The sequence below is a fragment of the Pinus tabuliformis genome, chromosome 5_1 (genome assembly GCF_031772625.1).
Source record: "Pinus tabuliformis cultivar Carrire ecotype Pingquan chromosome 5_1, CPIR1, whole genome shotgun sequence".
Taxonomy (NCBI): Eukaryota; Viridiplantae; Streptophyta; class Pinopsida; order Pinales; family Pinaceae; genus Pinus; species Pinus tabuliformis.
The window spans coordinates 585,472,487-585,544,575 of record NC_142305.1 but is presented as its reverse complement, the minus strand read 5'-3'; the positions used below and the strand labels follow the sequence as shown (position 1 = coordinate 585,544,575).

At 34.7% G+C, this 72,089-nt stretch overlaps 1 protein-coding gene across 1 annotated transcript; it reads left to right on the top strand.

The window, feature by feature from the left end:
* Positions 1 to 35,019: 35,019 nt before the first annotated feature.
* On the top strand, positions 35,020 to 38,028 carry LOC149166195 (uncharacterized). Its single transcript, XM_089431300.1, is given in 2 exon segments — positions 35,020 to 35,905; positions 35,908 to 38,028. Coding segments are annotated over 2 exon segments (2,856 nt in total). The 5' UTR covers positions 35,020 to 35,117; the 3' UTR covers positions 37,976 to 38,028.
* The last annotated feature ends 34,061 nt before the right edge of the window (positions 38,029 to 72,089 follow it).

The window sequence follows — 72,089 nt, the reverse complement described above, 5'->3', positions numbered from 1 at the left end:
ATTATACACTTACCTAGCACCATAGGCCACCAAACTATTTCACACCGTGGTGCATTTCTAATATTAGATTGGGATGACCGAATGATTATCCCACTTGATATGGGATTCTTTTCATATGGAAAGGCTTTTACATATAATTGTATTAAAGCAATATTGCATGTTGCCCTTGTATTGCGAGTGAGGTTACCTCATAAGTTCTCAAAACTTCTCATTCTATCGGTATCGCTCAATTTGGAATTTGAATCCACATTGTGGAATGTTGGCTCTTTGACCCATTTCACTTCCATCCAGATGGATTGTAGCCACCTGCCACACCATCTAACGACATGTAAACCTATTGATTTTGCATTTTCTTAGGTTTTTAATCAACATTGGAGATGTATCAGGGTTAGTTTGGAGCAACTGCCCCTATGCTCACTCCGTCGTTTCTATTTGCACATTCCCTAGCTGGTGAACAGAGCTCTGCAACTTAATTTTTTCTATTGTATCAGGGTTAGTTTGGAGCAACTACCCCTATGCTCACTCCGTCTTTTCTAGTTTCCATTTGCACATTCCCTAGTTGGTGAGCAGAGCTCTGCAACTTAACTTTTTCTATTGGAAAATCAATTTGGTATTTCGCTCAACGGCAACTTCCCTTCACCGGGTTCGAATGGAAACAATTAAATTTTCATGGAAGCCAACCCATAGTTTTGGTTCCTTCAGGTCAATATTCAAAACCATAGTGTAATTTTGAACTGTTTTCCTTACAAACTATATTCTTGTACTTGTGCCAATCTTTCACAGAGTTTCTTTTACGCCCTTACCTTCTTGAATTTAATTATTTACTCGGATAAGGTTTTGATTTTCTGAATTCTATCTCCAGGTGTAACCCTAATCCAAGGGTGCTTAAATGGTAGGGTTTTATCTCCAACCCAAAAAAATTGCAGCCGAATTCAGAATTGTACTAGTCGAGTGAGAGTCTCAAACCTTAGCTCTTAAGTTTTTAAGACTTTGGTGAAATTTTGTTTTGTTTCCTTTATATCCATTGCTGTGACTTAATTGGTCTTATTTTCTTTATTCCCAATGCACGATTGCGAGACTGTGACTCTTTGCTAACGAGACAGGTAAAACGCCTGATTACCTCATTCTTGTCATTACATTTTTGCTTCAACTTTTCGAGAGTATTCATATACATTTTTACGTTCTACTCTAATACCTCCAAATATGGTAGGCAATTTATATTCTGGTACCCTTTTCCAGGGAGTTGGAGGTTCGGCGGCGTCCCATCCTTAACAGGTGTACTACCCGCTAATTCCTATAGTATATTTTTGTTATTATTTATGTATTTTTTTTAATTATCAATCGCCCTATTCAGATATTGATCGACGATTTCCATTCTTGGTAGGTAACTTCAGAACCTGTAGCTTCCGATTCCTCTCCTTTAAAGCCCACGCAATGGTCAAACTGGAGTTGCCCACTCACTAATCTCTACCGTTTGCACCCAGGTCGGATTCCTCTACATACTTTTGCTACTCAGAGGCGTTGTTTGAATCTAGAAGGAGATTTTGTGATTACTTGTAAAATTGTCATCTCTAAATTCTCAACAATAGAATGTATAATGATACGAGGGGAATATAGCCCTCCAAATTTTGAATGAATTTATCTCAACTTATCTTTTGTGGATATTATGTTAAACACTTCTCTTCAAATAAAAAAGTATGTACATTTTTCCTCATTAAGTTTGTATAATTGTTGTATCTATGATTTGAATGAAGTTTTTGGGTGTCCATGCTCGTTCGACGTGGAGTATATAAATGCAATATTTGGTATACGTGGTTTTATTCTGTTCACTCTCGCTTTAATAATTTAATTATGACTAGCTAATATAAATGTAATATTTTATGTTGTTCTTTCTAACTTCAGTACTTTAATTATGGTTAACCTTCGTTTCCAATGGAGGTACAAGGTTTGTACGGTTTGTGTACATATGTATATTCCAACCATGATATGGAAACTTGATTTACTTTCTACATCTGTGACTAATTCGGTGACTAATTCATTATTTAGTGATACTAACTTACTCAGGATTAAAACAATGACTAAATGATTTTGTATTGTTGCTTAAGTAAGGATTTTTTTGGAGAAATTTGTAATGGACTAGAGTTTTAGCTTTAGATAAGATATATCTAGGAGGAGTTTTACTTAGATGCAATTATAATAGGAAGACCTAAATTTGGTCAGTCTCACATATCAGCGAGTGTTTGTACATGATCTAAACAACAGTTATTTTAGACGGTTGTTATCTGAAAATATATTTGCTAAAGGGATTGAATAAGTTATGTTTTTGTCTCATATTATTGAAAAATCTAGGGTGAATATTCTACACATAAAGTGGTATGACAATTCTCTCTGCCTAACCAATATGTTAAAACAATAAAAGAGACTCTCGTGTATTTTCTACTATGACAAGATTGAATGAAAATGTTGGAAATGTTTTCTTCTTTCTAATAAATAAATGTGTGTGAAAGGGAATATGGCATGCTTGAATGAAAATGTTTTATTCTTTCCAATAAATAAATGTGAGTGAAAGGGAATTTGACATTATGGTTATCTTGCTATAACTCACATGGAATAGAGTATTATGTACAAAATGATGTTATGGATAAGTTAGATCCTCTTTGTTTCCAAGAATTGCTTAGTTCCATATGTAGTTGATTAGTGTATAAAAAAGAGTGAGCAAAGAAAACTATTGAGTTGTAATACGTGTTTTTGTAACAGACAACAAGGAAAGTCCGCCTATAATTTTCACTGGTTCTATGGTGTTAACCTTGTTAAACAAAAGTTATTTAGTCAATTTAACTATGGATCATCATTCAACTAATAAACATGAAGATAAATTTTATCTTTATTGGGGAATAAACATTACCATAAATTTATTACAAATGCACAACTTGTGTGAGTGAAACAATCAAATGACATAGCCATCTCACATGTTGTACTTCCACTCAAGCATATAAGGGAAAAGCAAAGTCTAATGCACCACTTGAACCTAAAGGGAAACATATATTGATAGTTAAGTGCTAATTGCTTATATACTCACTAAGTTGAGTTGGTTGTTTTCAATCTTCCTAGAATCAGGTCATAAATGAACCATGTCGACTAACCATGTAGGATCTCAGATAACCCAAGATTATGGATGGAATACATTGAATTGTAAAGGACTCTTCCTTATGGCATTTCCTTTGCAACATTTGGTGCAATTTCTAGTGATAACCATGTAGGATCCATAATTTGGCCAAAAAAATCGATTATATGTAAAAAAAAAAATCGGCCAATGAAACCATTTTGTACAACATAACCAATGAAATCATTGTCAAACTCCACCAATCATTCAACACATATTCAATTTTTTGAAAACTCATTGTTGAGAGCAAGTTAAGTCTTAGTGAACTTAAATTAGTTGTACCACGACATTGTTAATTGTTCATTATATATATATATATATATATATATATATATATATATATATATATATATATATATAGATAGATAGATAGATAGATAACAACTCATGCCTATCATGTTTATTTGTTTGACAACTTTTGAGGGTTATTTCACCGAGGGTTCACGTTATTGGAAAACATAAAAGTACCACTGATAAATGAAAATTCTTTGCATGGACCCTTTGTTGCTCAACTTATTTATCACAATATTTTTTGGTGCTCTTTTGTTTATATGAAATCTTGACATTGACGCATCTAATTATATCAAATAATTATAATTTATTATGTTTATTTATCAAAATGATGACCGTGGTTGACCACAATTGATTTAAATATTATAAACCCTAAGATAAATATTATAAACCCTAAAATAAACATGGTTGACCACAATTGATTTTCATATTGACAAAATATTTGTCACAATGCAATGTTGGGCTATGGTTGATCATAATTATTTTTGATATTGAGACAACCTTTCTCACAATGCGGTGTTGGACAATGATTGACCATGATTAACCATGATTGATTTTCATATTGATAAAATATTTGCCACAGTGCGACGTGAGACCATGGTTCACCATTGATGACTATGGTTGTCACATTGTGATATTGGATAAAGAGGCAATCTTTGCAACAATGTGAATTTAGACCATGGTTGGTTTTCCTATTGAGACAATAATTGTCAGAATTCGATATTGGACCATGGTTGACCATGATTGATTTTCATATTTAGAAAATCCGATGATAAACCCTAAGATAAATATTATAAAACAAGGGATATAAACACTATGATGAATATTATAAACACTAAAATAGGATTGATATTATAAACCCAAGGGATTAATTCTAAAACCCCAAGGTATTATAAACCCAAGGGAATAATATTAAACCCAAGGGATTAATATTATAAACCCAAGGGATTAATCGAGGGAATGTTGGTTTTGGAGGTCTCTTTCGGGATTAACAAAAGAGAACTAGACTTGTATTCACTGCAGACTGCGATTATGCTAGTAATAATGAGGCAAAGTTCACTGTGGTCAAGCAAGGCCTTATCATTTCCATTAGAACTCAGTAAAAAAGATAGTGATTGAAGGGGATTAAAAAATGGTGGTTGACATTGTCAAGAAGCTAAGCTAGGGAACTTGATGGGAAAAGCTTAGACACAGCTAGCATATTGAGCACCTGGTGTGGGAAGTGGGTGAGATCCTCCTACTTTTGACTATATCCTGACTTCCCATGTTTGGAGAGAAGGAAACAAAGATGCATATTTCCTAGCAAATTGGAGTTGTTTCCATTTGGGTAGATCACTGGAGATGGCCTGGCCACCCAATCCCTGGGGGAGGAATTGAATACCTTAAAAGGTATCATAGAGCAAGATAATAGAGATAGCCAACAACATGATGAGGATCGAAATCAACATCCCTGATCAGGGTGTGAGCTAGATCACATAGGTACACTCTAACCCATTATTTAACATGCAAATCCAAAGACAATCTTGTGCCACCCTCCACATGCACGAAGCACATGGAGAGGTGGCAGCTGGAATTGAAGGTTTTAATGTCGATAAGGAAGGTGGAAGAGCCATTAACAAGGTGGTGAATGTTAGTTTATCCCCTGTACAGTTTGGTAAGTTGTCTATGTGCTCCGTTCATTGTGGATCTGGTCCGAGCTGCTCATCGTCCTAGGGAAGGAATCCATCGAGAAGCTTCACTAAGTGTAGGCTCAGTTTCCTCTAGTTCAAGGTTCCTGTCACAAGTATGTTTCCAGTCCTAATTATGTTATCCCTGCATCTATGGATCGTTGTCTTTGTCTGCGGGTCTCTAGGGTGAAGGTAAATGTGTTAGTTGGGTGGGTATGGAAGGAGATATCTCCAGAATTCGTCATGGTTGGGTTAGTACTATGTGTAGAGTCTCTTCTTTACCATGTTCCTGTGTCAATGGTCTATGGAATTTGGTTATTACGCATGATTTTGTGTGGGGTCTAGCCTATGGGCCACTGAGGGTATTTTTGCGCTCTTTTCCTCCAATGCACAAGATTTTACTTCAAACTAATATATGTGGGCTCGGTCCTGAACCTTCAGGGTTTTGGTAAGTGGAAATGTTTGTTTGTAATTACAGGCCCAGCCTTCGTGGGCACAATTTCATGGTTGGTTTAGTACTGTGTGGAGAGTCTCATGTCTACTATGTTCCTGTGTTAATGGTCTATGGAATTTGGTTATGGTGCATGGTTTTGTGTGGGATCTGGCATATGGGCAGCTCAGGGTTTTGTTACTCTCTCTACCTCCGATGCACAAGATTTTTGCTTGAAATGAATATTGGTGAGCTTTGCCTAGAACCTTTAGGGTTTTCTCCAATGGACAATTATGTTTGTAATTACAAGCTCGGCCTTCATGGCACAGTTTAATAATGGATGGTTCGAGTCCTTAGTTCTCTGTTGGTCGCCTGTCGATAGTAGGCTCTTGAATTGGCTCCTAATTTTCTTGACCTCTTATGCAATTTCATTGGCAGGTGCCTAGGTTTGGAGTGACCCACGACTGTCTCTTGCTTTCGAGCATACACTTTGTCCGGGCCTGCTTCCAGACATACAGATAGTCAATCGTTTTCCTTAAAGGTTCATCATGAAAATGGCTTGTTCCACCTCTGGTAAAGGAAGGAATGGTCGGGAAACCCACGATTGCAGGAAACAGAGGAAATTGTCCCCTGCTTAAGAAAGTCAGCCCAACTCATCAGGGGGGATGGTGTGTGGCCATAAGTCGTCCTTTCATATTATTAAAAAAGTGGCCCAGGCTTTCCATTCAGGCAGTTCTACCTCGGTTAGAACTCATTGAAGAATGGGAAGAGGAGATCAAATAGAAAGAGGAAATTTTGGAAATCGATTTAGACGAGTGGAAAACTTTGATACTAGACCCCAGACATACTCGCGGAAGATGCACCCAATATAAGAAAACAATCCATTTATATTGGATGATGAAGATTCTTCTAGTTAAAGCTCTAGAACAGTTCCGAATAGCCATGCCTTTGTCATCCCATGGGTACCTAAATTATAACAAGGAGTTTCAGAAGATCAAATTTCAATTGCAACAGTAAAATTGCTACCTCAGCCACATCGAGCAGCATATCCCATGTATCCCTCATACTGAGCTTCTAGGTTCCATTATGAAGGACCTTGCTCCTGTTGATTTAGCTGTAGATGAATAGTGTGATGGTGCACCCCTTGTTGTAGTTTCTGTATGTATCAGTTTCAAACTTTTAGGAATGTTATCAGTTATGTTTATAGTTATTTAGATTGTAGGAAGAAGAAGGACACTCAAACATATTTAGTGTGGCTAGCAAGGCTCATTATCTTTTCTTTTTGGATAGATTATCATGATGTTAGGTGGCCCACAAACCTGGTTTCCCACGGGGCAGATTGAGGTCACCTAATCATGTGAAATGTGGATGTAACCTACTTATTTTTTACAAAAAATTAGTAGAAAGGACCTACCAAGCTTACAAAAAAAAACCCAAGGGAATAATATTTAATCACGTTGTACCATGGTTGACCATGATTATAAACCCAAGGGATTTATATTAAACCCTATGAATAATATTATACCCTAGGAAAATGAGCCCTTAGTTTAATAAACCCAAGGGATTGATATTATAAACCCAAAGCTATAATAAACCCAAGGGATTAATACTAAAAACCCAAGGGAATAATATTAAACCCAAGGGATTAATATTATAAACCCAAGGTATATAAACCCTACGATAAATATCTTAGACCCTAAAATAAACATGGTTGATCATGATTTATTTTTATACTGACATAATCTTTGTCATAATGAAACGTTGGACCATGGTTGAGTATCATTGATTTTCATATAGAGAAAATCTTTAACACAATATGGCGATGGACCATGGTTGATTTTCATATTGAGAAAATCTTTGTCACAATGTGATGTTAGACCATGGTTGAACATGATCGATTTTCATATTGAGACAATCTTCTCACAATGCGACGTTGGACCATGGTTCACTATGGTTGACCATGATTGATTTCCATATTAAGAAAATCTTTGTCACAAACCCGAGGGATTAATATTAATAACCCAAGGGATATAAACCCTAAGATGTGCATTTTTTGTTTTGAAATTTCACTATTCATGTTGTACAAAATGTTTAATATTCTAGAAAAAATAAATTGACAAATAATATGAATTTCAAAATGAGAACTATATTTTATTGGACATAGGAATTAATGACAAATTTACTTGTATTAAGTGAATCGGTTTCAAGAATGATGCCACCTATGAGAATTCCAAGAAAATACATAGAAATAGGAAAGAATTATTGACTATCAATCCGTCAATCGAGGATTTTAAAATTTCTTATTCTTCAGCTTTAGAAACCATCAACGAATGCATTTTAAAATCCTTGTTTAGGCTATTTTTGACATATATGGTTTAATTTTGTTTTAAAATTCTCAATTAGGGACCTCGGCCCTCGTAGGAATTTCCACATGTCCAACTTAAGGAAAACTACATCTAAGATTCATGGGATCACCCAATAATGGATTCTTGATGATAAAATCGGGCCATAAAAAATCATCGACAAAATGGTATTCCTTGAAAAAACATTATTCTTGACATAAATATATAAATTATCCCAGTTCATCTTCTTCCTCTATTATGCTCTCTTATATGCTACTCATTTATAGGAAATTTTAGTTCATCTTCTTCCTCTATTGTCCTTCCTTATCTCTTTCCTTTGCAATACTCAACTTTCGAATAACATGTTGCAATAATATGAATATATATTACTCCTCTCTTTGCTTAAACTTTCATACAATTCATGTTCATTAAATTAAGTCTCAGACTTTTATATTTCTCAACATTTAATTAAGATTCTCATTATTTAATTAAAATTATGATGATAAAATTTATAAAGTCTTTACAAAAACTTATAATGTTAAATCTAACCTCTTTTGAACATTTCACTATAATCATTTATGAAAAATCCTTATACAGCAATTTATTATAAAAATACTTTAATAATTTAACTATATTAATAATAACACATGTTTTAGTGTTAACCTATAAATGCCAATGGTTAGGCAAAACAACACTATAACGAGAGCACAATATTATAGAAACAATCTAGCATCTTAAAATGACATATTATAATAAAGTATTTTTATGTATGATATCATTTGTGCAAGAGATTATGTGGTATATAAAAAGTACATATTTGGGATTAAAAGTTTAAGTTTTATTTAAATATATTTACTTTGGTATAATTTGATTGTTTTTATTAAAATAAGTTAATATAATTTTTTTAGTAATATTGCAAATTATAATTATATATATATATATATAAAATTTGAATTATATTCAAATGCTATATTTTTCAAATAAAATTATTTAAAATATAAAATGCATAATAATTTGGATATATGGTATCTTTTCCATTTTATTTTTTTATAATTCTATAGTCAACCTCACAAAAAAACACTATTCTACTGTCGATCTTTTTGTAAAAAAAAAAAAAAATCTAAATATCAATAATAGACTTATTAGGTTAAAAAAGAGAGTTTCTAACAATCCTACATAATACATATACCTAGATTTTTTATTTTAATTTGTACAGTTAATTATATGAAATAAAAATTATTAAAAAATTAAAAAACACCTAATTATTATGGACTGTTTTAATGTTAATAAATTGTAAAGTAATGCGATGATTGATTATAAAAGTAATCATTATAAATTACAATCACTTCATGAATATATAGATAAATTTATAGAACACCTTTAAGTTATATAATTGATATGTTTTTTATTGAAAATTTAATAAAAACAAATTTGAAGTAAATATTAGGAAAAAAGCAATCATAAGGATGATGATGGAGGTGGTTAATGTCCATTAAAATCAAATTTGTCTATGAGATCTATAATTTTTTTAGTTTTAATTGTCTGCCTCCTCGTCTTTCTTGGCGAAATTGGTGTTGTAGCTTTTTTTTCCTCTACGGTCTTCCAACTTCCTTTCTCTTGCATCACCTTCATCTCCTCTGGTTCTTGGGACATTGGTGTCTTAGCTTAGTGATTTATTGTGTTTGTCCTTTTGAAGATAGTCGAAGAAGAAGTTTGGTCTAAGAGATTTGATTTGAGGTTAAATGAAGATTTATTTTTTCTGTACGGTCTTCCAACTTCCTTTCTCTTGCATCAGCTTAATCTTTTCTGGTTTTTGGGACATTGGTGTCTTAGGTTAGTGATCTATTGTGTTTGTCCTTTTGAAGATAGTCGAAGAAGAAGTTTGGTCTAAGAGATTTGATTTGAGGTTAAATGAAGATTTATTTTGTGCAGTATTTGAATCTTCATAATTGTTGATGGTTAAGGGGTTGTCCAGTTCATTTTTTGTTGTTGGACGGGGTTTTCTCCCTAATTAAATTGTTTCTTTCTTGCTGGCTTTCTTGTGATTGAAAATTTTCTTTAAAGTATTCTTCTTTAATAACGTTACTATACCTTCGTAATGTCGTTACATCACTGGGCTGCAACATCACTGGGATGCAATAGATCGAGACGATTCTTGAATCGCTGTGCGTGTTTCGTAGTTTTTGAAAATTGGATAGAAATGACAATAATTTCACAGGCTTAGAATTGACCCTACACCAAACGGTGTGGATGAAACTTTGACAATTGCCTTTCTCCACATGTTGAATGTTGATGTGGACTTTTAATGCTGTTGTTGGTGCTTTGTAACTCGGCATGGGCCGCATGATCGCTGGGGCCACGAAACAGTTGGGTGCTCTCTTCAGCGTTTTCTGAATGGCTACGTTCAAAATTGCTTCGCATTCCAAAAAAAATATGGACTTGCTGCAAAATCGAAAAGGCGTTGCGCAATCTCAGCCCTAGATCCGCTATTCAGGTGAAGGATATTCGAAAATATTCCTTCCTCAGCTAATTCTACAGTCCATTAAAATGTAGAAAAAGTAAAATAAAATCAATACGGCCTCATCCACCAAAACCTGGAATAAAAGACCTTACCAATTATCCACTGAATTATATTGACGAATTTCCAATTTTTTCCGGTAACTATGGAGCAGATACAAGGGGAATATACCAGACACGGTACATCCATTTTATAACTAAAACTTTACAAAGTCGGCAGTTGTTATTATTTTGCTTATTTTATTTTTAATTTTGTAAAATAATATTATAATATTATTTAATTTAAAATATAGAGATTGATACACAATATTTAGAAATTATATAGGAAAAAATTTTGCGGAGGCATTTTGAATCAAGCACTATGAATGTAAAAAATTTAGTATATAAATAATTTTTTTTAATAATATTAAAATATTATTTTAAATTTTTAAATAAAAAAAAAAAATTATATATATATCACAACTATTCCATTATTAAAATTTATAGATGCAAACATATTTTATTTTTTTTAGATTTGAACCTATAACTTGGAATAATATTATTGAAAAATTAATTATCTATAAAAAAAAAAGATATATTTAAATAGTTTAATTGAGATAAAAAATTAAAGTAACACAATATTTGAATTTTTTTGAAATATTATTAAACATATATATATAATTTGATTTATTAAAATTAGAGTAGATTCATCTTAATCTCATATTTGTTAAGCATGAAGAGGAATCAAGTCTCTTAAATTATAAACTTATTTTCGAGTTCAAAACTTGAAAAAGGGTTTATATATATTTAATCCATCTTGGCACTTGATAGATATGGAGTTATATAAATTTTTGATTTTCATTTTGAACATTAATTTAATCAAATATTTAAAAAAAAATATTTTCAATGTGTGTGTCTGTGAATTAGGGCTATCTCAAATGTATGGGAAGAATGGCTACTATCTTCCCCAATCAGGTTCAAATTTCATATATAAATTATAAAAAAAAATACATAAACCACTCCAAAACTCAACAAAATTAACAAAAATAATTCTATAAATCACAAGTTTTAAAACTTGAATTTGTCTCCAAATGGCTTCTCATACATTAAATTTATAAAATTACATCTTTTAATTTTTTGGGTTATTAACATTTTATAAGAAAGTATACAAAGACACACTATCCATTTTATCTAATTTATTCATGAAAATCGTAGGGAGGTTTAATCATTTTGATATGTCTACTTGGTTATCTAGGTTCTTTATTCATTATTCATTTTCTTTGTTTAGCTATATTTATTATAACTTTGGTTGGACAACTTTTCCTCAACTACTCTTTTGTTCTATTCACATGCCACCTAGGGGTTTCAATTTCTTTTACTGGTTCCACCTTCCTTTTCTTTAACCATCAAAGTCTCTTCTTAAACATTCACTTCCCTTTCCTGTCATTGTAAGTTACTTGCATATTAATGTACAAACAAAAACCACATAGTTTAATGATTAAAGAAATAATTTAGTCAAACTAAAGCCATTTTTCTATTTCAAATTAGATTATATTAAAATAATTTGATAATTTTTCCATGTTCGGTAGCAAGCTTAAAAGATCAATTAGCTACAAGTGGGGAATATTAATTTGAGGATTGAGACTAATCTTAAAATTAGGACATATGTTCATAGGGAGGAGATTTGATTTTTGAATTCAAGCTTAATTATAATCAAACATCAAAATATTTCACTTATGTGAAGTTTTATGTTAAGTATTACATCCAAGAGAAAAGTTTGAAGGTTGTAATGATGCTTCAAGATATGAGAAAAGAGTTGTAGAAGAGGAGGCTAATTGATCAATTGTAAATAGAAGGCATATTTTTGATATTGAATTTGATAATTGAATCAATCCAAATGATTAATAGAAGGCCTAATTTGGAAGATTTGTATTGATCAAAGAAAAAAATATTTTAAAGGTAATGGAAAAGTTACAAAAGATAGTAAACAAAATCAAAGAACATTAATGAAATTTCAAATTCTATACAGTTTGAATAGTGACAAATTTCAAAGTCTATACAGTTTAAATAGTACCAAAAGGGTTTTATTTAGGAATCAAGGTCAATTTCCTAATTAGGAAAAAAAAAACCATACAAGTGAAAATGGGGCCCAATTTTGAGAATTAAGGTCAATTATTAAAGATTTAGAGAATATTTTTGTAATAGGTCATTGTAAAAAATATGAAAAGAAAATTTTAGAAGAAAGTGAAAGGAATTCAAACAAATTTAAAAAAAGAGATTACACAAGTGGGAGGAAAATTAAATTTTAAAGATATTAGAAAAGGGGTTGATCAGAGATCAAGGGAAAGGTCAAAATTAGGACTGTTCATAGAAAAGTTGGTGGATGAAGGCCTTGATTTGGTATTAGAGTGGATTAAGGAGTTGAGGTGAAAGTTGAAGATTTTGGTAAAATAAATTTCAAAGTTTAGTTAAAGTATAGATTTCAAAACATTTAAAATTTTGAATGCAAGTAGAAAGGAAGCTTCCAAGGAAAAAGAAAGAGGTGATAAGAGAACCCAATGTCCAAATTGGGGGACTAGTCAAGTAATCAAATGGAAAAAGAAAACCAATTTGGCATATTGGATTGACTTGGAGGTCAAAAAGGGGGTGAAGAAAAATATGAAAGGTAAATCTATGAAGAGAGAGAGTTTGAACTTAATGACCAAAGATTGAAAGAAGTGGCCTTTGGCTTCTGTAAAGTGTTCGAAATTAAATTCAACAAAGTATGGATACGGTGGTCCAAGTTAAGCAAGCAAATCTAAAAATCGTCCCTTAGACTCTTGCTCGTAGTCCCTTCTCTCCAACTAGTTTAAATGCGAATTATATATATATATATATATATATATATATATATATATATATATATTATTTAATATTAGATAAATCATTAATGCATTTTAACATCTCAATCAAAGCATTAATGAATTTCTACATGAATAATTCCATTATGCTTAAGTATAGTTTCTGCCAACAACAATTATCACGCTAGAATGCACAATTATATAAAATGTTTACAAGCATAACAATCAACATAAGGGATGTTAAAATACATTAGAGCATGATCTATCACCACCCAAAAAGGCATAGAAACTATATGAGTGAAAACAACGAAAGCAACAATTATCACTCTAGAATCGACAATTATATAAAATGTTTACAAGTATAACAATCAACATAAGGGATGTTACAATACATTGAAGCATGATCTATCACCACCCAAACAAAGATTAGAACATCCATAGAAAGATGTTACAAATAAGAGATGTTACAATAAGTTGAAGCATGATCTATCAACACCCAAACAAAGATTAGAACATCAATAGAAATATTAGAACAACAATAAGATATCCACTCCTAGGAAACAAAAGTATGATAGAGTAATTTACTCTTAGGATTTTGATGGAAACTTGCACTAATTATGAATTAGTTAGGAAATTTATTGTTTGAATATTTATTTGTTAAGATTTAAACCATTAAATAATTTTAAAGCACTATTTGATTCATAAGCTAATAGTGATTCATATTACTTGTAAAAGCATGCAACATAGTGAATGTGAACTTTCAAAGCACCTTTCAAAGTATTACCCTAAATACAACTATTACATAAATGCCACAAACATAGTAGTTACAATATGTCTTCAAAGATTTGAATCTAGACAGGGAAACAAATTGTTCACAAAACCACTTAAGCTAAGATCCCCTGACAATAAATATATACAATTGATAACGTGGGAAACAAAAGTATGATAGAGTAATTTATTCTTAAGATTTTGATGGAAGCTTGCACTAATTATGAGTTAGTCAGGAAATTTTTTATTTGAAAATTTATGTTTTAAGATTTAAACCATTAAATAATTTTAAAGCACTATTTGATTCATAAGCTAATAGTGATTCATATTGCTTGTAAAAGCTTATATAACATAGTGAATGTGAACTTTCAAAGCACCTTTCAAAGTATTACCCTAAATACAACTATTACATAAATGCCACAAACATATTAGTTATAATATGTCTTCAAATACTTGAATTTAGACAGGGAAACAAATTGTTTACTAAACCACTTAAACTAAGATCCTGTGACAATAAATATATACAATTGTTAACCATATAATTTATACAAAATATTTATATTTTGACATATACAATTTATTTTTATTTTTAAATAATTTGATAAATATTAAAGAGAATTGCTCATGGGGCTTTGGATTGATGGTGAATGGGTGCACTATTAAGACACTCCTTGCCATAGGTCACTGGTTCAAATCCCGAGAATACTTACCTACCAAAAAAATAAATAAATATTAAAAAGAATTAAAATACCTAAATAATATTAAATTTTATCATAAATATTTAAATAATAAAAAATTCCATTCATTAAATTATTTTTTTAAATACTAAACCATCTCAATTAAAAACTAAAAAATAATTAAATAATTAAAAACTAAACTAATATAAAGTCAAGTTACTTTCTCCGAAGTAAACTTATACAAAATCAAGCTCCACGTAATAATAATAATAATAAATATTCTTTAGACTTCCTTTGTTACTTTTTAAAATCAATTCAGAAGTTAAAAATAACTAGAGTTAGGGAAAAAAATATAATTGTGCAATGTGCAGAATTATAAATCAAGAAATTAAAAGAAAGCGCCTTGAAACAACCTGCTCTATTTATAATTGCTTTCGCTATCGTAATTGATAAGTTTGGGTGGTCAGTTTTTAAAGACCATAAAAAGAAATTCCAGTGTCACCTTCGAAGGAGTAATATGTCGGATGTGTCGACTCTTTCCCCCATCACACCTCAATTTTACTTTCCCATTCACGCTACCCGCCAAACAACTAATGAAACAAAGTAAAGGAAATATGCATTGCACTGCGCTCGCTTTTACTTCTAGTTACCGTTCGCACTAGCTGGATCAAAGACCGATGCACTAGGTGGGGTCCCAACAGAATGAACTAGGTTGGGGGGGAGGCGGGGGGAGCGGACTTTCATCGAAACAGAGGACGAGAAGTGGAGGAGGCTGCACCCCTGAAACATGCATTTCTAAGTTTTCGAGATATTTGGTATTCAGATATTTGGGATTCGGAAATGCAAAGCACAGTCGACATTCACGGTCGTATCAAACCTTTCAGCAATTTAGTCTACGTTTTTTCTTATGGATAATTCTGCTGATTGGACACATCGCCGCGTGATGCTCTTTGCCCTCATTCGCATCGCCGTGTTGTGTAATGACAATTTTACACAGGGTGGAGCCCAACATATTCGCCGCGTCAACCTGTCAAAATATACAGGGCCACTCATTTAATGCCCATTGGCCGCCTGATCACGAAACAGTTTGTTTGCGACCAGATATTAACCAATGTTTCTAGAAGAACCAATGCCCATTGGCCAGCTGCTCACGAAAGAATGACAGAGCGAATATTGTTGAGATCATTTTTGTATGCTATGTTATTTTGAAAATTTAACTAAATCTATTTTGAATGACAATTTTTTTAATAATAATAATAATAATAATAATTATTATTATTATTATTAATATTAATTAATATGAGTTGAAATCTATAACTAGACAACAATATATTCCAAGGAACTATAATATTTTTATAATTGTTCCTATTTCAAACACTAAGATTCTCTCTTCTCAACTTTTTTCCTCTAGATTTGCTATCCAATTTCATTTAAGCAATACTCTAACAATTAAATATTGATCGAATTTTTTCCTTCTTTTATCTTTTTCTTTATATTGGTCCCATCGACCTTAAAATTTTGAAACGCTATATAAAAACTACCTTATAAAATATAATATTGTTGCCATTGCATTGTGATTATACACTTACCCTAGCACCATAGGCCACCAAACTATTTCACACCGTGGTGCATTTCTAATATTAGATTGGGATGACCGAATGATTATCCCACTTGATATGGGTTTCTTTTCATATGGAAAGGCTTTTACATATAATTGTATTAAAGCAATATTGCATATTCCACTTGTATTGCGAGTGAGGTTACTTCATAAGTTCTCAAAACTTCTCATTCTATCGGTATTGCTCAATTTGGAATTTGAATCCACATGGTGGAATGTTGGCTCTTTGACCCATTTCACTTCCATCTAGATGGATTGTAGCCACCTGCCACACCTTCTAACGACATGTAAACTTATTGATTTTGCATTTTCTTAGGTTTTTAATCAACATTGGAGATGTATTAGGGTTAGTTTGGAGCAACTACCCCTATGCTCACTCCATCGTTTCTAGTTTCCATTTGGAAATTCCCTAGCTGGGAATAGAGCTCTGCAACTTAATTTTTTCTATTGTATCAGGGTTAGTTTGGAGCAACTACCCTTATGCTCACTTCGTCTTTTCTAGTTTCCATTTGCACATTCCCTAGTTGGTGAACAGAGCTTTGCAACTTAATTTTTTCTATTGGAAAATCAATTTGCTATTTCGCTCAAAGGCAATTTCCCTTCACCGGGTTCGAATGGAAACAATTAAATTTTCATGGAAGCCAACTCATAGTTTTGGTTCCTTCAGGTCAATATTCAAAACCATAGTCTAAATTGTTTTCCTTACAAACTATATTCTTGTACTTGTGCCAATCTTTCACAAAGTTTCTTTTACGCCCTTACCTTATTGAATTTAATTATTTACTCGGATAAGGTTTTGATTTTCTGAATTCTATCTCCAGGTGTAACCCTAATCCATGTTGAAATCTAATTTCAAACTATCGCATTATCATTTCAGAAAACCACATGTTTTTTCCTTGCGATGCGATCTAATCGCAGATCACAAATCGCATGCATGCCCACTACCTCCATCTGTTCACTTGATTTCTGCGATTGCGATGTGATCCGATCGCCATAGCATAGATCACACCCATATATGTCAAGCCTCCCCCTGTTTTGCACCAAATGCGATTTCGTGATGCGATCAAATCACAAATCGCAAATCGCATAATTCAATGGTTGAAGTACAAGCTTGCAACATGAAATTGACGCGGAGTAAAAGTTTCATTTTGACCGCCAGTTTTTCAGTAAAAGTAATTAATGGAATTTACAGCAGTTGGTAGAATGTTGGTAAATGTTTTTAATTTTAATGTTTTTTTATTTTACGGGAGTATAGCATAGAAGTATGAAATGTTTTTGAGTGTTTTTTTTGTTAAGTGTAGTGTGAATAATGCAGCAAAAACACACAGCAATGTAAATGTAATCTCTTCTCAGTAATGCACAACAGTGTGAAACATAACCAGAACAGAGCAGCATGAAAATATTATTGAGAAGGAAGCATTGTAAGCACGTAGCAGCGCGTGAGTAGGGACAAAGGGAATGCTCGACAGAGCCTGAATGTAATTTTTTTTTTAATATGAATGTAAAACTGCAGCAGCATATGTAAGAATTTTTTTTTATTTACAACAGTAGATGTAAATGAAAAATTTACACACAGCAGTGTAAATATTTTCAAAAGGAGACAAAGAACTTTTTTTGTTGAAACGTTCTTGGTGTAATCCCTCAGGCAGAGGAAGAATACTTTTGTAACAACAGTTGTCTTTGATTAATGAATACAAAGTTTTTGTGGTGTGTAATACTCTGTTCTCAGAAAATAATTTGTTTATAGTTTCCCTGTGTTAAAGATCCTGTGGAAAAACAGAGTATTGTTCTCTGTTTAGTTTATTTGTTTTGGAATTTAGCAGAAAATTGCCAACAATGGTATCAGAGCTCGTCCAGGCTCTTTGAAGGTGTCAAAGACTCTGAAGGAAGGATTTATTGCTGCAGCAGCTTCTCCAACAAAGTGAAGACTTAGTCAAGGTATTTCTCAAGTTTTTTTGTGTGTTGCTGTTGAGAACAGTGAGTGATTTTTAAATACACAGTGATAGTTTAGAGTGCAAGAATGGCTGGCTCCAGCACCAGCACTAGCATGGGCATGTTTAATACTCAGCTCTCATAGTTTAATGGGAAAAACTATGACTATTGGGCAATAACCATGAGAGCCATGTTTGCCTCTCAAGATTTATGGGAATTAGTTGAAGATGGATTTGAAGAACCAGCAGATGAAGAAGAGTTTAATAACTTGACACAGGCAGAGAAAGATCCGTTGAAGAGTAATAAGAAGAAGGACTGCAAAGCCCTCGTATTTTTATATCAAGCAGTGCATGAGAGTGTGTTTCCAAGGATAGAAGCAACCAAGACATCCAAAGAAGCATGGAAAACTCTCAAGATAGCCTATCAAGGCATGGAGAAAGTGAAGACAACAAAACTACAGTTGCTGAGGAGAGATTTTGAGAACCTGTGCATGAAGGAATCAGATAATATTGACTCATTCTTCACACATGTGATTGGTCTGGTCACACAGATAAGGTCTCATGGAGAGATTCTAGAAGAAAGGAGGATTGTGGAGAAACTATTGAGGGTCCTACCCTCAAAGTTCGATGTGATTGTCACCACCATAGAAGAGACAAAGGATCTCACAAAATTTTCAGTTGATGAACTTCATGCATCACTGATAACACATGAGCAGAGGTTGAGTAGAAATGAAAACTCATCTCTAGAACAAGCCTTCAAGACCCAGATGTCCTTTGGAAGAGAAAGAGGTCAAGGCAGAGGAAACAAGAGAGGAAAAGGCAGAAGCCAAAACAGAGGTGGAAGGAACAATCCATCAAATGCTCAAGGGAGAGGCAGTAATCCAAATCAGAACCAAGGCCAAGGCAGTAGCCAACAAAGTGGAAAACATCATGCTCAAGGACAAAGGTATGAAAAATCCAATGTCCAATGTTATTACTGTAAAAAATATGGGCATTATGCCAATGAATGTAGGAAGAAGCAACATGATATGAATAATAGATCTAGTGCAAATATCACTAGAGAAAATATCAGCTAAGATAATGTGCTTTTAGCTTGTAACATGACTGAAACAAACAGTGATGATATATGGTTTCTAGACTCCGGTTGCAGTAACCATATAACAGGAAACATAGCCCTGTTTTTTGCTTTAGATCAAAATGTGAAATCACAAGTCACACTTGGGACTGATAGTAAAATTTCTGTTATGGGAAAAGGAGAAATAAAAATATTTACAAAGAAAGGTGAAAAGAAACCATAGCAGATGTCTATTATGTTCTAGGAATGAGATGTAACCTCTTAAGTATTGGACAACTTGTTCAAAAGGGTTACAATGTTTTCTTTGTGAATGATGTATGCACCAACATGGATAGAGCACCCAGCAAACGATGTATTGCTAAAGTGAAAATGACAAGAAACAGGATGTTCCCTCTCAGAATAAAGGCAAATTTGAAAAATAAAGAAGTAATAGCAGCAGTGACACAAGAGGCTTTCCAAAGTGAACCAAAGGATGAAAATTGGTTGTGGCACTTGAGATTTGGACATCTCAACTTTGGAGGTCTTAACTTGTTGAGTAGAAAAGGAATGGTAAGAGGATTACCATTGATAGAGAAACCGGACAGCCTTTGTGAAGGTTGTATCTTGGGGAAACAACACAGAGAAAGTTTTCCATGAGGGAAAAGCATAAGGGCAAAAGCACCCTTAGAGATTGTCCACTCAGAATTATGTGGACCGATGCAAACTCCATCACTAGCAGGCAGCCAATATTTCCTAGCATTCATTGATGATTTCACCAGAAAGACTTGGGTTTATTTCCTGAAGAATAAAAGTGAAGTGTTTGAAAAATTTCGAAATTTCAAAGCACTTGTAGAAAACCAAAGCGGGCTGCATATCAAAGTTTTAAGAACTGACAGAGGAGGTGAGTATATCTCCAAAGACTTTCTACGGTTTTGTAGAGAAAATGGAATCCATAAGAAGTTTACAACTAGGTACAACCCGCAGCAAAATGGAGTTGCTGAAAGGAGGAACATGAAAATCATGGACATGGCGAGGAGTATGTTAAAGACAAAGCATTTGCCAAATGATTATTGGGCTGAAGTTGTACATTGTGCAGTATATATTTTGAATAGATGCCCAACAAAAGCAGTCATGAACAGAGTGTCAGAAGAAGCATGGAGTGGGAGAAAGCAAGGAGTCACCCACATGAAAGTTTTTGGATGTGTGGCCTATGCACACATTCCAGATCAGCTAAGGAGGAAGTTGGACAACAAAGGGTAGAAATGTATTTTCATTGGATACAGTGAAGAATCCAAAGCTTACAAGTTGTATATCCCATCTACCAAGAAGTTTTTTGTGAATAGAGATGTTCAGTTCATTGAATAGGAAGCTTGGGATGGAAGCATAGAGAAAACAATGAATGTTAAAAATTGTTTGTCTCATGATGAAGATGATGAGGAGATGGCTGAAATACATCCCCAAACAACAGCGCCAACACAAGGTCAGCAAGAGACACCCTTGAGGAGAAATGAAAGTGCTTCTTCAAGCACTTGTACACCAAATGAAAGAGGTAAGAAGTTCAGAAATTTAAGTGGCATTTATGATGAAGGTATGAATTCTTTGTTTGCTTTATATTGTCATGTTGATGACCCTATTCATTTCGAAGATGCAATTAAAGATAAGAAATGGATAGAAGCTATGGATGAGGGGATCAATGCCATAGAAAGAAACAAGACATGGGATTTGGTTGAACTACCAAAAGGAAAAGAAGTCATTGGAGTCAAATGGGTTTACAAGACCAAGAGTAATGCTGAAGGCAAAATAGAAAGACACAAAGCAAGGCTGGTTGTCAAAGGATATAAGCAGCAGTATGGGAGAGACTATGAGGAAACTTTTGCATCGGTTGCAAGAATGGAAACTGTGAGAGTAGTGATGTCCATAGCAGCACAAAACAAGTGGAAAGTTTACCAAATGGATGTGAAGTCAGCATTTCTAAATGGAGTGTTAATGGAAGAGGTTTACATTGAACAACCTCTAGGCTATGAAAAGAAAGGCCAAGAGCACAAAGTGTGAAGATTGAAGAAAGCTCTTTATGGGCTGAAGCAAGCACCAAGAGCATGGTACAATAGGATAGATTCCTATCTAATGGAAAAAGGATTTGAGAAGTGTGAGGGAGAACCCACTCTCTATATCAAAGAAAAGGATGGTAAAATACTAATTGTTGTGTTATATGTTGATGATGTTATTTTCACAGGTAATGATGATCATCTCATTGAAAACTTCAAAATAGTCATGAAAGAAGAATTTGAAATGACTGACATGGGTTTGCTAAGATACTTCTTAGGAATAGAAGTAGATCAAAATGAAAATGGGATTTTTATCTCACAAGCAAAATATGCTAATGAAGTATTGGAAAGATTTAATATGCAGGAAAGTAAGGCAGTGATCATTCCCACAATGATGGGATTAAAACTCAGCAAAGAGGACAGCAACAAGGATTTTGATCCTAGCTTGTATAAGAGCATAGTTGGTAGCCTAATGTATTTGACTGCAACTAGGCCAGATATAATGTTTGCTGCTAGTTTAATTTTCAGATTCATGGAGAGGCCAAAAGAAGCACATTGGTAGGCGACAGAAAGGATTCTGAGGTATGTTAAAGGTACTAAAAGGTTTGACATTTTATATACTACTTCAGAATGTTCAGATTTAATTAGATACACTGATAGTGATTGGGCTGGAAGTGTAGAGGATTGGAAAAGCACATCCGGTTATGTTTTTCACATGGGTACAGGAGCCATTTCATGGGATTCTAAGAAATAACCTATTGTAGCATTGTCTACAGTAGAGGCTGAATATGTGCAGCTACAGTAGCAGCATGTCAAGCAGTTTGGATGAGAAGAATGCTAAGAAGCTTAGGCCAGGAGCAGGCAAAAGGAAGGGTGATTTTTTGTGACAATAGCTCAACTATTGCATTATCCTAGAATTCGGTGTTTCATAAAAGAATGAAACACATTGACACAAGGTTTCATTACATCAGGGAATTGGTAAGCAATGGAGAAATTGTTTTAAAACATTGCAGGACTCAAGAACAGGTTGCAGACATTCTGACCAAGCCATTGGGACAGAAAAGTTTTGAGTTTTTGAGGAAATGTCTGGGTATGACTGATAACCCAACAGTTGAAATTAAAGGGGAGTGTTGAAATCTAATTTCAAACTGCCGCGTTATCATTTCAGAAAACTACATGTTTTTTCCTTGCGATGCGATCTAATCGCAGATCGCAAATCACATGCATGCCCACTACCTCCGTCTATTCACTTGATTTCTGCGATTGCGATGTTGCGATGCGATCCGATCGCCATATCGCAGATCACACCCATATGTGTCAAGCCTCCCCCTGTTTTGCACCGAATGCGATTTCACGATGCGATCAAATCGCAAATCACATAATTCAATGGTTGAAGTACAAGCCTGCAACATGAAATTGACGTGGAGTAAAAGTTTCATTTTGACCGCTAGTTTTTCAGTAAAAGTAATTAATGGAATTTATAGCTGTTGGTAAAATGTTGGTAAATGTTTTTAATTTTAATGTTTTATTTTATTTTACGGGAGTATAGCATAGAAGTATGAAATGTTTTTGAGTGTTTTTTTTGTTAAGTGTAGTGTGGAGAATGCAACAAAAACACACAACAGTGTAAATGTAATCTCCTCTCATTAATGAACAGCAATGCGAAACAAAACCAGAACAGAGCAGCGTGAAAATATTATTGAGAAGGAAGCATTGTAAGTACGTAGCAGCGCGTGAGTAGGGAGAAAGGGAATGCTCGGTAGAAAGGGAATGTTTTTTTTTTTTAATATGAATGTAAAACTGAAGCAGCATATGTAAGAATTTTTTTTTTCATTTACAGCAGTAAATGTAAATGAAAAATTTACACACAACAGTGTAAATATTTTCAAAAGGAGACAGAGCAATTTTTTTGTTGAAATGTTCTTGGTGTAATCCCTCAGGCAGAGGAAGAATACTTTTGTAACAACAATTGTCTATGATTAACGAATACAAATCTTTTGTGGGTGTGTAATACTTTGTCCCAGAAAATAATTTTTTTATAGCTTCCATGTGTTAAAGATCCTGTGGAAAAACAGAGTATTATTCTCTGTTCAGTTTATTTGTTTTGGAATTTAGCAGAAAATTGCCAACAATCCAAGGGTGCTTAAATGGTAGGGTTTTATCTCCAACCCAAAAAAATTGTGGCCGAATTCAGAATTGTACTAGTCGAGTGAGAGTCTCAAACCCTAGCTCTTAAGCTTTTAAGACTTTAGTGAAATTTTGTTTTGTTTCCTTTATATCCATTGTTGTGACTTAAATGGTCTTATTTTCTTTATGCCCAATGCACGATTGCGAGACTGTGACTCGACTGTGACTCTTTGCTAACAAGACAGGTAAAACGCCTAATTACCTCATTCTTGTCATTACATTTTTGCTTCAACAAAGGTATCACATAGAACGGCTATACAAAATTCTATCTTTGTTTCTTGTATACCTTACAACTTTGCTTAAGCCTTTGAGTATTCTTAAAAATTAGCCTCTCACTCCAGACTTCTTCAAATGTTTATTTCACGGGTTCACAATGTTATACAGGTCCTTACAAAATCTTTGTTGTATAACCAGGGGTTTCCACCTTGAGTGGTTGAGATCATTCTAGGGTTTACTTTGTGTTAACTTTGTGATTAGGGCTTGGAACTAGATAAAATCTTGATGCGACTGTTTTTTTCTGTTTTCTAGATGCTATGTAAAAGAAATATATAATTTTTTTTTTTAAAGAAACATTAATGTATGTATGTGTAAATATTTTTTATAGTTCGACCGTGTGGCCAGGGTTTTACCATAATTATACATTTACAAATTCAGAACCTGTTCTAGTTCCTACACAAACAAATATAGTTAATACTCTCATGATTATGGAGTAATATCTAAGACTTAGGTACCAATGGTTAAATTGTTTAGCTCATCATCAATATTTCAAAGGCCAACCATGGAAATCCGAAAGCCAAGTGGGAGATTTCCGAACTTATTTTGAAAGGAAAATTGACATACCCGACCTCGACTGTGCTTTCGTTTCCAAGCCCAATTATTGTAGATGCCAGGTCACACGCGCTAACTGCCTCCTAAGGGAATTCATCCAATTAGAGTTTTATATGGGTATACATCCCACGAAAAATACATTGTCCAATTTCACAAATCACGGCGTCAGATGCAAAAGTATGAGTGAAAAATATGAAAAACACGAAGATTTGAATGAACAGGTCATTGTTGCAATCGTGATTAGTGAGGATATTGGGTATTTGTTTTTGGCCTTTTTCCTGTCCACTTGGAAAACCCTATATTTTGCCTCCAGTCTTCGACCGCGACGAGCATCTGTTTGTCAGAGCACCTGCTCTACAAAATTTAACATCATCACTTGAACCTGCATTGAAGTTGTGCATAAAATAGATAGATCGAACAAACATTAAAGCTCACCACATTTAACCTGGCAGAGCCACTGCTCTATGAAATTTAACCTCACGAATTCTAACCTGCCAGAGCCCCTTTTCTGCAAACACATTGAAACCAAAATTTAAGCGTGAAATTCTGAATAGAATGCATGGCCAGAGGGAGTTGAAAGTTTTTGCAGATCGTCAGATGTGAAATCAAATAGACCATTTCACGAATCAATTGGATATTAGAAAGAAACATACATAAGATTCAGCATTGCACAGGCCATTTCGATTTCATTAAACCTTTTCGATTTCCAATACCGCCATGTGACTAGCCGGGAGGGTGATCCGACCGCTTAAAAAAAAATCAAATTTAAATTGAAATAAACTTGAAACGATTCACGCTCCCTTACACAACACAACAACAGTTGATGGAGCACTCAAACGAAGTATATCCCGAGCATATTCACTCGACATTCAATCTTGTCAGTCCATTTAAATAAAAAATACAAAAATTCAACACACCTACTACATCCAACCAGTGGTAGTCGATATTCGATATGTATACCCCTATCGTCAAAAAAATGTAAGGTCATTTTGAAACGCTAAATACTTGGGTGGCATGATTATTTCTATGTATCTCTTTTACCCTCGCTGGTGGCTACTTGATGAGAGGAGTTTCCCAAAATGTTCTGGAGCACTATGCCTTTTGCTGAGCCTCCTTCCTTATAATTGCAACACTAGGTTTGAAGTGATATTACATTAGTAAATATGGTTGATATACACCAAAAATGTATACAAATCTCATTCACAATCACATTAGTAAATATGGTTGATATAGGCCAAAAGCCTATAATTATGATCATTATTTTTAATTAATAATAAACAAATTAATAATGAAAAATGAAAAGCAAGAAAATTTTTGGGAAAAATCACAGCATCAGATTTGTTGACCTGTTTCCAACCATCTAGTGTGGTTCATTCTTGGGACAAGATGAAGAACCAAATCTTGGCATCAAATTAAATAGATGAAGATAAAAAAAAATTAGCCCACTTAGAATTGACAAAATAAATATTATTTATTAATAAATAATATTTTAATATAAGGAAATAACTGTTAATGTTAAATTAAGGAAAATAATTAATCAAAAAGAAAATTTTAATGGAATGAATATCTAAAATAAAAGTAATATTTAAATTAAACCTAAATAATCAAAACAATAAAACAATTAATAAAATAAAAGTAACATTTAGGTTAAACTTAAATAACAATTAATTCTAAAAACTTAAAAATAAATAAAAGTAATAAGGTAAATAAAAATAATAAATGGTGAAACTTAAAAAAAATTAATTAATTAAATTAAATAAATACTTAAATAAAGGAAGAAAATAAAGTAATTAATGAGTAGTCAAGATACAAAATACAAATATATAATAAAAATTAAGAAATTAGAATATATATATATATATATATATATATATATATATATATGAAGAAATGGCAGGGATCTGACAATTGTTAATTTTCCAGCCTAGATTGCTTGGCCTCTTTTCAATCTCTAAACCTCCCTAAACTTATGGTGATGGCAATGATCTACCATAGCAATAACCTAACATCTTCACTACAAATGTGGTGTTTTGTCTTTTTCGGATGTTCATCTAACGCTAAGGAGCGGGACCTCCCATGTTTGATGTTTGTTGCATGTTCTTGAATCTTTTGATTTATTGAGCGGACATTTTCACCAATACAGGGTGTCCCAGATAAACAAGGGATTACATAAACACCTTTCATATTTTTAGGGTCCATCAGGTCTTTTACAAATCTTAGGGAACTTTGAATGGTGTTAAGGGACCTAAATTTTTAGGGAACCTTGTGCTTTCTTAGGATACTTGCAATCTTGTCGATGGTGCCTTCATGAAAGGAAGGTGCACCTCATAATTAATTATTTAATGAATGAATTAATTATTATTAATATTTATTAATTAATAATGCTATTAAATTTAATTATCAATAGTAATAGTAATATTAATTAATAATAGTAGTAGCAATAGTAATATTATTTTTTATTTATTTAATGAAAATAATTAAATAAATAATTATTAATAATTGATTAATTTGTAACTAATTAATAAATACTAAAAAACCAAGGGATTATAAACCCAAGGGAATAATACTAGACCTAAGGGATAAATATTATAAACCTACGGTATAAAAGCTCTAAGATAAATGCTATAAACCCTAAAATAAACATGGTTACCATCGTTGATTTTCATATTGAGACAATCTTTGGCACAATGTGATATTGGACCATCATTGATCATGGTTGACCATGATTGTAAATGCAAGGGATTGGTATTAAACCCTAGGATTAACATTGTAAACCTTATGAATAATATTTTACCCCAGGAATATGAACTCTTAGCTTAATAAACCCAAGAGATTGATATTATAAACCCAAAGGAATAATATTAAACCTAAGGGATTAATTTTATAAACGCAAGGTATATAAATCCTAAGATAAATATTATAAACCCTAAAATAAATGGTTGACCATCGTTTGTTTTCATATTGAGACAATCTTTCTCACAAAGTGACATTGGACCATCATTGATCATGGTTGAGCATGGTTTATTTTCAGATCGAGACAACCTTTGTCACATTGTGAAGTTGGACCATGGTTTACCATGATTATAAACATAAGGAATTTGTATTAAACCCACAGAATTATATTATAAACCCTATGAATTATATAATACCCTAGCAAAATGAACCCTTAGATTAATAAACCCAACAGATCAATATTATAAAGCAAAGAGAATAACAAACCCACAACATTAATACTAAAAACGCAATGGATTATAAACCCAAGGGAATAATATTATAAACCCTAGGTATATAAACCCTAATATAAATACTATAACCCTAAAATAAACATGTTTGACCATATTTTACAATGATTGATTTTCATATTGAGACAATCTTTATCACAAAGTGACATTTGACCATGGTTTACCATGGTTAACCATGTTCTATTTTCATATTGAGACAATCTTTGTCACAATGTGACATAGGACCATGGTTGCGCATGGTTGAACATGATTATAAACTCAAGGGATTTATATTAGGCCCTAGGATTAATATTATAAACCTTATAAATAGTATTATAGCACAAGAATATGAACCCTTATATTGATAAACCAAAGAATGATATTATAAAGCCAAAGGATTAATATTATAAACCCAAGGTATATAAACTCTAAGATAAATATTATAAGTCCAAGGGAATAGTAAACCCAAGAGATTAATACTAAAAACCCAAGGGATTATAAACCAAAGGGAATAATATTAAACTAAAGGGATACATATTATAAACCCTAAAATAAACATGGTTAACCACGGTTGATTTTCATCTTGACAAAATCTTTGTCACAATGCAATGTTCGACTATGATTGACCATGATTGATTTTCATATTGAGACAACCTTTCTCATAATGCGATGTTGGATAATGGTTGACCAAATTGACCATTGGTGATTTTTATATTGAGACAATATTTTTCATAATGTGACGTGAGACCATGGTTCACCATGAATGACCATAGTTGTCACATTCTGACATTGGACAAAGAGACACTATTTGTCACAATGGGAAGTTGGATCATGGTTGACCATGGTTGGTTTTCATAGTAAGACAATATTTGTCACAATGCGACATTGGACCATGGTTGACCATGATTGGTTTTCATATTTAGAAAATCCTATGATAAAGCCTAAGATAAATATTATAAATCAATGGACATAAACCCTATAATAAATATTATAAACACTAAAGTAGGATTGAAATTATAGACCTAGCATATTAATTCTAAAACCCCAAGGTATTGTAAACCCAGGGGAATAATATTAAACCCAAGGGATTAATATTATAGACCCAAGGAAGTTATATTAAACCTAAGGATTAATATTATAAACCGTATGAATAATATTATACCCCGAGAAAATGAACCCTTAGATTAAGAAACCCACGGGATTGATATTATAAACCCAAAGGTATAATAAAACCAAGGAATTAATACTAAAAACCCAATTGAATAATATTAAACCCAAGGGATAAATATTATAAACCTAAGGTTATAAACCCTAAGATAAATATTTTAAACCTTATAATAAACATGGTTGACCATGGTTTATTTTCATATTGACATAATATTTGTCACCATGCGACATTGGACCATGGTTGAGCATCATTGATTTTCATATAGAGAATTTTTTTGCCACAATATGGAGGTGGACCATGGTTGATTTTCATCTTGAAAAAATATTTGCCACAATGTGATGCTAGACAATGGTTGAACATGATTAATTTTCATATTGAGAGAATCTTCTCACAATGCGACATTGGAACATGGTTCACCATGGTTGACCATGATAGACCATGATTGATTTCCATATTGAGAAAATCTTTGTCACAAACCCAAGGGATATAAACCCTAAGATGTGCGTTTTTTTTTTAATTTCACTATTCATGTGGTACAAAATGTTTATATATATTCTAGAAAAAATAAATTGAAAAATAATATGAAGTTCAAAATGAGAACTATATTTTATTGGACATAGGAATTAATGACAAATTTACTTGTATTATTTCACTCAATTTCAAGAATGATGCCACCTATAAGAAGTTATTGTTCCAAGAAAATCCATAGAAATAGGAAAGAATTATTGACTAATAATCCCTCAATCGAGGGTTTTAAAATTCCTTATTCTTTAGCTTTAGAAACCATCAATGAATGCATTTTAAAATCCTTGATTAGAGTATTTTTTACATATATGGTTTAATTTTGGTTTAAAATTCTCAATTAGGGTCCTAAGCCCTCGTAGGCATTTGCACATGTCCAACTTAAAAAAAACTACATTTAATATTCATGGGTTCACCCAATAATGGATTCACAATGATAGTTTCAGGCCCTAAAACATCATCGACAAAATATTAGTCCTTGAAAAAACATTGTTCTTCACATAAACGTATAAATTATTATTAGTTCATCTTCTTCCTCTATTATGCTCTCTTATATGCTGCTCATTTGCTTGAAACTTTAATTCATCTTCTTCCTCTATTGTGCTTTCTTATCTCTTTCCTTTAGAATAGAAATATATCTGGCTCCTCTCTTTGCTTAAGCTTTCATATAACCTCATGTTCATTAAATTAAGGCTCAAGCTTTTACATTTCTCAACATTTAATTAAGATTCTCGTTATTTAATTAAAATTAAAACAATAAATTTTATAAAATCTTTACCAAAGATTATAACGTGAATTAAGACAATTCTTGAATCGTGTTTGATAATGTTTGAAAATTGGATAGAGATGACAATAATTTTAAAGGCTTAGAATTGACCCTACACCAAACGGTGTGCATCCAAATCACACTTACAGATCGAAACTGTCGCAATTGTCTTAGTCCAAATGTTGATGTGGACTTTTACCTACAATCAATTTAATGCTGTTGTTGGTTCTTTGTAACTCGGCAGGGGCCGCATGGTCGCTGGGGCCACGGAAACAGTGTGGCGCTGCCTGTAGCTTTCTCTTCAGGCTTTTCTGAATGGCCACGTTCAAAATTGCTTCGCATTCCCAAAAAAGATTAAATATGGGTGTGCTGCAAAATCGAAAGTGTGGCGTTATATAATTTTTTTTTTTTTCATTTTGAAAAATGCACTAATCAAATATTTTAACTATAAAAGTTTATTTTCAATATGTGTTTGTGAATTGGAACTATCAAAAATATATGGAAAAATTATTACTATTTAACAAAAGCAATTCTATAAATCACAAATTTTAAAACTTGAATTTGTTTCCAAATGGCTTTTCATACATTAAATTTATAAAATTACATCTTTAAATTTTTTTGTTATTAACATTTTATAAAAATGTATAAAAAAACACACTATCCAGTTTATCTTATTTATTCATGAAAATGGCAGAGAGGTTTAATCATTTTGATATGGCTATCTAGGATCTTTATTCATTATTCAATTTCTTTGTTCAGCTATATTTGTTATAATCTCGGTTGGACAACTTTTCCTCAACTACTCTTTTGTTTTACTCACATGCCACATGGGGGTTTCAATTTCTTTTACTGGTTTTCCTTCTTTTTCTTTAACCATCAAAGTCTCTTTTTGAAGATTCACTTCCCTTTCCCATCATTGTAACCTACTTGCATGTCAATGTACAAACAAAAACCACATAATTTAATGATTAAAGAAATAATTCAATCAAACTAAATCCATTTTGCTATTTCAACTTAGATTATATTATAAAATAATTTTATCATTTTTCTATCTTCAATGGCAAGCTTAAAAGATCAATTAGTTATAAGTGGGGAATATTAATTTGAGGATTAAGACTAATCTTAAAATTAGGACTTATGTTCATAGGGAGGAGATTTGATTTTTGAAGTCAAGCTGGATTATAATCAAACATCAAAATAAAATATTTCACTTATGTGAAGTTTTAGGTTAAGTATTACATTCAAGAGAAAAGTTTGAAGGTTGTAATCAGGCTTTAAGATATGAGAAAAGAGTTGCAAGAGAGGAGACTAATTGATCAATTGTAAATGGAAGGCATATTTTTGATATTGAGTTTGATAATTGAATGAAGCGAAATGGTTAATGGAAATCCTAATTTAGAGGATTTGGATTGATCAAAGAAAAAAAATATTTTAAAGATAATGGAAAAGTTAGAAAAGTTGATAAACAAAATCAAAGAACATTAATCAAATTTCAAATTCTATACAGTTTGAATAGTGACAAATTTCAAAGTCTATACCGTTTGAATAGTGCCAAAAGGGTTTGATTTATAATTCAAGGTAAATTTCCTAATTAGGAAAAGGAAAAATCATACAAGCGAAAATGGGGCCAATTTTGAGAATTAAAGTCAATTATTAATGATTTAGAAAATATTTTTGTATGAATGGGTCATTGTAAAAAATATAAAAAGTAAATTTCAGAAGAAAGTGAAAGGAATTCAAACAAATTTAAAAAAAGAGGTTGGACTAGTGTGAGGAAAATTGAATTTTAAAGATATTAGAAAAGGGGTTGATTAGAGATCAAGGGAAATGCCAAAATTAGGGTTGTTTATAAAAAAGTGGGTGGATGAAGGCCTTGATTTGGTATTACAATGGATTAAGGAGTTGAGGTGAAAGTTGAAGATTTTGGTAAAATAAATTTCAAAGTTTAGTTAAAGTATAGATTTCAAAACATTTAAAAGTTTGAATGCAGAAGGGAAGCTTATAAGGAAAAAGGAAGAGGTGATAAGAGATCCTAATGTCCAAATTGGGGGACTAGTCAAGTAATCAAATGGAAAAAGAAAATCAATTTTTGCATATTGGACTAACTTGGAGGTTAAAAGGGGGGTGAAGAGAAATTTGAAAGGTAAATATATGAAAAGAAAGAGTTTGAACTTGATTTTACAAAATAGACCAAAGATTGAAAGAAGTGGCCTTTCCGTGTTGTAAAGTGTTTGAAATTAAATTCAACAAAGTATGGATATGGTGGTCCAAGTTAAGCAAGTGAATCTAAAAATGTCCATTAGACTCTTGCTTGTAGTCCCTTCTCTCCAACTGGTTTAAATTGGAATTGAAAATAAATAAATAAAAATTATAATATTATTTTTAATATTGAATAAATCATTAATGCATTTTAACATCTCAATCAAAGCATTAATGAATTTCTACATGAATAATTCCATTACGCTTAATTATAGTTTATGCCAACAACAATTATCACGCTAGAATGCACAATTATATAAAATGTTTACAAGTATAATAGTCAACATAAGGGATGTTACAAATAAGGAATGTTAATATATGTTGGAGCATGACCTATCACCACCCAAAAAGGCATAGAAATTATATGAGAGAAAACAAAAAAAGCAACAATTATCATGCTAGAATGCACAATTATATAAAATGTTTACAAGTATAACAGTCAACATAAGGGATGTTGCAATATTTTGAAGCATGATCTATCATCACCCAAATAAAGATTAGAACATCAATAGAAATATTAGAACATCAATAAAATTTCATTCCTAAAAAACCAAAGTATGATAGAGTAATTTACTCTTAATATTTTGATGGAAGCTCATAATTAGTTAGGAAATTTATTATTTGAATATTTATTTGATAAGATTTAAACCATTAAATAACTTTAAAGCACTATTTGATTCATAAGCTAATAGTGATTCATATTACTTGTAGAATCTCATGTAACATAGTGAATGTGAACTTTCAAAGCACCTTTCAAAGTATTACCCTAAATACAACTATCACATAAATGCCACAAACATAGTAGTTACAATAGTCTTCAAAGGCTTGAATTTAGATACATAAACAAATTGTCCACCAAACCACTTAAGCTAAGATTATTTGACAATAAATATATACAATGATAACCTTGGAAACAAAAGTATGATAGAGTAATTTATTCTTAAGATTTTGATGGAAGCTTGCACTAATTATGAGTTAGTCAAGAAATTTTTTATTTGAAAATTTATGTTCTAATATCTAAACCATTAAATAATTTTAAAGCACTATCTGATTCATAAGCTAATAGTGATTCATATTACTTGTAAAAGCTTATATAACATAGTGAAAGTGAACTTTTAAAACACCTTTCAAAGTGTTACCTAAATACAACTATTACGTAAATGTTACAAACATATTAATTACAATATGTCTTCTTATCAAACCACTTTAACTAAGTTCCTTTAACAATAAATATATACAAGTGTTAACCATATAAATTATACAAAATATTTATGTTTTGATATATACAATATATGAATTTTCATTTTTATTTTTAAATAATTTTCTGAATTTTAATAAATATTAAAGAGAATTAAAATACCTAAATAATATTAAATTTTATTATAAATATTTAAATAATAAAAAATTTCATTCATTAAATTATTTTTTTAAATACTAAGTTTAAAACCATATAATACCATCTTAATTAAAAACTAAAAAATAATTAAATAATTAAAAAACAAACTAACAAACCAATAGGAAGTCATTTTACTTTCCCCAAAGTAAACTTTTACAAAATCAAGCTCCATGTAATAATAATAATAAATATTCTTTAAATCTTCTTTTTGCTTTTAAAATCAACTCAGAGGTTTAAAAAAATAAAGTTAGGGGAAAAAAATATACTTACGCAATGTGCAGAATTATAAATCAAGAATTTGAAAGAAAGCTCCTTGAAACAACCTGCTCTCTTTGTAATTGCTTTCGCTATCGTAATTGATAAGTTTGGACGATCAGTTTTTAAAGACCATAAAAGGAAATTCCATCGTCACCTTCGAAGGAGTAGTATGTCGGATGTGTCGATTCTTTCTCCCATCAGAACTGAATTTTACTTTTCCATTCATGCTACCCGCCAAACAACTAATGAAACAAAGTAAAGGAAATATGCATTGCACTGCGCTCGCTTTTACTTCTGGTTGCCCTTCGCACTAGCTGGTTCAAAGACCGATGCACCGACAGACAGGTGGCAGTAAAAAGTTAATGAGTGGCGTTCCAACAGAATGATGTAGGTGGGGGGAAATGCGGACTTTCATCGAAGCAGAGGACGAGAACTCGAGGAGGCTGAACCCCTGAAACATGCATGGGTAAGTTTTCGAGATATTTGGTATTCGGATATTTGGGATTCGGAAATGCAAAGCACCAGTCAACATTTCTGATTGGACACATCGCCGCGTGATGCTCTTTGCGCTGATTCTCATGATGGTGTTGTGTAATGAAATTTTATGACACCTTTCACTCATGATGCACAAAAGGTGGAGCCCAACATATTCGCCGCGTCAACTTGTCAAAATATTTGGGATTCGGAAATGCAACGCAGCAGACAACATTCACGGTCGTATCAAACCTTTCAGCAATTTAGTCTACTTTTTTCTTATGGATAATTCTGCTGATTGGACACATCGCCGCGTGATGCTCTTTGCCCTGATTCGCATCGCCGTGTTGTGTAATGGAATTATATAACACCTTTTACTCATGATGCACAGAAGGTGGAGCCCAACATATTCGCCGCGTCAACCTGTCAAAATATAGAGGGCCACTCATTTAATGCCCATTGGCCAGCTGATCACGAAACAGTTTGTTTGCGACTAGATATTAACCAATGTTTCTAGAAGAACCAATTCACTACATCTGGTTGGAGTTTTATGTAAGTGGACAGTCGGTAATTAAATCCACTTAGCGCTCTAAAGCTGGTCTTACCTACAATGAAGCCTTGCTTTTAGTTGTGACTCTGTTTCTATTTCCATATCAATGATGTAATTACATAAGCCCGAGAGGTGAGAGAACCATCACCCACACAAAATGACGACAATGACGAAATCAGGCAGGCAATTTGGATCCTTGCAGCAAGAGAGGTGGATTATAGCGGGTGTTTTGCAAAAGGGTACACTGAGTTTTGTCATTCGGGTTTTGAATTGTTGCATACTTGTTTTGTGTATTCTCTCGTCTGTTTTTGGCGTAGTCCATGGTTGTTTGAAGCAGGAGATGCAGTCTCTCTTGGTTTTTAAAGGCGGTTTACATGATCCTGCCGGGCGTTTGGCTTCATGGAATGTTTCTTTCAGCTGTTGCCTCTGGAATGGTATCTCCTGCAACAGACTGGCCGGCCGTGTCGTTGCTATGGATTTGCATGAAAAGAGATTGAATGGTGTCTTGCGTCCAGCAGTACTCTTCAAGTTGAGGGCTTTGAAGTACTTGGATATTAGCTCCAACAATTTTACTGGCCTACCTATTCCTGAAGAACTGGGTCTTTTGAAAAACTTGAGATATCTCAACCTATCCACAGCAGGATTTGCAGGCTCCATTCCATGGCAACTCGGAAATTTGTCTACCTTGGAAGTACTTGATCTCTCTTCCTCAGCTTCAATGTTGACAAGTCCCAGCTTATCATGGCTCACAAATCTGACGGCCTTGAAGGATCTCTCTCTTGACGGAGTCGATCTCTCAGCAACGTCGTCCACATGGGGACAATCAGTAAGTCGTCTTTCTCACCTCAGAAACCTCACAATGTCAAATTGTGGACTTACAGGTTCAATTCCCTCTTCCCTGCAGAATCTTACATACCTAGAAATTCTCAGTCTGAATTCCCTAGTTGGTTGGCCACTATGACTAGTTTGGTTTCTCTGCAGATGACCAATGCAAGTCTAAATGGATCTCTTCCGATTGAACTTTCTCAGCTGCCTCGCCTAAGTAGGATTTCGTTGGGATATAATAAATTATCTGCCAATGTTTCCCAGATTTTTCAGGGCCAATGGAAGAACCTGACTTACTTCCAGATGCCAAACAACAGTTTGTATGGCCCAATACCAGCTTCCATAGGAAATTTATCATCTCTGGCTTTCCTACAACTGCACAGTAACAATATGAGGGGAATGATTCCGGAATCACTGGGCCTCCTACGCTCGCTCACCGTACTAGACCTGGGCTACAACCAATTGACGGGACCTATCCCATTATCCCTAGGATCATTGCCTAAACTGACTAATATCAGTCTTACTAAAAATGCTTTGAGTGGAGCAGTCTCAGAGTCACACTTCCGTGGCCTGAAGAATCTAAAGTATCTCGACATCTCTGATAACAGATTAATCTTCAATATCACCCCCAACTGGACTCCTCCATTCCAGTTAGATGTGTTGAGATTATCTCAGTGTAATATAGAGGGGCCGCTTCCTCCTTTTGTGAAAACTCAACGTTCTTTGAGGACATTGGATCTGTCCAATAACACCCTCAAGGGACAAATCCCCCCATGGCTGTGGAACCTTACTAGGCTTAAGAAGCTAATCCTATCGCACAATAAATTGGAAGGGCCGATACCATCTCAGCTGTATACGTGCAGCTTTTTGAAGCAGGTAGAGCTACGAGACAATCAGTTGCATGGAAATCTTCCAAATCCCCCGCGCAGTTTTGCTGCAGGCTTCCCTTGGGCACTTGATCTGTCAATTAATAACATTACAGGTCCAATTCCCTCAGAAATCTGCACGCTGCTTCATACTTCAAGATTCTTATCTTTGGCGTCAAATAAGCTCAAGGGGCAGATTCCTCCTTGCATTTGTGAGCAATCCGTGTATCTAGAGGCTCTGGATCTTTCAGACAATAAGCTCTCTGGGAAGTTGCTTCCCAATTTCAGTAATTGCTCTTCTCTGAAGGTATTAAACGTAGCAAGTAATAATTTGGAGGGAGAGATACCGGTGGAACTGGGAAAAGTGAAGAAACTTCAGGTATTGCACATCAACAACAACAGGTTAAGTGGGAACATTCCCTCGTCCCTGCGAGGTTGCAAGATGTTGGAAGTTTTGGATTTGGGTGGAAACAGTATATCGGGCAAAGTTCCTGACTGGATTGCGGAACTCTCGAAGCTCCGCATAGTAGTTCTCAGATCAAATAACTTGGAAGGTGAAATACCATTTCAGATTGGGTACCTTCAGAAACTCCAAATTCTTGACCTTGCATTAAACCATCTGTCAGGCTTGATACCACAATGTCTCTCAAACTTGGCAACATTGAGGAATACAGCTTTGACAGGTTCCCGGTCTGATGAATTTAGGTACGGTATTTACTACAAGGAAGAGATTGACCTGGTGGTAAAGGGTCGGGAATGGGCGTATAAATACATCCTCTATCTTTTCACTTCTCTGGATCTCTCGGCGAACAACCTAAGTGGTGACATTCCCAAGGGCATGGCGCATCTGAAGGGTTTACATTCATTGAATCTCTCGCATAATCAGCTTACGGGATTCATTCCGCAGGAACTTGGCGAAATAATAAATTTAGAAGCTTTAGATATGTCATGCAACCGGTTATCCGGAAGAATACCTGAAACATTTGTAGCCCTGAACTCCCTGGGCTATTTAAACTTATCTAATAATAATCTGTCCGGTAGGATTCCAGCAGTACGTCATTTGGACACATTTGGGGCATCTTCATTCGCGGATAATCCGGATCTTTGTGGATCCCCACTGCAGAAAAACTGCAGCGATCAATATTCTTACAGTGAGGAAGAAGAGGACGATGAGGGTGAGCAAAGTGTGGATTGGTGGGATTCATGGGAAAGTGGAATGGGAATGGGATGTGTTATTGTGTGGGGAAGTGTTATAGGAGCAATAGCTTTAAGCGGCCGATTGAGGACGAGATACTGCCAGTACGTAGATAGCATTGTGAACTTCTTGCTGTAAACATTTTTATCTGTATTTGGGCATATAAATATAAATATAAAATCTGTAAATTCCAAACTATTGCCATTTTGATAGACATGCATGTTGTGAAGAAATGAGGGGAATATACCACAATCGGTTCAGCCATCTTGCAATTAAAATTTTACAATGTCGGCTGTTATTCTTTTGGTTATTTTGTTTTTCATCATTGATGTTGTAAGATAAACAACATTATTTAATAATATTATATAATATTACTTGAGTTGAAATATATATTATTCAAGTTAAAATACAGATAATATTATTTAAGTTGGAATATATATTATTGAAGTTAAAATATATCGAAATTTGGAATGAGTATATATTTCTAAAATTAAATTAATTTTAGTGATGTGCTTGGAAATGGAAATAAAAAAAGGGTATATACATTTTTACCACCAATTTTTTTTTGAACGAATGTGACTTGTAACACCGCAGTTATTGTAAATATTCCGTTTTATTTACTTTTACTACTAATTTGGTAAATCTTGAGATAAGTGAAAATCTAAGTGGAAACTTAGAATGTTTAAAAGTTTTACTTTAATTTATTTTAAAAGGTTATGACATCACACATTCACCAACATGTGCCCCTAGTCACTAGGAAAACCAATGTGAAATACACATATAATCACTAGGAAAACCAATGTGAAATACACATATAATTGAAACTAGAGGGCAAAGCATCAAAATAAATTAAATAAAATATTAATGTGTTGTTAAATGCGTTGTCTAGGCCAGACCCACTTATGTGTACAACATTGGAAAGAGCATATGTACAATTTTAGATACTGGTGGATTCATACCATGACTTCTATATAGGTGTTTGAGAATTGAATATTTTCTTCATTTGGAGTTGGTTTAAGAAAAACAAATCACGTGAGGCCTCCTAATTTTATTTAAAAGTTTCTCATAATTTATTTTCATTTAGTTCCATATTATTTTAAGAGAAATCTTACCAAGACCTTTTATTATGCCTTTACCAGATTTGGCATGTTATTTTATTGTAGTTTGGCCTCCATATATTTATTATTGGATTGATCAGCGATGTGTGAAGGTATTTGAACACAGTAGAGGATTTATTATTGGATTGATCAGTGATGTGTGAAGGCACTTGAACACAGTAGAGGATTGGGAATGTCTCCGTATGACTGAAAAACTTACACACTTTTGAAATATTTGATGATGACTTAACATTTCGCTTGTTATTTCTTTACTAGTTTAGTCACATCCAATTCAAGAGATTCTTGCAATGAAATATGATTGTTTTTAGGTTAGTTTGACCTCTGAATAATGAAGGGTAACTGGAATATTATTGTAATGGATTTTTTTATGTTTCTCAGTTGAGAATGTTTTTCACTTTTACTCAATGAAGATGCCCATTTCAACTAACCTCTCAATAATGAAGAGTAACTGGAATATTACTGTAATGGATTTTTGATGTTTCTCAGTTGACAATGTTTTTTACTTTTACTCAATGAAGAGGCCTATTTCAATATTACAGGTAAATTTTTAGTTTTTTAAAGATGTTTTTGTTTTCCTTTTCTTCGTGTATTCAAAGCTTCTACCATTGCATTGATTTTCTGCTATTTGGTTCACACCAACCTGGTAAAGGCATATGTAAAATCTTGGTAAAGGCACATTATTTTATTGTCTTTAACCTAGATATATTTATTCCAGCTCTTGGATGTATTTTGTGTTTGTAAACCATCATTCTTTATTTATGTTTTATTCATTTCCAACTACTTCAACTAATAGAAGAAATTATACTTTAACGGTTTATGTGAGAGAATGCACTTCTATTCTTACTCTTTTATACAGACATGATTTGTCCCACTATGTTAACTTTTGTATATATGGTTTAGCTATGTTAGAGTGTTTCATTCTCTGTTAATTGATTGTATTCTTAAGGTATCAGTTGGCTACGTAGTTACCCACTTGTTGTTGAGTGCTTCCACCATTTGAAAGAAATCAAATGTGTTTAAATGGAGCGGAATTGTGTTTGAATATTATGATTACCTCTTTTATTTGTCAAAAGAGTTTGGTTATCTGGATATTTTATTTCAATTTTTTTTGGAACAGAACAGTTAACCCACTTGTTGTTGAGTGTTTCCACCATTCGAAAGAAATCAAATGTGTTTAAATGGAGCGGAATTGTGTTTGAATAATATGATTACCTCTTTTAATTGGCAAAAAAGTTTGGTTATCTGGATATTTTATTTCATTTTTTTTTGGAACAGAACAGTTAATTTGAATTTTGGCTTCATTGCTATATAGAAAATCAATTTGAAGTTTGGCTTTAATGTTATATAGAAAATCAATCCTTTAGTGTATTCTATTTATACATAATATTGGATATATAATCAAAAGTTTATACCGTACTCAGTCCATTTTTTTGAAATCGGTATGATGTTAAGTTTTGAGCATCGAAGAATTTGAATGGTTAAAGTGGTACTTGCATTTGTGTTTTTTGTTTAATAATTTTAATATATATATTGCTTTCTAATTCTATCACATTGTTGCAACATTTGTAATCACATTTTATGTCAATTCTGAGTATGTGAACCAAGATATGAGTGTTGACTAATTATTGTAAGTTCTGAGATCAATCCTCAATCACAACCGTCTGGTAGAGATCTCCACATCCTACTGTCATAGTTTTTCTCCACATACCACTATTATAGCTTTTCTGCATAGAATTATGCCTACTAGGATTTCTATTGCATAATTATTTTTGTAATATGATGCCATTATTTCTCTACTGCAATTTTGAGATCACAAAAATCTAATCTTTTCCCAAATATAGAACTTTCAAAATTGCCAGAATATAAAAGCAATAAATATAAATGCAAATATCAATAATAATTAACATTAACTTAGAATTACGTGTAAAAATCTATAATAAGGAACATTAACTTATAATTACATGTAATTTTTACAGAAAATATTTCTAAGATGAGAAGCATTCTCTTATAACAAAATGCAGACATTGTTTTAAACAAACAAGAAACCAACAAATTTAATTTCCGCAACCATTTATAACTAAACATTCCAAGATACATAAATCACTCTTAGATTCCATTATATTAAAACACAAGGAAAAAGAGAAGACTGAATGACGATTCTCTCTTTATTTTACACACATTGCAATCAATATTTTCAGGCTTATTAACTTGCTTGCCTTCATATGCAATAAAAATAGACTACCCAACAGTTGGCCACTCAGGGAACACTCATTAAGGAATTAAATAAGTATGACACTTGCACACAATATTAAGAAACATAGAGTGATGTTTAGATAATAGCATGATAACCCAAGATTTTGTAAGCTTCCTTATTTGTACAGTATTGCAACATTATGCTCTGTTCTCTGCAATATTTTCATAGAAAGAATCAACTTTAAGTGATAAAAGCACTTGAACAAAGAAATAGGTTTTTTCTTCAAAAATTAATATTTTGACTTCAGTTTATTGTCACCACTACTTTTATCTGATCACAATAGCTAGAAAATCCAATCATGGGCGTAAAAGAAATCGGGCAAGTTTACTCAAATTTTATCGACCTTTTACCTGCTCAACATGTGACGAATACTTCCCATCAAAAGTTACAAGAACATGATCTTTCCCATCTATTCCTTTTGATTTTATCAACTGAGCAGTAAAAGTTTATAACTGACATTCTACATAAGCGCAAAGAATTTAGATAAAATATAGCCTTGCAAGAGATTAAAATATTACTTTTAAATCTCCATAAATGATAGTATTTTAATGCAAATATTCCATCCCTTTGGAGATATCAATTACATATTTTACTAGTGTTGGAAACCTGTATGATATATTATTTTACAACGATTCCATAAATATGAAGTTTATGCATAAAGTGCAATGATACCATGTAGAATTACATAGTTTGCACACCTTGACTATAGGAAACGACCAAACTTACTGTGGGGTCGGGTTGACAGAATTCCTCCAGCGCTGAACATACCAACCGGAAACTCTTCCAGCACAACCTATAAAAACAAAAAAACAAAATAACAAAACTACATACAAAAATACCAAAAACTCGAAAACTTGAATTTAAACAACAATAGTCCACGTGCAATGCCTTCTCCTACGAAACAAACAACTACAACGTTCAACAAAAGAAATGAGAACACACAGCCAAAACTTTGAAACAGGCTCACGCACCACATATATATAAAAAAATTGATACCATGTAAAATTACATAGTTTGCACACCTTCATTGGCTTGCACTCCATAGTTTCCACAACAAGTGAAATGTTGCATAAAGTTCTTGATCAAACATTTGATGGCCAAGGCATTTGCAAAAAAAATATATTATTTATTTTATTGAATTTTTGTTTACAGGCATCAGAAAACCCATTAAACATGGTTGAAAAATAGACTTTATGCATTGAAGGTTCTTGTTATCCTAATCCAAGACAAGCAGTGATTATGTATGTGCAATACAATATTGTGACGAAAAAAATCCTCCAAAGGGAAAGGGATGTACCTAGAAGGACAACATATAATGAAGCATATTATATTTCATTGATAGAAGACTTAGGAATAACTAGGGAGTATGGATCCAATGGAATTGTAGTTTTCACCAATTCTAAACTTATGTGCAACTAGATGAAATGCATGTACCAAGTCAAAAATGAGAAGTTAAAACAATTGCATAGAGAAGCAAAAATTATTGCTAGTCAATTTCAATCATTTATCATAAGTCATTGTGCAAATGTTAATACAATGTCTAATGATCTATTGTATGGGGAATTGGCAATTCAAGATTTGTGTGTGAAAGATGAATTGATGTCAAAAACCACTCCATCAAAATTTATTGATAGACATTGTAAGATATCATGTGTATATTTTTTAGTTATAAATGTGGTTTCTTTAATGACCATGTGTTTCTTTCAATACTATACTAAGTGTGCCCCCACTATATAATCATAACTTGGTGAATTGTTAAGTGAATTATGAGGACCTAACAAGTTTCAGAATTTTTTTTATTTGAGTCTCAAGATGCGCACTTTAGCACTTGTATTTTTAGTCTTGAGCATATTTGAAATGAAGGATTTACATCAAATAATTTTGAAAAAACCATTTGATAGTTATATTTATGTCTTATTAAATTTTGTAATTCTTGATCTTTTTAAAATAGTAATTTTAAAGATTTTTAAATGCGTGAAGAAACTTGGGTTTTTTTAAAGATTATATATATATATATATATATATATATATATATATATATATATATATATATGGATCGAGGGTCTAGATGATCACATGAGCAATCACTACCTGATTGTTCGAGGTGTAAATGGGATAGAGCATCAACCAAGTCTTGAGCATCGAATAGAGGGCAATTTTCTGTGCATGACGGCGAGATTGGTCGTGGATCGAGGATAGTATCAAATGAATTAGAAGAGGGCCATTGTTCATTACATAATCATCATGGTATATATATGTTTATGTTCAAACTTAAATGAATACATATTGAATTGATTTTTGTCAATTTAGCTTTATTAATTTATCATAAATTCTATTTTTAGGAGCATCTCTCATTAGGTCAATGAGAGTATTAGATCAATCAATGGAGGACCATCATTCACATCGTCGTGGCATATATGTGTGTGTGCATTTACTTAAATAATAAATTGGTATAATCATATGTACATACATATTGAATATATTTTTGTCAATTTCACTTAATTAATTTATAATTTTGATTTTTTAGAAGCATCTCTCACTAGGTTGTCGAGTGAGGGTGCTCAACATTCTCCCCATGGTCAACAAACTCAATCAACTCATGTACTTGGGCATGATGGTACTTAACAATTTTCGGGCGGTCATGAATCTCAATTGGATCATCATGATCTGCAATTTGGTAATTATATATTAAAATAAATTTGTACGTAAATAAATTGTATGCACATATACATGTATGTCTATCTTGCATGTATATAAATACATTGAAATGTTTTACTATTTATGTAATTATATTGAAGCATGGGGTTAAAATGTTGACCAAAATCAACATAGGCGAAGGAGGGTGATTCAAGAAGAAGACCATATGTCAATTACCACCTATCTGTTTGATATTCCCTATGAGCTTCCTTGGGAAACAAGCATCCAACCGTGTACATTATAGAGGTTTAGAACTCATTATTCAAAATTGAAGAACGAACTTGGGAGGTTGGAGCTCCCTGCAGAGAGTCAGGAAAGCTTAAAAATAGTTTTGCACTCTCTAAGTACATTTCTTGATATTTACATGAAATTTGGGCCAAAAAATGATGGCTTTATAGATATGATGAGGCATAGAAAGGAAGTAGTGATGGGTGCCAATAAATGGGTCGAGGTAAATAGGAGGGTTACAAAAGAACATGCCAAATCTATGTTTAATTTCAAATAAGGGCCAAAAAGAAAGATGTTGAAGGTGCAATATTTCAAGCACCTTGAAATAACCCACCATTTGTATGATAGGTTTCTTGCAACGTATGGAAAGCTACCATGGAATGACGAGGTTCCACATTATTTTGCTCAATTATTTTATGTAGAATTTTTTTTGGGTATGAAACCTGATTATACTAACCTTCCATCTGAATTTTATGGTACTGGGAAAGGTTGGACATATGAACATAAGGGTGCATTAAGGGATACTAAATTTCCTTGTCCTCCACCTCCTTTGGTACCTCAACCTCCACATATGGTAACTTTGATGTCGGAGGTGGATGCCACTTCTCAGTTTGGTAGACAAGCAAGGGATGCCATTATAGACAACATATAGACTGCATTAACTAGAATTGATGTCGCTTTAAATTGACAAAGAGAATAAGCTGATGCACATGATAATTTTGTATTTAAATCAGATGTGGAAATAGATAATATGAATATTGAAGAGGTTAGAGCGTATGAAAAGGCTTGTTGTGATGGCTAGCAAGACCTAATTGGTCATGAGGAAGAGGGCATGGGATTGGAATGTATTAATGTTTAGGGTTGATATTTTAATGTAATGTAATGTATGTGTTAATGTTGATTCACATACATTTTGTAAGTTCTTTTAGATATAATCTAACACGATGTATCATATGTTCAACATTTGCAGTTAAGTCATTTGTTGTTCAGATCTACACTATTATTCATCCACTGTTACAACACAAAAACAACTAGGACTTGGTGTCTGTCATCATGACTACCAATCTACCATGAATAAAGTACTTTGATTGTTAAGCTGATGTAGAGCTTCTCACAGCTGCCTTGGTCATACCCTGTACACATTTGCTCGGTCCTTTGGCTCCCAATTTGTAGCATCTTGCTCTATTAATGCTCTAAGTCAATCTGGCCATTAAATATCGGCTATCCAATTTTCTCTCTCGTTGATTGTTTTTCCAACACATCGAGACTCTTATCGAGTTGTTCACAACTCCATTTGTGAATGAATCACAACTACCCACCACTGCTCCTCAGCTACTCATGGAATTCATCCCATTATAGTATTCCTTTGCTGCTCCAATGAAGACTAACCTAGGGCATGCAGAGATACTACCTATCACTGCTATAATTCCTTCTCCAACAATGAACAGAGACAAGGAGGACTACCCAACTTCTATTGTAGATGTATTTCTCCACAATGCAAGTGTAGGGCTACTCAAACTACTCTTGGTTGATCAAACCCTTGAGATCTTCTTCTAACACTCTAGGAAACACCTTAGTCCAAAAAGATGGGGCACATTTGGCTCCAATTTGTGCACTATCATGCTGCCCTCCAACATACCATAAATTCACAATCCATTGTGTACACTTGGTCCACTCTCACACTTCCCTCCAATAGACCATGAGTGACCAATCCTTGTTGTATCATCTGCACTCTAGTTAGGGAATCCAACCACTAGAAATACCCTTCCTCTTGGATGCTAACAATCTCCCACAATTAGTCCATCTTAGACATACATCCATTTAGCAACAACATCAACTCAAGAGATCACATACTTTTCCTACAACCTCCTACTACTCCTCTTGACACAAATGCTACTACTAATGATGATTGCTCTTAGGATCTTCCCAGACTACTTTCCAATCTGGACACCTACTCATCCACTAACAAGGAATCATTTAAAAAAGGGAAAACATACCTTGTTTCACATAATTCTTCCTCCCTTTTTGACATCAACTTCTATGTACAAATATTATATTTTTGGTTTATAACTTGGGTTGATTGCAACTATGGTTACAATCCAAATCTTGACCTCAAATCTCCTCAATTTACTGTGACAGACATCTTTCTACAAGACTTCCTCCTTCACTACCCTTTGTGACACCTCCTATCTGTCTGTTTATCATTTTGACCCCTCCAAAATTCATCTACAGGCCTGTGCTTGTCACTAGGGCATCTACAAATAATTCAGACCTGTGATATAAGGAGAACTATCTCTAATGAAATCCACAAAACATCCTCTTCCTCACTATCTTTTCTATGCTCAAACCCTGCCCAAACACCTATGTTAAGACATCTTAAAATATACCTTGATCACCCTTTGTTTTGACTCTTAGAGCTTTGGCTGCTTTTGAGGTAATCTACCCTTTTATGTTTATTCATTGGATGTGCAAATGAGGTCCCTCCTCATCCCTTTATATACAATTACTTAGGCTAACGCCCAACCCTTCCTAGGGGTCTCTTCTAGTGAAGTTGACTTGCTTTTCTTAGGAAAATTAGCCCACATAACCACACATTAACTTCAAAAATTAATATGTAGACTTCTACAACTCAAATTTGAGTGATTTTCATTGCGTCCAATTACTCTCGGAGTCCTCTATCAACTCAAATCATCACATGGTAGAAATCTCCTCATGGATTCACACCCATATGCTTGAGTGTAAAGCCCACAAACTTGGGTTTCACACCCACAAGTTCTTTTGTGTCTCCCTAACCTCCAGTCCCTGAACACTAGCGATTAGAGTACCTCTGAAGCTACAAATCTCAACACTCCCTCTTAACGAGGGAGGTAATTACAACACTAGGAAGTATCCATCATCATTTTCAGGAACAATAACCCATATGTCATCCATCACTATAGCATATTATGTATAATGAACTCTACAATATAGGTAGTGCCTCTACGTCATCACATTTGAAACTAAAGATACCAAACCTCCATAGAGTTGCTCCCTCTGAAGCTAGACTCCCTTTGAGCCTACACAATCTCCACTAGCTCAGTCTTATAAGCACTCATCCTCCTAGATCAAATACAACACATACAAATCCCTCTAATCTTGGATATGCAAACTCACGATCTGATGAAGAAGCTATCCTACCAACCTGTAGTCCATCAGAACTCCCAACCAATCTCGCTACCAAGACAATCAAGACCACATCTCCATGTCTTCAACTGAACCCTCTGCTCCATGATCTAGACACCAACAACTCCCTCTGAGTTGCTTCATTGTGCACACTCTGATTCATTGGCCCTTCAAAGTAGCTTTGATACCATGTTGTTTTTCCATGATACTGGTGTATAGGATAGAATCTTAAATCATTGAGGCTACCAAAACAAGTATCACAACATATTATAGCAGAATATAAACAACAGTAAATCACACGTGTATAAAATTTATAGACAACTTTTTACAAATTTTCAACCAAACTTTGTTATATTAATCAAACTAAATAATACAATAGTTTAGGGCTCTCGTACATGTTAATTTTCCTTAAGGCAACATTGTTCTTTACTATGATAGTTGTATTTCACCATTAATACTTTTATTTCACCCCATATCATCATTTCATTTTTTAGATCTACACTATTATACATCAACATGTACAACAACATAGAAAGAAACAACATCACCATCATAATCGATGCAACGGAATATAAAAGGAACAATAGAAGAAAGCATGCACACATATAGCGACACTAGGATTGGTCTGTGACCAGGGAAAAACTCACTATGGAAAAAACACTTGCAAATATTCTTCTTCTTCTTAGATCGTCATAAAAAGTTATAATAATGATTACAACAAGCCCAATACATATGATCAACAACAGGTAACAATAAGCTAGATCTACAAATTTGTCATAATAGCATAGAAACTCAGATCCACCAATCTGCAACAGAGAAACTCATATTCACCGATCTGCAGCAGAGAAACCCAGATCCACAAATCACTAATGCTGAGATGCCAAAACCCCAGATCTAAACTGGGTCGCTCTCATTAGTATTTTCTGTGGGCGACTGAAAACCTCAAGTTCGCACTCATGAAGACATTATCCAAGCCCCTGTAACAATAAAGTCGCTCCGAGGAGGTTTCTGTGCCTGCGGCTATGAACCTCAATAGAGAAGAACCAAATTCGCTCTCTTGCCAGACTGTCCAAGCGACCAACAAGTCAAATTCGCACCCTCGCAATGCTATCTGAGCAACTGAACTGAAAAAGTCATTCCCTGGGATACCTGAAGCCAACGACTGGGGACCGGAACCTTCCAATCTATCTCTAAACCCAAAGTCGCTCACTTTGAACTACCTCCCAGAAACCAGAGGGCCAAAGTCGCTCTCTTACCCACTTTGTGCCTATGACTCAGGAAGAAAAACCTCAAATATGTGCCAGCAACTGAGATCTAGAAGACCCTAACCCAAAGAAAACCTCTCGCCTGTTATCTCGAACCCTTGACAGAACTCCTTTGGTCGAACCTGTGCGAACCAAGATAAAAGAGAAGAGAAGATGTGTGTGTCCAAATGATCTTGAGGTCCCTTCTATTTGTAGGATTTCTTGAGGGGTCACTAGACTGACCCAAACAGTTACTCACGTGCTTAGGACCGACCCATTCCATAATACACATGTGAATAAAATAATTCGTAACTTAACTCCCGTTTGACCAAATTGGGTGATCTTTAGATCTATTTTGGTCCTCTCGAAAAGGGGAATCTAGTGCAATCATTTTCTCGGTCATTTGATCTATCCAAGGTGGAATTTTACCGCAGTTGCAAAAATTAACACTCCCTCTCAATTAGGGAGAATTCCACCTGCCAATATCTGTCCATCGAACAATATGCCATTCTGGAATCTTTGAGTGTCATCATGTATCATCACGGATAATGTAGTCATCGTGACATGTCCATCTCAACTTTCTCATCATCACAAATCATCATTTTACATCTCAATCTATCATTTTCTTATTCCTATTTATCTCTTTATTGTTCCTTCTTGTCCATATCTTTACATCTTGTCAAGTTTTTGTTATGCTTGACTATCTCTACTCAACTCTAATTACAGAAACTTTCTCTTATCTAAAAGAAGAATAATTTGTTACCAGAGGGGAGCTCAATATACCACCCTCTATCCATCAGGCTGCTATCTGGAATCTATGCTAGCGGGCTACTACCTGGAATATCATCAGGCTACTACCTAGAAATGTCATTGGGTTGCTACCCGAAAACACCAGTGGGGGGTCAGATCTACCACCCGCATCATGATCAGAGAGCATATCATCAAGGAGCATGTCTCAACCTAAAACTATATTAGGGAGCTACTACTCAAACTAGAATCCAATGAAAATGAGGAAGGTCCTATGGGACACTCTCACTTCATGTCTATGACAGTGGGGAAGTTCCTATGGGACACTCTTACCCCAAGTCATCTTATATAGGGGAGCATATAGCTATCACCTTATATTGAGCAATAGGATAAATCTCCTCATAGGGGAGCACACCCTCCACCTTGGAATCTCATTGAGGAACACATCTCGACTCATAATCTCATGGGGGAGTTATACATATATAAACCCATAACTTAGCAATAGGATATCCAAACATACATGGGAGCACATCTCAACCCTGAGATCTCATTAGTGAGCTCAATCTAAACCTGGAATTGCATAGGGTTATCTCAACCCATCCTATTTCCTACTGATGTTCCCATCGATGGTAGAACACCTGCATCATAATCGACTTGAGTTGTACACCCCAATTACACTCTCAACTTGTTGGCCAAAACAAGGAGCGACATTCCCTTCAAGATGGCTCGCTTGAGGGTATGATTACAAATGGGGTATACTCTACAAATAGCAAGAAGGGATCAACATTGTCTGGACCTATGAAGATAGGGGAGAAACATTCTTCAACCCAGGGTAACAAATAGGGTAACACCCTATTTTCCATAGTTCCCTCAACCCCAGGAGCCCTCTATCTCAATTCCTCACCCTAGGAGCTCAAGCGAGCTTGGAAGAGTATGCTCAGTGTCCTCGATCAACGTTGCTCCTTATTCGGAGTGGCAACATCCATCAGTCCAAGTTGTTCTCAGCCTCAGCTTTCCTCAATAGAAGTTGTTTCTTGTTCATACATAACATCAAATCAAATATCATGTCAGATCATATATAATCATATGAATCACAAAAGGATACCATAATAATTCTCCCTTTCACGGAGGGGCCAACCACAAGCCTAAGCTTGTTTCAAACAGTTGCATTGTCTCAATATATGAGAATACCTCGGTCCCAACCATAGATATTGGACTTACTGCCAATCAGATCATCACAATGCATCCATGGTATCCATGTCATATCCAGATCATGCTTAAACAACTCTTCTAAGGAGCTTTTGTATCCTGCTTCACAGCTAGCTATGCTAGCAACATCATGATCAACCTTGGTCATGATATGGACATATCATCCAAGATATCATGGTAGATCTCATGCTAAAGAAACATCTAATTGTGCATATCAGCACTAATATCAAGTATCAACAATACATCTATGCAGATACATATCATAGGAGAAATATCACATTCTCAAAATAGAACACCTCATGCAGATATTTCAAAGCATGCTCGGTGGCAACTCTATGTGAGTGAAGCAACTCACTCATGAATTCATTATGCACATCATACATATACAGATGGATGTTCAAAACAGAACATCAATGCTCCAACTATTGGATTCCATGTCAAGTTCAACAACATCTTGAACTTCAAATCAGAGTATCCAAGGATTTTCATTTTCATGACATTTTCCAATAGCTTTGCAATATGGAATTTCTTTCCAAATTCCAGAAATCGATTCATCATGCCATGATACATTATTTTGGGCTTCATAAGCCTTCTCCCTCTGATTATATCATCAGAGGCTCATCACCTGTCACAAGTAGATCATCAGGATATAAAACCAAAACCATAATCAATATCAAAGCCATACCTTGGAACTCATCATCCTGACTTCATCAGATAACTGTCAAATCTAGACATATCTAGATTGCAATGCTCTAAGCATAATGCCAACATTATCATCCTTACATAACTCAATGTTGTACCATCAACAACAAAGTCAACTCATCAGAGTTTAGAAGCTAGATCATGACCATTATCAAAGTCATCATTATCATAGTATTAATACTTTCAACCAGGAGACAAGTGTAGCTCATATCAAATCATGACTTCATCATGCCAACAAGTCATGCATTATCAATCCAAACTTTATCAAGTCATTCTCATAAGCATAATATAAGTCATCCTGTCACTAGGTGTAAATGCATACATCAAGGATGAGTCATGCAGGTTCCATTTTTCATGCCAAATCACAACTATCATTATTTCAACTGTTGTGCTAAGATTGAGGAGGCCAATAAGACATCATGCCCACATAGTATCGATATCAAGGAAAATCAACAATTGCCAAATCATATCACTAGACATCAGGTCAAGTCCAAATGTTATCGAAGATATATCTATAGTCAAAGCACATCTCAATATTCAATTCAAAGTTATTGTCAAACATCATGACAAAACACTTTTCATATATACCAATAATGCCAAATCATGCCAACCTCTTGTAGCTCAGATATAGTGACATATCTATCTGTATGTCCCAGTCCCCTGCAAATAAAAATTTAGTCTACATGTTCATGTTATGCAAACATTCAACCTTTTCCTGTTAGTAGATCTTGTTATTTTCAATACATCTTTGGTCCTAATATTTTTTAGGTGACCATCTGATTTTAAGCACAATACTTCACTATATGATCAACAATTTAACTCAACAACTTCAGAAATCAGTTAACAATGGAAGAATATGTCAAGGACATCAGCATTTAGAGTAGAGAAAACTTCCGAAAGATTTAGATGATGGTCAACAACACTCAAACCTTTGGTCGCTCTCTTTTGGTTAGCATGGGAGCGACTTTAGCTGCCTGGTCACTGTCTAGGCCTTAGCATGAGTGCGACCAGGGACGCGATCTCATAGATTTGTGACTGTGACCAGAACATAAACCCTAAATTTTTTATGGGCTTCATATCTAAGGTCATGTTGCAGATCAATACTATTAGATGCACTTAAATCATACTTCAGCAACATAGAATACAAATAGTGATAAGGGTAAGAATCTTGAGAAGCGATTCTCCCTCTGACTGGGGATCTGCATCATTCATCTTCATTCATGTAGGAAACCTGTCTCGACTTGATTCATGCAACAAAAAATTTGTTAGATCATAAACATATGGCTATCAACATCATGACATCAATATTTCATCAAAGGTTTAGACTCAAAGCAACAAATAGAAGTAACATCATATCTCAAAGATTATGAACACAAGAGCATTTTCTGTCAAGTCACTCCATCAAGTTACTGTATCTTGTTTAACCATATGCCATCAAGACAAGACCACAGGTAGTAAGAGATCTGGAATATCAATCTTACACTTATACTTCTCATATCAAAGTTACCGTGCTCTTCATGACCAATGAGATCAAATTAGGTCAAACAACAAGAGTGTCAATCACTCTTTCCATATGCTTTCATCATGCTTATCACAAGCATTACCAACATACTCATGTATAGGAGTAAATGAACTATCCTTCTATGCCAAGTATCATTTTCTAGAGCCAAGGTGATAGCCTTCTTTAGGATAAAAATATCCACCAAATAGATCATAGACGTTAGCCGAACATCAAGTGTATCAGCATTAAATAGCCTCGAATTCAATAAGATCAAAGTGTTTAATACCAAGTGCATCTTTTCATCATAGGAAACATAGATCCAAGTCACTTTCATATACATCTATGAGCCAATAAAGAAAGACGAATTCTCATCCAACCTTAGGGCTTACCAAGTCAATAGATGAAACACAACATACCATGCATACCTTGTAGTATTCAAATACCATAGCATCTGCTCATTAGTCATAGGATGCTTGAAGTAATTTGTCATCTTTTCATCAAGTACCTCTTTACCTCTTTCTAGATATTCATATAAAAAGGATTCTCAAGAAGGACCTACCCATCACATCTCATCACGGAAGTTAGGAACATCTATATACTCATATACATATGTAACAATAAACATAATCATCATATCTATAAGTAATAAGCATCATAAGTCAAGAAATACTTATCTTCAATGAGAGGTGATCCTATCCCTCTTGAATCAATCTTCAAGAGCCATCAATGTCCATGGTCCATATACCAATGTTGTCTTCAAGTATCCAACCAGATCTTCTAAGGATTATCCCATCTAGAACTTCATCAAATCTTCCACGAGTGCTTGAGCATCTTCACATAGATCATGCTAGAGTTTCATACATCAAATCTCAAGACTTTTCCATAGACCAAGATTTTCTCTCCAACCCTAACCTCATATAATACATCAAACCCTAATCATCAAGATGCCTAGGGTTTTCTTCAAACCCTACAATTATTATAGGTCTCGACCATCCTCTTCTTTCTTCCATCAATGGTGTCATCATCGGGGTGATCACCATGGGTTTTCTTCAGCCTAGCTCTGATACCATGTTAATTTTCCTTAAGGAAACATTGTTCTTTACTATGATAGTTTCATTTCACCATTAATACTTTAAGTTCACCCCATATCATCATTTCATTATTTAGATCTACACTATTATACATCAACATGTGCAATAACATAGAAAGAAACATCATCACCATCATCATCAATGCAGTGAAATATAAAAGGAACAGTAGAAGAAAGCATGCACACATATAGAGACACCAGGATTGGTCCATGACCAAAGAAAAACCCAATATCAGGAAAACCCTTGGAAATCTTCTTCTTCTTCTTATATTGTCTTAAAAAGTTACAAAAATGAGTACAATGAGTCCAATATATATGATCAACAACGTGTAACAATAAACCAGATCTACATATCTAAAAATCATTCATAATAATAGAGAAATTCAGATTCACCGCTCTACAATAGAGAAACCCAGATCCACAAATCACTGATGTCGAGATGCCAAAACCCCATATATGGATTGGGCCGCTCTCATCAGTACTGCCTATGAGCGACTGAAAACCTCAAAGTTTCACTCACGAAGACATTATTCGAGTGACTGTAATAACAAAGTCGCTCCCAGGAGGTCTATGTGCTTACGAATATGGCCCTAAACAGAGAAGAACTAAAGTCACTCTCTTTTCGGGTTTTCCGAGTGGCCATCAAGTCAAAGTCGCACCCTTTCTATGCTATCTGAGTGACTGAATTAACAAAGTCACTCACTCAGCTACTTGAAGCTAGTGATCATGGACTGGAATCTTTCAATCTGTCTCTAAACCCAAAGACGCTCCCTTTGAACTGCCTCCTAGTGACCAGAGTGCCAAAGTCACTCTCTTACCTACTCTGTGCTTGTGACTCCAAATTAAAAACCTCATATTTTTTCCTGCGACCGAGATCCAGAAGACCCTAACCTAGAGTGAACCTTTCGCTTGTTATCTTAGACCCTTGAGCAAACTCTTTCCGTTGAACCTGTGTGAACCAAGACAAAAGAGAAGAGAAGATGTGTTTGTCCAAATGATATTGAGGTCTCTTTTATTTATAGGATTTCCTGAGGGGTCACTTGGGGTTAAGACTGACCCAAGCAGTTACTCATGTGGTTAGGGCCGATCCATTCCATAATACATGTGTGAATGAAATAATTCATAACTTAACTTCCGCTTGACCAAATTGGGAGATTGTTAGGTCGGTTTTCGTCCTCTTAGAAAGGGGAATCTAATGTAATCATTATCTCAGTCATTCGAGTTGTCCGGGGTGGAATTTTAACGCAGTTGTAAAAATTAATAGTAATGGACCTCATACATCCACTTATACAACACAACAACAACTAGGGCTTGGTGTCTATAGTGATGACCACCAATATACCCTAAACAAAGTACTTTGATCATCTCGCTGATTCAGATCTCTTCAACTACCAAAATTAACCAAGATATTTTACTTCTATGATGTTAGCAAAATTGCATATGAAAGAGTATGAAAAACCACATGTGCATACTTTAAAGAAGAGGAAACGTAAATACGACCATCAAATCAAAGGACACACACATTGATAACAAAGGTCACCCAGTATGGGTTACGTCTTCAGGCTTGATGTCAAGGGTGGGGAGGCCGCTTCATTAAATGCTATAAGATGATGATGAGTACATAGTGTATTCTTTGAAATTACAAGGATAAACTCTCTCAACTAGAGCGGAATTCTCCTATAGGAACTCTCACTCATATGAGTCCTCCTTTAGCATGATAAGATATTAAATTCTCACATGAAGTGGCAAAAAAGTATCCTCCAACAGAATGGTAAATAAGGATCTCATCATCAAAAATATCATCTCAGTAAATCAAAGAAAGACATGGCATCATTGCATCATATACCTCCACTTCTGGGGATGGCCTGAAAATGCACAGTGCTGCTGAGGAAATGGACTGTACCATTGTATTCATGGTGAAAAGTCGTGTCAAATCACTGTAAACTAGACCCATTTCTAACACTGTCAAAATATGGACCCTCGGGAATCTCAAAGATTGCTTCCCGTTGGTTGACTAGAATTTTGTTGCTCATATGAGAAATATGACTTCACCACCGCGCTCCTTAGGAAAAACTGAGTAATTTGAGTATAAAGTTGGCCTTGTTATGAAACTGTCAAAATTCAGCCCTCAAGGAATCTTTTAGATTCCTCGTGATTCCACAAAGATCCGTCTTTGAAATTTGATTGAAGATTTGCTGCTTATATCTGAAAACAGATTATTCCATTAGAATCCTGATAAAATTCTAGTTTGTTTGAGTATAAATTTTGCATGATTCTATCACTATGGAAATTTCGCTCCAAGGGAATCTTTTAGATTCCTCATGATTTCACAAAGATTCCTCTGTGCAAGTTGACTAAAGTTTTGTTGCTCATATGAGGAAATTTATTACACCATCAAATGCCTTACGAAAAATTGAGAAAATTGAGTATAAAGTTGATATACTTCTGCGACTATCAAAAATCAGCCTCCAAGGGAATATTTTAGATTCCTCATGGTTCCCTTGCGTCAGGGTTCCTTGTCTCGATTTGTGTGGCAACTCTAGGTTTCATTTCCTCTCCTCTTCTCTTCACTCCAATGGAGAGACTTTGTGTTTAAATAAAAACCTGGACGAACTTTACAAAGGAATGCCCATTAGGCACTTGGTTGGCGGAGTGACAAAAAGGAATGTGGTAGGGTCGGTTGGCAGTTCCAACCCCACCTCCACCCATTTACTTACAATTTTATTTTAATTTGGATTGTGTGGAGTGGGGCCGCCCATGGGGCGGGTTGCCTGAGCGGGATCGATCCCTGCCAACCCTGTTGTAATATGGTGTATCATTGCAATATAAACAAATGGGAGTTTGGGTGGTCGGCCCGATATTTTGGTGGCCCACCCCCATATATAATCGATTTTTATATGATGGACAAGTGGGGTGGTAGGGGTGGTGGCCTGCCACCTTTTTTTTCTTTAAATTTAAATTTTTAAATTTTTAAATTTTAAATTAAATTTAATTAAATTTTATTTTATTTTCTTGTATAGTAATGACATAAAAAACCAACTGATAGATTTTTAGGGGTTATTAGAAAAATTAATTGGGAAACAAATTTTCCTTTTTTGACCACCGAAAATCGTCACCGTGAAGTGCCAAATTGTCGCCTCGTTAGTGGCTTCCAATAGGCCTATTTTGACCAAAACTTTGGCTGACCATAAATTTCACATATGAACTTAGATTGAGATGTCATTTGCATCGTTGGAAATCTTGCGATAAGCTCTTCGATCTGACCCTGGTTTCATTAATATCAAAGAAATTTTATTTTTGATATTTTCTTAAGCCCTCTTTGATTTCTGAGCCTCTTTGGAGCCACCTGGATCATTCCTCCCCACTTAGGAGATTTTGGTTCTCCAAAAGCATGAACATAATCTGAAATCTGATGTGGTTTTTTTTTTTTTTGCAGAATAAGTTCCCTGATAGGCCACACTTCATTCTCCTTCACCTTTGTTCTTTAGAGACATAAGTGATGAACCGACACCTGCATCCCTACAAACCTATAGTACAATATCTACAAACTACATGTTCAATTACATGACCAATCATGACCCAAGCATCCCCATATTTTCCAAGAGTTTATAACACACCCTCTTTGGTCATGTGTAAATCATAATAGAAACCAATACCCCAGCTTTCAATAAGAGGCCAAAAACATCATTGTTGTTTTAATAAGCAATGTAAAACACATTATCACTTTTACAATTATATCCCAACACATGATTTAAAAAATGCGTACATGACAAGCTACTATATCTAGTAAAACCATCTCTCACTCATCAAAGTGAATGGGTCATCTCCCTGTGGCAGATTTGCTTATTGAAAATTTTCACCAATTGGTTTCTGCATGGGCGCTTCGGTCTTAAGACATTTCTCTAGATGGAGCCTCCAACATGTGGCTCTTTGATTTCAACCTTTGTTGCAAGGATTATAAAAAATCTTCTTCCTCCAGACGTGCTTAACCTTCTTCTTTCCCTGATGTGGAGAAGGCCTTTCATGCCTCATCCTCTTTCTTGTTTTCATTCTCTTCAAACACTCAGCAACCACATGGTTATGTAAACCATAAAAACTACATGGTTTTCTATGACATGATTTCTACTCATCATTAACAATATGCTTGTAATCAAAATGAACTTTAGAATATTGAGACTTTTTATACCTCTCTTGGTTGTCTCTGGTGTAATCTTGGCGATGAGAGCTTTCCTAACTCTTCCTATGCAATGTGCATTATCATGGGGGGATTTGAATATGTTCCAATCATCCTATTTCTCTAATGGCTTGGACAATGCCTTGGAATCTTCTGCTACCTTCGAGCACTCTCCTTCAGTGTATCCCATGTTGGTAAGGAGTCTCAAGATAGTTCCTAAAATGGGTACCTCAAGGCTTCCAACATAAATAGCATCATGTGAAGATGAAACTGAAGAATGATCAACATTGTTTGCCTCAGTTGTTGATTTTGATGCAGGTGATGATGCCTTCGCTAAGCCTTCATTGGACTTCAACTCTTCCAAGGCCTCTTCCATGGTTCGTAACTGAAGTTGCAACCTCTGATTCTCCTCTTTTTCTTCTTGTAGAAGTATCATTCATTCAATATTCTCTGCTTTGAAGGCTTTGATTGAACTCCTCATTTGAATGATGATAAAATGAAGAAGAAGAAGAATGTTCACTCGAGGAGGTATATGGAGCATCGTCCTTTGCTCTTTCTTTTTCTTGTTCCTCTCTTTTCATTTTCTCCTTATAATTTGCATACATTAAATCTACCATGTTGGCCATCTCGCAGAAGGCCTCGTAAAGATCTTTGTAATCCTCCATTTTCCTTATTGTTGCATTTTCAATTTCTGTTTATCATTCACACTTGCAATTCACATCAGAAAGAAGACTGCTATGGTACCAAACTTGATCTGAATCTCTTCAGCTACCAGAATTAACCATGATCTTTTACTTATGTGATGTTAACATAATTTCATATGAAAGAGTATGAAAATTCACATGTGCATACTTTAAAGAAGAGGAAACATAAAGACGACCATCAAATCAAAGGACACACACACATTGATAATGGAGTTCACCCAATATGGGTTACGTCTCCAGGCCTGGTGTCAAAGGTGGGGAGGCTGCTTCATTAAATGTTGTAAGATGATGATGAGTACATAGTGTATTGTTTGTCATTATAATGATAAACTCTCTCAACTAGACTGGCATGTCTCTCCATGAGACATTCTCCTATAAGAACTCTCACTCATATGAGTATTCATTTAGCATGATAAGATATTAAATTCTCACATGAAGTGACATACAAGTATCCTCCAATAGAATGGTAAATAAGGATCTCATCATCAAAAACATCATCTCAACAAATCAAAGAAGGACATGGCATCATTGCATCATATACCTTCACTTCCGTGGATGGCCCGAAAATACATAGCTCTGCTGAAGAAATGGACTACACCATTGAATTCATGGCTCGAAATCGTGGTAAATGACTATAAACTCGACCCATTTCTAACAACATCAAAATATGGACCCTCGTGAATCTCAAAGATTCCCCAAAGATTCCTTCCCCCTGGTTGACTAGAATTCTGCTACTCATATGAAAATCTGACTTCACCACTATTCTCCTTGCGAAAAACTAAGTAATTTGAGCATAAAGTCGGCTTGGTTCTGAAACTGCCAAATTCGGTCCTCAAGAAATATCTTAGATTCCTCATGATTCCACAAAGATTCCTCTCTGCAATTTCACTAAATATATACTACTCATGTCAGAAAAATGATCACACGATCAGACTCTTGGCACAATTCTCATTCGTTTGAGTATAAATCTAGCATGATTCTATCACTGTGGAAATTTGGCTCCAAGGGAATCTTTTAGATTCATTGTGATTCCACAAAGATTCATCTTTGCAAGTTGAATGAACATATGCTACTTAGATGAGGAAATTATTACACCATCAGATTCCTTGTAGAAAACTAAGAAAAATGAGTATAAAGTTGATATACTTCTGCCTATGTAAAAAATCAGCCTCCAAGGGAATCTTTTAGATTCCTCATGATTCCCTCGCGTCAGGGTTCCCTGTCTCGATTTGTGTGTCGACTCTAGCTTCCGTGTCCTCTACTTCGCCCTTCATTCCAATGGAATTATTTTGTTTTTAAATAAAAGAACCCGGACATACTTTACAAAGTCGTGCCCATTGGGCACTTGGTTGGAAGAGTAACAAAAAGGAATGTGGCTGGGTCGGTTGGCGGTTCCATCCCTACCCCCGCCCGTTTACTTGGAATTTTATTTTAATTTGGATTGTGACGAGTGGGTTCGCCCATGGGGCAGGCCAACTGGATTGGTTGGGCAGGTTCAATCCTCATTGGCCCTGTTGTAATATGGTTTATCATTGCAATATAAACAAATGGAGGTTTGTGTGGCGGGTCTGCCATTTCGGAGGCCCCCCCCATATATAATCGATTGTTATATGATGGATGGGTGGGGTGGCGAGGGTGGTGGCCCATTACCCATATTTTATTTTGTTTTGTTTTTTTATATAGTAATGACATAAAAACCAAGCGAGAGGCTTTTATGGGTTATTATAAAAATTAAGTACGAAACAAATTCTTCTTTTCCGACCATTGAAAATCATCATTGTGAAGTGCCAAATTGTCGCCTCGTTAGTGGCTGCCAATAGGACTAGTTTGACCAAAACTTTGAAGGCCATAACTTTCACATACGAACTTGGATTGAGGTTTTGTTTACGTTTTTGGAAATTTTGCGACGAACTCTTCAATCTGACCCTAATTACATTACAATCAAAGAACTTTTATTTTTGAGATTTTCCTAAGCCCTCTTTGATTTCTCAGCGTATCTAGAGCCACCTAGATCACTAGCTAATGTAGATATCCTCATAGATCCCTTAGTCATACCTTGTACACATCTTCCTGGTCCTTCAACTCTCGATCTGCAACATTTTCCTCTATCAATGCTCCAAGTCCATCTTACCACTGAATCTTGGCTATCTAATCTTCTCTCTCATTAATCTCTTGTCCATCAACGCATCAACAGATCAAGACTCCTATCGAGTTGTTCACAACCCTGTTAATGAACAATTCACAACTGCCCATTGATGCTCCTTGTCTACTCAAGGATTTCAGCCCACTATAGTCTTCCTGTGATGCTCTAATGAATACTAACATAAGGCACAAAGAGCTACCACCTATCACTACTAGAAGTCCTTGTCCAACAAAGAACACAACAAAGGAGGATTGCCCAAGTTATTTTGTATATTTCCTTCTCCACAATGCAAGTCTAGGGCTACTGAAACTTCTCTTGGTTGATCAGGCCCTTGATCTCTTCTTCTGCCACTCTAGGAACCACCTTAGTCCATCAAGATGGTGCACACTGGGCTCCAACTTGGGAACTATCGCAATTCCCTCCAACAAACCATAATTCCCAATCCACTATCCATACTTGGTCCACTCTCATGCTTCCCTCCAATAGACCATGAGTGACCAATCCTTGCTCTAGAAATTGCACTCTGGTTAGGGCATCCACCCACTAGGAATACCATTCATCTTGGTTGCTAACGGTCTCCCATAACTAGTCCATCTTGGACATGAATCCATCTAGCAACAACATCAACTCAAGAGATGACCTACCTATCCAAAAACCTCTTGCTATTCCTCTTAACACAAATCCTATTGTTGATGATGCATTCACTTAGGATGTTCCAATTTACTCATCCACTAAGAAGAAATCATTTCAAAAAGGGAAAACATACCTTGTTTCATAAAATTATTTTGCCCTATTTTACTTCGGTTTCTATGCACAAATATGATATTTTTTGTAACACCCTCCTCCTATGTCTACCCAAGTAATTGACCAATCGGGGTAAACATGTGACGATAAGTTACTATGATATGATCTAACTCCCTATGTGTAAGTTACGGAAGTGGAACTGAAGGAAGCACATGATACAGAACTTCCACATCAACAACAGAACTCCCAAGAGCCATCCCAACCACTTAGGTAACCAGCCCTTGAGACCAACTAAGTTTTTAGGCCATTAAACCTAGGTATTCTCCCTTGATATGGGAAACATGCATCTAGGAGGCTCTAGGCGCTCCCATAGGATGGGTATGCATGCATCTAGGGAATTTTCTTCCTAGTGTTGTGCTTGCGTCTCCGAGATTTGAGCCACTTTTTCAGGCCCAGATCCCAAGTCACTTCCTAGAACTAAATGACACTTTCAGAACTGAAATATAACAACAAAACAATTTTTTCAAATGAAATTACTTGAACAAGGATTTGACTGGACCCCTACTAGCCATGACAACCATTTCGTCAAATGTGTCACGAATATGTAATCTACAAGTTTAAACAACATATCTGAGTATAGGGGTCTGATACTTATCCAAGATTTGCTATGAGGCATTGTTCCCTTATATCATTAGTTGCATTATCATCTATTAGGCCATAGATACATTGTTCATTCAATTACAAGTGAAAACATGATGAGAGCCATACATAGCCAATGTCATAATACATGCTCATAACCAACATAATAACAATAGAAATACCAAGGAAACAATATCCTTATAATCCACATATTAACCAGTATAATACTCATGAATTAACAGGGAGAAATAACCTCATATTAATGATGCAAAAGGCAAGATGGTATGGGACTACCATGTTCCACCCGACCGTAGATTGGCTGAGCCAAGTCTCTCTTAAGCCAATCAACCCCGTGCCATATTCCAAGCATGAATGTGGGATCTCATAAAACACGTCAATCAAAACCATCCAAGGCTTCTAGAGGCCAAACCACCTCAACCCATCAAATAGTGATTCCACCTAACAGTCAAACATCACAAAACCATCATCAGATTAGTCTCTACCCAAGCCTTCCAAGGCTCTAGAGCGTTTGTTCCAACCACGGCTTCCAGGACTAGTAACTCAACCCACAATTGTCATCGGGCTTCCAGAGAGTTTGTCCAACCATGGCTTCTAGGACTAGTAACTCAACCCACCAATGGATTCCAGAGCGTTCGTCCAACTAGGGCTTCTAGGAACTAGTAATTCAACGAAAGCTAAAGGAAACATTAGAATCAACCAAAAAAACAAAGAAATAAACCCACAACACCATGTCTATTTAGGAAATGGAAAGGCTAGGAAAAATCACTATCATTTCAGACAATCCTCCATGCCAATGGCAGATCATAACCATGAAACCACATGCATGTGCCATGCAGGCCAAAACTAGCAAGGGAACCATACATGCAACTCGATACCTACAAGAAAAACCCACTGTAGTTGTTGATCCCAATTTCCTCTTCTGTTTTCCTGCTTTTCCTTTTCCTTCTTTCTCCAAATTCCAAGTATTCCACACTCCTCTAAGAGTGCTCCAAGAAACATTTAAGTATCCATGAGTATGAGAGAGAGAGAATGGAAGAGAGCTCTACCCAAACTTGTAAAAAGCTTGAGAAAAATCTTGCCAACTAATCCTCAAAATACTTTTTATTAATGACACCTCTATTTTATTCATTTTCCATTATTTTCCTTCAACTTCCTCACATGCAACTTGCGGCCTTTCACCTTCCTTTTCTCCTAATTTATTTTATTTCATAAATAAAATGCCAAATAAATTCCTCTTGCCTTTCCAAATCCTTTTCCATTTCCTTAGACATAATAAATCGAATGAACACCCACTAGGATGTTTTTCCCACCATTCAACTTGGAATACATGTCCCATGACCGTGGTCTTATATTTTTATATTTACATGAATTTTTAACCAAGGTTGTTACAGAACCCTCCCCCTTGGGGGAACACCGTCCTCGGTGTTCAATGACACCTATAACCAAAAAGGCTGTTGAAAACAATACATACTACCCATGGAGCTTTATAACATAGCTCGTTGCAGTATTTACAATAACCATTTGCTAAAACATGACAAACATACCATTCACTGGAGCTTTATAACACAACTCATTATGATATTTATAATAATAACCACATATACACACATACACATTTGCTTCACCCAACAAATAATCATACTATCTATGGAGCTTTATAAATCTAGCTCAATACAATATTTACAATAATACAGACATATACACATATGGACATTTGTTCAACCAACAAATAAAAGGATACGATTCTTGCATCCGCAAAAAGAGAATCTAGAGGCTCACACCTCCACCCTAAAAGCAATACCAAGATTCACCTCCTTCCCAGGAAGTCCAGAATCCACTACAAGGTCAAATATGCATCCAATGTCTAGCACTATAATCCTACGCCACTTGTCCTCTCAGTCAACAATTACAGACTCATTGTTCTAGGGCACACTCCTAATGTGCATTTGATTCCATATGGCAATGCTAATGACCAAACATAGGAATTTACACGGTAAGTTCCTTAGATAGAACACCAAAGGAGATCACTCACAGACATTTCACAGATTAGTACACTAGTATTCTTGATGTGGTTAAAACCCTCAAAGAGGGAAATAGTCCATGGCCTGAGCCAACGTGGACACTTCGGGAAATTTATTAATGTAAAAGAAAGAAAATTTATATAAGCTTCTCTCATGAGTGGTCACCCAACAAATGACCCTCCATGCTCTTTAAATAGAGATCATGGACCAATTGGGTGTTAAGCCATGGGTCAAGTGTCGGTAATACAGAGGAGAGAATGAACCATCAGATCACTTCATGTCTAGAACATATCATGACCATCAAATTGTAAGTTACAAAAAGTACATACTAAAGAAACACATTTTACCTAACTATACACTAGACCAAGTTATACTTAATTATTTCCTGTGTGTCAGAATATCCTAACATCCCTCCTTAAGAACAACTTGGGATAGGATTGAAGGATGTACAAAGATGACACAATAGGAAAAGGAAGGAGGAATTAAAGCATATCCCCCCTTAGTGAAAACTTCCTAAACTCCAACCATAAATCGAAGTTTAGTAAACTTCGCCTTTGTGAGAACCTTTGTAAAGATGTCTACAACTTGATCAACGGTTGAACAATATTGCATTTCAATAACATGGTCATGAATGAGATTTTTGATTAAGTGAATGTGTAGTTCAATGTGTTTGCTACACTAATGTTGGACTAGATCTTTTCATAGTTGAATGGCACTTCGGTTATCACACCAAAGTGTAGTCAGATGCTACTGTTGAAAACCAAACTCTGACAGGATTTGACAAAACCACAAGACTTCCTTACTAGATTCAATGACGCCATGATACTCTACACTTACTGAATAAAGAGAAATGGAACTTTTTTTTCTTGCAATCCCATGTAATAGGTCCAGAACCAAGAGTGAAGACATAACTTGCAGTAGACCTCCGATCATCACGGTCACCAACCCAATCATAATCAGTGAAACCAACGAATAGAGGAGATTCTTTTGCACTATAAAGAATATCAAATTCAACTGTACCTTAAACATAATGAAGTATTCTTTTAGATGCTTTCTAATTACTTTCATGTGGATTTTGCATAAACTGAGCAACAAGGCCAACAACAAAGGAAAGTTTAGGATGGGTATGGGTTAGATACAAAAGTTTTCCAACAAGCTGATGGTATAAGGTAGAATCAACTTCAGGGGAAGTACAAGTGACTAAAATTTTGGCTTGAGACTGAAAGGGAGAAGGGGATGACTTATGGTCTTCCATGAGAAAATAAAATACCTTGGACTGGGAAAGGGAAATACCTTCTTTGGATTGCAATATTTGAAGACCAAGAAAATAATGCAAGTGTCTTAAGTCTATCATTTCAAGCTACTTTTTAAGGCTAGACTTCACATGGTTTATAAGGTTGGGATCACTACCAATAAGGATAATATCATCAACATAAAGAACAATAATGATAAGAGACTTACCCACTTTCTTGGTGTAGACAATATTGTCAGAATGACACCTAGAAAAGCCAGTATCTAAAAGAACCTACCCATTTTGGCATACCAAGCCCGAGGGGCTTGCTTGAGACCATAAAGGAATTTCTTAAGCCAACATACAAGGTTGGAGTCTATTTGTATAAAGCCAGGAGTTTGTTCCATAGAGATTTCTTCATGCAAGTCCCCATGCAAAAAGGCAGATTTAACATCCATATGATGGACTTTCCATTTGAAAGATGTAGCAAGGGAAAGAACAAGGCAGATGGAGTTCATTTTGGAAACAAGGGAGAAGGTTTCAATATAGTCATTACCTTCAACTTGTGAAATACCCTTAGCAACAAGACGATCTTTATGTTTATAAAATTTTCCATCTGGTCCAAACTTGGTTCTGTAAACCCATTTTCATCTAACAAGGTTTCATCCCTTTGGAGGAGGAACAAGGTCCCATATATCATTTGCCAATAATGAATGATATTCTTCATTCATAGCTGCGTCCCAATCTAGATGTCCTAAATCTTCAACAAATGCGTCAGGATCATAATTCGTTGAAGCTTGAGCCAGTAAAGAAGAGGCTTTATCGAACTGAGAACGTGTACGATGTTGATCTGTAGGATCACCTGCTACATCTCGAGTAGCACAGATCCATTTTGGAAGCTGAGGAGCTAAAGGAGGATCCCAAGAAGGTGGGGGAGGATTGTCATCCTCGCTATCCATTTTGGCGTACCAAGCTGGAGGGGCTTACTTGAGACCATAAAGGGATTTCTTAAGCTGACACACAAGGCTAGAGTCTTTTTGTATAAAGCTATGAGGTTGTTTCATATAGATTTATTCATGTAAGTCCCCATGCAAGAAGGTGGATTTAACATCCATATGATGGACTTCCCAGTTGAAAGAGGTAGCAAGGGAGATTTCTTCATGCAAGTCACCATATTTTCTTTACATAGACTTTGAAGGGAGTGATAGTTTAAGTGACTAAATCACTAATGCCAAAGTTTTCTCACTTCATAATTATGAGCAACAAATAGCTAGGGAAGAGTTGATAACCCAAAGTTGTTAAACTTATACAACCTTGTAGAATCATCAGCAATGCCAGTAGCTAAAATTTGTCTAGGATCTCTTAGGTTCTTCATTACAACATCGTGAGGTGAAAATTCAATGGTTTTACGTTCACCTGAATGAGTTATTTGATATATAGATAGAAGGTTTCATGATAATGTATGAACACTTAATACATCATTAAATTGACCATTGTTTAGATGAATAGTTCCAGTCCCTACAACACTAAGAGATCTATCGTCACCAACAAATATATTTTTGGTGTTACAATCATTTAAAGAAGAAAACATGGCTTTTTTTTGCCATGTGATAAGAAGCTTCATAATCAATGAGCCACTCATGAGAATGAGAAGAAGAAGATAAATTTAGTCCATAACCAGATTGATATGCTTGAAAACCACATGCAGAAAGTGTTTTTCCTGAAGATGAAGATGAAGTTGAAGAGTAATCCAAATGGATGTTATGCTCCTTCATTCTTGCTTCCAAGGCTTCCATCTTCTTAAATAATTTGGATTCTAAGTGGCCATTACGATTACAAAAGTTGCAATGTCTATCAGCCTTCTTCCCTTTGTTTTTAGTTGCCTTATCATTTTATTGAGTTGATTTTTAATTGTGAGACTGAAATTGCTTAGGACCCTCGTTTGGTTTAGGACCACTCTTTTTAGGATGCTGCTTCTTAGGATTATTTGAACTTGGTTGTTGTTGGGCTGCTAAGGCTTTCTTAGAATAGTTTCCAGTATTAAGAAGACCAAGATGTAAGAGTTTTTCTTGCTCTCTTATTAAAGAATCACAAAAGGCATCAAAAGAGGGGGACTTGTAGCCTTGTCCTTGAGAAATAAAGGCTTCTCTAGTAGAATGGAATAGATAAGGCTACCATCTTCATTCTTAATCGTAACATCTTGCAAGAGAAGTCTAAGGGTCTTGAACTTGGACAAAAAATATTCAATGGAAGAAAAATTATTGGGGTCCAACATAAACAACTCATTTTTTAGTTGATGGGCTCTAATTTCATTTTTAATTCCAAAAAATTTATTGAACTTTTTCATTGCTTCATCAGGGGTATCAGTTTCTGCAATATGGAATATAAGGCCTAGAGAAATAGACATCCCTATCAAACCACATTCTTGATCAAGCTTATTTTCACATTTGGATTTCTTATATTCATCTTGAGGTTTAGACTCTTAGCCTAAGGCTATTCTATAAACACATTTATTTCTAATTAAATCCACAATGTAGAATACTCATTGGAAGTAGTTGGTGCTGTCAAGAATAACTAGGCCTAGACTTTCCATTTTAAAATAAACTGAAGACTTTCCATTTTAAAATAAACTGAAGTTGTATATGCTGAAACTAAGTGTTCATATGGAAATATCTCGAAAAATTAGGCCGATTAAAAAAAAAAACGGCTCTGAAATCTGCTTCCGAATGATGTAGTTATGGCTTTTTGAATAAACGTTGTTGAAAATGCCAATGAACCACGAGAATGTTTGGAAGTGGATGATAATGTTATATTTAAAAATATTCCCCCCCTTTCCAAAATCAATCTAATTAGCTCATTTTAAAATAAATATTACTTTATATGACCCACTTTTATAAATAAGTGAAAGTCACTCTTACAATGGTACTTTATAAACTATCTACTAAATTGTAACTTATATAAAAGATAAAGTGACTTTAGAATTATAAGTGACTCACTTTTTCTAATGGGTGAAAACTCTTTTACATAAAGTAACTTTAAAACATGAGTTACATGCACTTTTTGAAAAATTAACTTGACAAAAAGAAAAACTTGAATCCAAGACCTTTATGTTCATAAAGTAACTTTAGAGTAAGTGAACTAGTTTAAAAGGTTAGTAATTGTGGGAAAGGAAAAATGAGGGGTTTTTTTTTTGCTCACTGAGGCTTTGGGGTGCGTGCTTACTTCAAAAACTCATTTTTGCCTACAAAAAATAAAAAAAACCACACAAACCAAACGAACAAGCAAAACAGATTGCACAAAGTCACGGGGCAAAGAACATATGCAGAAATTAAAGGTATAGATCTGGTAATAATTTTTTTATATAGGACCATAAACCAAAATAAATAGAGAGATAAATAACTATAACTCCAAATAAATATTGTATTCCTCTAGTTCTTAAAAATGATGCAGCTAGGGATATCAAAAACCTTTCCACGTGAAATGAAAGGGGTTCCTCACTGGAACATATGCTCCTAACACAATAGAGCAGTCCTCTTGGCTTGAAAGCAGCCAAAAATAGTAGATCTTGGAAACGACAGTAGGATGTAGTTGTATCGGCTTTAGATTTGGATCACCAATGGATGTGCCCCTCGAATAGCTTTCATACCATGTAGGAATTTACAAGGTAAGTTCCTTATATGGAACACCAAAGGACAACACTTACAAACAAATCATAGACCAGTACACCAATATTATTGACGTGGTTAAAACCCTCAAAGAGGGAAACAGTCCATGACCTGAGCTAACATGGCCACTTCAGACAATTTATTAATGTAAAAGAGATAAAATTTACATAAACTTCTCTCATGGACGGTCACCTAACAAATGACCCTCCATGCTATTTAAATAGAGATCATAGACCAATCGGGTGTTAAGCCACAGATCAAGCATTGGTAATACTGAGGAGAGAATAAACCGTTAGATCACTTTATGTCTAGAACATATTGTGACCATCGAATTGTAAGTTACAAAAAATACATACTAAAAATACACACTTTACCTAACTATACACTAGACCAAGTTATACTTAATTATTTCTTATGTTTTGGAATATCCTAACACAAAACAAATATATCCCCGCCTTCCTTCTCTGCTACACAGTCCCTCAAGCAATCTGGTCACCCCCTTCTGTGCAGTCACACACCTTCCAAGTTTTGTTGGCACCCCCATCCTAGGCAATCCATCCCTCGGCAAGGTTTCCTTGCATCGAAAGGTCCAAAAACCAATGCATATCCCCACTTAAAACCATCATACCATTCATAGCATGCTCACAACAATCAATGGAAACTATTGGGCACCAGTGTCCCACAATGGCCCTACTCCTGAATGCTTTGCCAACATACTACTGCCTGTTCCAATTCCTTTTTTTGTTGCTGCTAATGCTTATCATCAATTTCAACCACCCAACCGATAATTTCATGCTTTCATATACCAAGAATATAATTTCTATTAGACTCAAAATAAATTGAAATAAATTCACATCATACCTTATTGATGGCCTGTCAATAAGGTACACTTGCAATCTTGTTCTCTTCCTATCACAACAAGTCAAGCTAGCTCTTGACCAAATCATCATGAATAAACATATCACATCTAGTTAGATCAAACTCAACCATCATAAATTAAAATCATGAATCACATGCAATCATCATAAACCAGAATCATAGATCACATGTAACCATCATAGACCAGAATCATAAATCAAATGCCTAACAAAACTGCAATAAAATATTGATGCTTATCCTTTAATCAATCCTTAGTTTCTACCTTTGTCTTTATTCCATACGCACATTGTTTTCCACACCCGACAAACACCCAGTGCCTTCTCCTCAACCTTGTGCACATATACATAGTGTGCATCACACACATACAACCACACGTGACATACAACACCATGTAATACATGCACCTACACCTGATATACCACACATACACCTACACCCAGGGTACAACACAACACAATACATACTAATACATCTTGTGTACACCACAACAAAATACATGCACCTATACTCGATGTACAACAGAACACAAATACATACACAGAGTACAACACAATCAATACATATTTCATAATACCACAACTACACAATGCAGATACATGTTGAAATTTCTGAGTCTTACACATTAGAAATCCCTACTACATTATCTGGTTTATTATCTCCTACTTGTTCTTTCCATTAACAAGTTATTTATAAATATAAATACCGAAATAAACACAAATGAAACCTTAGCTCAACTTGTGAAATACCCTTAGCACCAAGACGATCTTTATGTTTATAAAATTTTCCATCTGGTCCAAACTTGGTTTTGTAAACCCATTTTCATCTAACAAGGTTTCGTCCCTTTGGAAGAGGAACAAGGTCCAATGTATCATTTGCCAATAATGAATGATATTCTTCATTCATAGCTGCGTCCCAATCTAGATGTCCTAAAGCTTCAACAAATGCATCAGGATCATAATTTGTTGAAGCTTGAGCCAGTAAAGAAGAGACTTTATCGAACTGAGAACGTGTACGATGTTGATCTGTAGGATCACCTGCTACATCTAGAGTAGCGCAAATCCATTTTGGAAGCTGAGGAGCTAAAGGAGGATCCCAAGAAGGTGGGGGAGGATTGTCATCCTCGCTATCCATTTTGGCATACCAAGCTGGAGGGGCTTACTTGAGACCATAAAGGGATTTCTTAAGCTGACATACAAGGCTAGAGTCTTTTTGTATAAAGCTAGGAGGTTGTTTCATATAGATTTATTCATGTAAGTCCCCATGCAAGAAGGTGGATTTAACATCCATATGATGGACTTCCCAGTTGAAAGAGGTAGCAAGGGAGATTTCTTCATGCAAGTTACCATATTTTCTTTGCATAGATTTTGAAGGGAGTGATAGTTTAAGTGACTAAATCACTCATGCCAAAGTTTGCTCACTTCATAATTATGAGCAACAAATAGCTAGGGAAGAGTTGATAACCCAAAGTTGTTAAACTTATACAACCTTGTAGAATCATCAGCAATGCCAGTAGCTAAAATTTGTCTAGGATCTCTTAGGTCCTTCATTACAACATCGTGAGGTGAAAATTCAATGTTTTTATGTTCACCTGAATGAGTTATTTGATATATAGATAGAAGGTTGCATGATAATGTATGAACACTTAATACATCATTAAATTGACCATTGTCTAGATGAATAGTTCCAGTCCCTACAACACTAAGAGATCTATCGTCACCAACAAATATATTTTTGGTGTTACAATCATTTAAAGAAGAAAACATGGCTTTTTTTTTGCCATGTGATAAGAAGCTTCATAATCAATGAGCCACTCATGAGAATGAGAAGAAGAAGATAAATTTAGTCCATAACCAGACTGATATGCTTGAAAACCACATGCAGAAAGTGTTTTTCCTGAAGATGAAGATGAAGTTGAAGAGTAATCCAAATGGATGTTATGCTCCTTCATTCCTGCTTCCAAGGCTTCCATCTTCTTAAATAATTTGGATTCTAAGTGGCCATTACGATTACAAAAGTTGCAATGTCTATCAGCCTTCTTCCCTTTGTTTTTAGTTGCCTTATCATTTTATTGAGTTGATT